Consider the following 72,089-nt stretch of genomic DNA (forward strand, 5'->3'; position numbering starts at 1 on the left):
GTAATTTTAACTATGTTTGGAACATTTTTGAAAAGTTTCAGTTTTTGTCAAAAATGGCAGTTCTTTGGTCAAAAAAAATCTCAAAGACAAGTTGGAAAACATCTTCTCATTTGAAATCCAGTTGTCCAAATACATTTCGAACGCCACAGAACTTGAAGATTGATATTGTAGAATCATTTAAACTATGTTTGAAATATTTTTGAAAGATTTAATTTTTTCTCAAAAATGACAGTTCTTTGGTCAAAAAAACATCTCAGAGACTAGTTGGGAAAAATCTTCTCATTTGAAATCCAGGAGTTCAAATAGATTTCTAACACCACAGAATTTAAAGATTGATATTGTAGAATCATTGAACTATGTTTGAAATATTTTTAAAAGGTTTAATTTTTTCTCAAAAATGGCAGTTCTTTGGCCAAAAAAACATCTCAGAGACTAGTTGGGAAAATTTTTCTCATTTGAAATCCAGTTGTCCAAATAGATTTCTAACACCACAGAACTTGAAGATTGATATTGTAGAGTAATTTAAACTATGTTTGGAACATTTTTGAAAGGTTTCAGTTTTTGTCAAAAATGGCAGTTCTTTGGTCAAAAAAAATCTCAAAGACAAGTTGGAAAACATCTTCTCATTTGAAATCCAGGAGTCCAAATAGATTTCTAACGCCACAGAACTTGAAGATTGATATTGTAGAATCATTTAAACTATGTTTGAAATATTTTTGAAAGATTTAATTTTTTCTCAATAATGACAGTTCTTTGGTCAAAAAAACATCTCAGAGACTAGTTGGGAAAAATCTTCTCATTTGAAATCCAGGAGTTCAAATAGGGTTCTAACACCACAGAATTTAAAGATTGATATTGTAGAGTAATTTTAACTATGTTTGGAACATTTTTGAAAGGTTTCAGTTTTTGTCAAAAATGGCAGTTCTTTGGTCAAAAAAACATCTCAGAGACTAGTTGGGAAAAATCTTCTCATTTGAAATCCAGGAGTTCAAATAGGGTTCTAACACCACAGAATTTAAAGATTGATATTGTAGAGTAATTTTAACTATGTTTGGAACATTTTTGAAAGGTTTCAGTTTTTGTCAAAAATGGCAGTTCTTTGGTCAAAAAAAATCTCAAAGACAAGTTGGAAAACATCTTCTCATTTGAAATCCAGTTGTCCAAATAGATTTCGAACGCCACAGAACTTGAAGATCGATATTGTAGAATCATTTAAACTATGATTGAAATATTTTTGAAAGATTAATTTTTTTCTCAAAAATGACAGTTCTTTGGCCAAAAAGACATCTCAGAGACTAGTTGGGAAAAATCTTCTCATTTGAAATCCAGGAGTTCAAATAGATTTCTAACGCCACAGAACTTGAAGATTGATATTGTAGAATAATTTAAACTATGTTTGGAACATTTTTGAAAGGTTTCAGTTTTTGTCAAAAATGGCAGTTCTTTGGTCAAAAAAAATCTCAAAGACAAGTTGGAAAACATCTTCTCAGTTAAAATCCAGTTGTCCAAATAGATTTCGAACGCCACAGAACTTGAAGATTGATATTGTAGAATCATTTAAACTATGTTTGAAATATTTTTGAAACATTTATTTTTTTCTTAAAAATGGCAGTTCTTTGGTCAAAAAAACATCTCAGAGACTAGTTGGGAAAAATCTTCTCATTTGAAATCCAGGAGTTCAAATAGGGTTCTAACACCACAGAATTTAAAGATTGATATTGTAGAGTAATTTTAACTATGTTTGGAACATTTTTGAAAGGTTTCAGTTTTTGTCAAAAATGGCAGTTCTTTGGTCAAAAAAAATCTCGAAGACAAGTTGGAAAACATCTTCTCATTTGAAATCCAGTTGTCCAAATAGATTTTGAACGCCACAGAACTTGAAGATTGATATTGTAGAATCATTAAACTATGTTTGAAATATTTTTGAAAGATTTAATTTTTTCTCAAAAATGACAGTTCTTTGGACAAAAAACATCTCAGAGACTAGTTGGGAAAAATCTTCTCATTTCAAATCCAGGAGTTCAAATAGATTTCTAACGCCACAGAACTTGAAGATTGATATTGTAGAATAATTTAAACTATGTTTGAAATATTTTTGAAAGATTTTATTTTTTCTCAAAAATGGCAGTTCTTTGGTCAAAAAAACATCTCAGAGACTAGTTGGGAAAAATCTTCTCATTTGAAATCCAGGAGTTCAAATAGGGTTCTAACACCACAGAATTTAAAGATTGATATTGTAGAGTAATTTTAACTATGTTTGGAAAATTTTTGAAAAGTTTCAGTTTTTGTCAAAAATGGCAGTTCTTTGGTCAAAAAAAATCTCAAAGACAAGTTGGAAAACATCTTCTCATTTGAAATCCAGTTGTCCAAATAGATTTCGAACGCCACAGAACTTGAAGATTGATATTGTAGAATCATTTAAACTATGTTTGAAATATTTTTGAAACATTTATTTTTTTCTTAAAAATGGCAGTTCTTTGGTCAAAAAAACATCTCAGAGACTAGTTGGGAAAAATCTTCTCATTTGAAATCCAGGAGTTCAAATAGGGTTCTAACACCACAGAATTTAAAGATTGATATTGTAGAATCATTGAACTATGTTTGAAATATTTTTAAAAGGTTTAATTTTTTCTCAAAAATGGCAGTTCTTTGGCCAAAAAAACATCTCAGAGACTAGTTGGGAAAAATTTTCTCATTTGAAATCCAGTTGTCCAAATAGATTTCTAACACCACAGAACTTGAAGATTGATATTGTAGAGTAATTTAAACTATGTTTGGAACATTTTTGAAAGGTTTCAGTTTTTGTCAAAAATGGCAGTTCTTTGGTCAAAAAAACATCTCAGAGACTAGTTGGGAAAAATCTTCTCATTTGAAATCCAGGAGTTCAAATAGGGTTCTAACACCACAGAATTTAAAGATTGACATTGTAGAGTAATTTTAACTATGTTTGGAACATTTTTGAAAGGTTTCAGTTTTTGTCAAAAATGGCAGTTCTTTGGTCAAAAAAATCTCAAAGACAAGTTGGAAAACATCTTCTCATTTGAAATCCAGTTGTCCAAATAGATTTTGAACACCACAGAACTTGAAGATTGATATTGTAGAATCATTTAAACTATGTTTGAAATATTTTTGAAACATTTATTTTTTTCTTAAAAATAGCAGTTCTTTGGTCAAAAAAACATCTCAGAGACTAGTTGGGAAAAATCTTCAAATTTGAAATCCAGGAGTTCAAATAGGGTTCTAACACCACAGAATTTAAAGATTGATATTGTAGAGTAATTTTAACTATGTTTGGAACATTTTTGAAAGGTTTCAGTTTTTGTCAAAAATGGCAGTTCTTTGGTCAAAAAAAATCTCAACGACAAGTTGGAAAACATCTTCTCATTTGAAATCCAGTTGTCAAAATAGATTTTGAACGCCACAGAACTTGAAGATTGATATTGTAGAATCATTTAAACTATGTTTGAAATATTTTTGAAAGATTTAATTTTTTCTCAAAAATGACAGTTCTTTGGTCAAAAAACATCTCAGAGACTAGTTGGGAAAAATCTTCTCATTTCAAATCCAGGAGTTCAAATAGATTTCTAACGCCACAGAACTTGAAGATTGATATTGTAGAATAATTTAAACTATGTTTGAAATATTTTTGAAAGATTTTATTTTTTCTCAAAAATGGCAGTTCTTTGGTCAATAAAACATCTCAGAGACTAGTTGGGAAAAATCTTCTCATTTGAAATCCAGGAGTTCAAATAGGGTTCTATCACCACAGAATTTAAAGATTGATATTGTAGAGTAATTTTAACTATGTTTGGAACATTTTTGAAAAGTTTCAGTTTTTGTCAAAAATGGCAGTTCTTTGGTCAAAAAAAATCTCAAAGACAAGTTGGAAAACATCTTCTCATTTGAAATCCAGTTGTCCAAATAGATTTCGAACGCCACAGAACTTGAAGATTGATATTGTAGAATCATTTAAACTATGTTTGAAATATTTTTGAAAGATTTAATTTTTTCTCAAAAATGACAGTTCTTTGGTCAAAAAAACATCTCAGAGACTAGTTGGGAAAAATCTTCTCATTTGAAATCCAGGAGTTCAAATAGATTTCTAACACCACAGAATTTAAAGATTGATATTGTAGAATCATTGAACTATGTTTGAAATATTTTTAAAAGGTTTAATTTTTTCTCAAAAATGGCAGTTCTTTGGCCAAAAAAACATCTCAGAGACTAGTTGGGAAAAATTTTCTCATTTGAAATCCAGTTGTCCAAATAGATTTCTAACACCACAGAACTTGAAGATTGATATTGTAGAGTAATTTAAACTATGTTTGGAACATTTTTGAAAGGTTTCAGTTTTTGTCAAAAATGGCAGTTCTTTGGTCAAAAAAAATCTCAAAGACAAGTTGGAAAACATCTTCTCATTTGAAATCCAGGAGTCCAAATAGATTTCTAACGCCACAGAACTTGAAGATTGATATTGTAGAATCATTTAAACTATGTTTGAAATATTTGTGAAAGATTTAATTTTTTCTCAATAATGACAGTTCTTTGGTCAAAAAAACATCTCAGAGACTAGTTGGGAAAAATCTTCTCATTTGAAATCCAGGAGTTCAAATAGGGTTCTAACACCACAGAATTTAAAGATTGATATTGTAGAGTAATTTTAACTATGTTTGGAACATTTTTGAAAGGTTTCAGTTTTTGTCAAAAATGGCAGTTCTTTGGTCAAAAAAACATCTCAGAGACTAGTTGGGAAAAATCTTCTCATTTGAAATCCAGGAGTTCAAATAGGGTTCTAACACCACAGAATTTAAAGATTGACATTGTAGAGTAATTTTAACTATGTTTGGAACATTTTTGAAAGGTTTCAGTTTTTGTCAAAAATGGCAGTTCTTTGGTCAAAAAAAATCTCAAAGACAAGTTGGAAAACATCTTCTCAGTTGAAATCCAGTTGTCCAAATAGATTTCTAACACCACAGAACTTGAAGATTGATATTGTAGAATCATTTAAACTATGTTTGAAATATTTTTGAAACATTTATTTTTTTCTTAAAAATGGCAGTTCTTTGGTCAAAAAAACATCTCAGAGACTAGTTGGGAAAAATCTTCTCATTTGAAATCCAGGAGTTCAAATAGGGTTCTAACACCACAGAATTTAAAGATTGATATTGTAGAGTAATTTTAACTATGTTTGGAACATTTTTGAAAGGTTTCAGTTTTTGTCAAAAATGGCAGTTCTTTGGTCAAAAAAAATCTCTAAGACAAGTTGGAAAACATCTTCTCATTTGAAATCCAGTTGTCCAAATAGATTTCGAACGCCACATAACTTGAAGATTGATATTGTAGAATCATTTAAACTATGTTTGAAATATTTTTGAAAGATTTAATTTTTTCTCAAAAATGACAGTTCTTTGGTCAAAAAAACATCTCAGAGACTAGTTGGGAAAAATCTTCTCATTTGAAATCCAGAAGTTCAAATAGGGTTCTAACACCACAGAATTTAAAGATAGATATTGTAGAGTAATTTTAACTATGTTTGGAACATTTTTGAAAGGTTTCAGTTTTTGTCAAAAATGGCAGTTTTTTGGTCAAAAAAAATCTCAAAGACAAGTTGGAAAACATCTTCTCATTTGAAATCCAGTTGTCCAAATAGATTTTGAACGCCACAGAACTTGAAGAATGATATTGTAGAATCATTTAAACTATGTTTGAAATATTTTTGAAAGATTTAATTTTTTCTCAAAAATGACAGTTCTTTGGTCAAAAAACATCTCAGAGACTAGTTGGGAAAAATCTTCTCATTTCAAATCCAGGAGTTCAAATAGATTTCTAACGCCACAGAACTTGAATATTGATATTGTAGAATAATTTAAACTATGTTTGAAATATTTTTGAAAGATTTTATTTTTTCTCAAAAATGGCAGTTCTTTGGTCAAAAAAAAATCTCAGAGACTAGTTGGGAAAAATCTTCTCATTTGAAATCCAGGAGTTCAAATAGGGTTCTAACACCACAGAATTTAAAGATTGATATTGTAGAGTAATTTTAACACATTTTGGAACATTTTTGAAAGGTTTCAGTTTTTGTCAAAAATGGCAGTTCTTTGGTCAAAAAAAATCTCAAAGACAAGTTGGAAAACATCTTCTCATTTGAAATCCAGTTGTCCAAATAGATTTCGAACACCACAGAACTTGAAGATTGATATTGTAGAATCATTTAAACAATGTTTGAAATATTTTTGAAAGATTAATTTTTTTCTCAAAAATGACAGTTCTTTGGTCAAAAAACATCTCAGAGACTTGTTGGGAAAAATCTTCTCATTTGAAATTCAGGAGTTAAAATAGGGTTCTAACACCACAGAATTTAAAGATTGATATTGTAGAGTAATTTTAATTATGTTTGGAACATTTTTGAAAGGTTTCAGTTTTTGTCAAAAATGGCAGTTCTTTGGTCAAAAAAAATCTCAAAGACAAGTTGGAAAACATCTTCTCATTTGAAATCCAGTTGTCCAAATAGATTTCGAACGCCACAGAACTTGAAGATTGATATTGTAGAATCATTTAAACTATGTTTGAAATATTTTTGAAAGATTTAATTTTTTCTCAAAAATGACAGTTCTTTGGTCAAAAAAACATCTCAGAGACTAGTTGGGAAAAATCTTCTCATTTGAAATCCAGGAGTTCAAATAGGGTTCTAACACCACAGAATTTAAAGATTGATATTGTAGAGTAATTTTAACAAATTTTGGAACATTTTTGAAAGGTTTCAGTTTTTGTCAAAAATGGCAGTTCTTTGGTCAAAAAAAATCTCAAAGACAAGTTGGAAAACATCTTCTCATTTGAAATCCAGTTGTCCAAATAGATTTCGAACACCACAGAACTTGAAGATTGATATTGTAGAATCATTTAAACTATGTTTGAAATATTTTTGAAAGATTAATTTTTTTCTCAAAAATGACAGTTCTTTGGTCAAAAAAACATCTCAGAGACTAGTTGGGAAAAATCTTCTCATTTGAAATCCAGGAGTTCAAATAGATTTCTAACGCCACAGAACTTGAAGATTGATATTGTAGATTAATTTAAACTATGTTTGAAATATTTTTGAAAGATTTTCTTTTTTCTCAAAAATGGCAGTTCTTTGGTCAAAAAAACATCTCAGAGACTTGTTGGGAAAAATCTTCTCATTTGAAATCCAGGAGTTCAAATAGGGTTCTAACACCACAGAATTTAAAGATTGATATTGTAGAGTAATTTTAACTATGTTTGGAACATTTTTGAAAGGTTTCAGTTTTTGTCAAAAATGGCAGTTTTTTGGTCAAAAAAAAACTCTAAGACAAGTTGGAAAAAATCTTCTCATTTGAAATCCAGTTGTCCAAATAGATTTTGAACGCCACAGAACTTGAAGATTGATATTGTAGAATCATTTAAACTATGTTTGAAATATTTTTGAAAGATTTAATTTTTTCTCAAAAATGACAGTTCTTTGGTCAAAAAACATCTCAGAGACTAGTTGGGAAAAATCTTCTCATTTCAAATCCAGGAGTTCAAATAGATTTCTAACGCCACAGAACTTGAAGATTGATATTGTAGAATAATTTAAACTATGTTTGAAATATTTTTGAAAGATTTTATTTTTTCTCAAAAATGGCAGTTCTTTGGTCAAAAAAACATCTCAGAGACTTGTTGGGAAAAATCTTCTCATTTGAAATCCAGGAGTTAAAATAGCGTTCTAACACCACAGAATTTAAAGATTGATATTGTAGAATAATTTTAATTATGTTTGGAACATTTTTGAAAGGTTTCAGTTTTTGTCAAAAATGGCAGTTCTTTGGTCAAAAAAAATCTCAAAGACAAGTTGGAAAACATCTTCTCATTTCAAATCCTTGAGTTCAAATAGATTTCTAACGCCACAGAACATGAAGATTGATATTGTAGAATCATTTAAACTATGTTTGAAATATTTTTGAAAGATTTTATTTTTTCTCAAAAATGGCAGTTCTTTGGTCAAAAAAACATCTCACAGACAAGTTGGGAAAAATCTTCTCATTTGAAATCCAGGAGTTCAAATAGGGTTCTAACACCACAGAATTTAAAGATTGATATTGTAGAGTAATTTTAACTATGTTTGGAACATTTTTGAAAAGTTTCAGTTTTTGTCAAAAATGGCAGTTCTTTGGTCAAAAAAAATCTCAAAGACAAGTTGGAAAACATCTTCTCATTTGAAATCCAGTTGTCCAAAAAGATTTCGAACGCCACAGAACTTGAAGATTGATATTGTAGAATCATTTAAACTATGTTTGAAATATTTTTGAAAGATTTAATTTTTTCTCAAAAATTACAGTTCTTTGGTCAAAAAAACATCTCAGAGACTAGTTGGGAAAAATCTTCTCATTTGAAATCCAGGAGTTCAAATAGATTTCTAACACCACAGAACTTGAAGATTGATATTGTAGAATAATTTAAACTATGTTTGAAATATTTTTGAAAGATTTTATTTTTTCTCAAAAATGGCAGTTCTTTGGTCAAAAAAACATCTCAGAGACTTGTTGGGAAAAATCTTCTCATTTGAAATCCAGGAGTTAAAATAGCGTTCTAACACCACAGAATTTAAAGATTGATATTGTAGAATAATTTTAATTATGTTTGGAACATTTTTGAAAGGTTTCAGTTTTTGTCAAAAATGGCAGTTCTTTGGTCAAAAAAAATCTCAAAGACAAGTTGGAAAACATCTTCTCATTTCAAATCCTTGAGTTCAAATAGATTTCTAACGCCACAGAACTTGAAGATTGATATTGTAGAATCATTTAAACTATGTTTGAAATATTTTTGAAAGATTTTATTTTTTCTCAAAAATGGCAGTTCTTTGGTCAAAAAAACATCTCAGAGACAAGTTGGGAAAAATCTTCTCATTTGAAATCCAGGAGTTCAAATAGGGTTCTAACACCACAGAATTTAAAGATTGATATTGTAGAGTAATTTTAACTATGTTTGGAACATTTTTGAAAGGTTTCAGTTTTTGTCAAAAATGGCAGTTCTTTGGTCAAAAAAAATCTCAAAGACAAGTTGGAAGACATCTTCTCAGTTGAAATCCAGTTGTCCAAATAGATTTCGAACGCCACAGAACTTGAAGATTGATATTGTAGAATCATTTAAACTATGTTTGAAATATTTTTGAAAGATTTAATTTTTTCTCAAAAATGACAGTTCTTTGGTCAAAAAAACATCTCAGAGACTAGTTGGGAAAAATCTTCTCATTTGAAATCCAGGAGTTCAAATAGATTTCTAACGCCATAGAACTTGAAGATTGATATTGTAAAATAATTTAAACTATGTTTGAAATATTTTTGAAAGATTTTATTTTTTTCTCAAAAATGGCAGTTCTTTGGTCAAAAAAACATCTCAGAGACTAGTTGGGAAAAATCTTCTCATTTGAAATCCAGGAGTTCAAATAGGGTTCTAACACCACAGAATTTAAAGATTGATATTGTAGAGTAATTTTAACTATGTTTGGAACATTTTTGAAAGGTTTCAGTTTTTGTCAAAAATGGCAGTTCTTTGGTCAAAAAAAATCTCAAAGACAAGTTGGAAGACATCTTCTCAGTTGAAATCCAGTTGTCCAAATAGATTTTGAACGCCACAGAACTTGAAGATTGATATTGTAGAATCATTTAAACTATGTTTGAAATATTTTTGAAAGATTTAATTTTTTCTCAAAAATGACAGTTCTTTGGTCGAAAAACATCTCAGAGACTAGTTGGGAAAAATCTTCTCATTTCAAATCCAGGAGTTCAAATAGATTTCTAACGCCACAGAACTTGAAGATTGATATTGTAGAATAATTTAAACTATATTTGAAATATTTTTGAAAGATTTTATTTTGTCTCAAAAATGGCAGTTCTTTGGTCAAAAAAACATCTCAGACACTAGTTGGGAAAAATCTTCTCATTTGAAATCCAGGAGTTCAAATAGGGTTCTAACACCACAGAATTTAAAGATTGATATTGTAGAGTAATTTTAACTATGTTTGGAACATTTTTGAAAGGTTTCAGTTTTTGTCAAAAATGGCAGTTCTTTGGTCAAAAAAAATCTCAAAGACAAGTTGGAAAACATCTTCTCATTTGAAATCCAGTTGTCCAAATAGATTTCGAACACCACAGTACTTGAAGATTGATATTGTAGAATCATTTAAACTATGTTTGAAATATTTTTGAAAGATTAATTTTTTTCTCAAAAATGACAGTTCTTTGGTCAAAAAAACATCTCAGAGACTAGTTGGGAAAAATCTTCTCATTTGAAATCCAGGAGTTCAAATAGATTTCTAACGCCACAGAACTTGAAGATTGATATTGTAGAATAATTTAAACTATGTTTGAAATATTTTTGAAAGATTTTGTTTTTTCTCAAAAATGGCAGTTCTTTGGTCAAAAAAACATCTCAGAGACTTGTTGGGAAAAATCTTCTCATTTGAAATCCAGGAGTTCAAATATAGTTCTAACACCACAGAATTTAAAGATTGATATTGTAGAGTAATTTTAACTATGTTTGGAACATTTTTGAAAGGTTTCAGTTTTTGTCAAAAATGGCAGTTTTTTGGTCAAAAAAAATCTCAAAGACAAGTTGGAAAACATCTTCTCATTTGAAATCCAGTTGTCCAAATAGATTTTGAACGCCACAGAACTTGAAGATTGATATTGTAGAATCATTTAAACTATGTTTGAAATATTTTTGAAAGATTTAATTTTTTCTCAAAAATGACAGTTCTTTGGTCAAAAAACATCTCAGAGACTAGTTGGGAAAAATCTTCTCATTTCAAATCCAGGAGTTCAAATAGATTTCTAACGCCACAGAACTTGAAGATTGATATTGTAGAATAATTTAAACTATGTTTGAAATATTTTTGAAAGATTTTCTTTTTTCTCAAAAATGGCAGTTCTTTGGTCAAAAAAACATCTCAGAGACTTGTTGGGAAAAATCTTCTCATTTGAAATCCAGGAGTTAAAATAGCGTTCTAACACCACAGAATTTAAAGATTGATATTGTAGAATAATTTTAATTATGTTTGGAACATTTTTGAAAGGTTTCAGTTTTTGTCAAAAATGGCAGTTCTTTGGTCAAAAAAAATCTCAAAGACAAGTTGGAAAACATCTTCTCATTTCAAATCCTTGAGTTCAAATAGATTTCTAACGCCACAGAACTTGAAGATTGATATTGTAGAATCATTTAAACTATGTTTGAAATATTTTTGAAAGATTTTATTTTTTCTCAAAAATGGCAGTTCTTTGGTCAAAAAAACATCTCAGAGACTAGTTGGGAAAAATCTTCTCATTTGAAATCCAGGAGTTCAAATATTGTTCTAACACCACAGAATTTAAAGATTGATATTGTAGAGTAATTTTAACTATGTTTGGAACATTTTTGAAAGGTTTCAGTTTTTGTCAAAAATGGCAGTTCTTTGGTCAAAAAAAATCTCAAAGACAAGTTGGAAGACATCTTCTCAGTTGAAATCCAGTTGTCCAAATAGATTTCGAACGCCACAGAACTTGAAGATTGATATTGTAGAATCATTTAAACTATGTTTGAAATATTTTTGAAAGATTTAATTTTTTCTCAAAAATGGCAGTTCTTTGGTCAAAAAAACATCTCAGAGACTAGTTGGGAAAAATCTTCTCATTTGAAATCCAGGAGTTCAAATAGGGTTCTAACACCACAGAATTTAAAGATTGATATTGTAGAGTAATTTTAACTATGTTTGGAACATTTTTGAAAAGTTTCAGTTTTTGTCAAAAATGGCAGTTCTTTGGTCAAAAAAAAATCTCAAAGACAAGTTGGAAAACATCTTCTCATTTGAAATCCAGTTGTCCAAAAAGATTTCGAACGCCACAGAACTTGAAGATTGATATTGTAGAATCATTTAAACTATGTTTGAAATATTTTTGAAAGATTTAATTTTTTCTCAAAAATGACAGTTCTTTGGTCAAAAAAACATCTCAGAGACTAGTTGGGAAAAATCTTCTCATTTGAAATCCAGGAGTTCAAATAGATTTCTAACGCCACAGTACTTGAAGATTGATATTGTAGAATAATTTAAACTATGTTTGAAATATTTTTGAAAGATTTTTTTTTTCTCAAAAATGGCAGTTCTTTGGTCAAAACAACATCTCAGAGACTTGTTGGGAAAAATCTTCTCATTTGAAATCCAGGAGTTAAAATAGCGTTCTAACACCACAGAATTTAAAGATTGATATTGTAGAATAATTTTAATTATGTTTGGAACATTTTTGAAAGGTTTCAGTTTTTGTCAAAAATGGCAGTTCTTTGGTCAAAAAAAATCTCAAAGACAAGTTGGAAAACATCTTCTCATTTCAAATCCTTGAGTTCAAATAGATTTCTAACGCCACAGAACTTGAAGATTGATATTGTAGAATCATTTAAACTATGTTTGAAATATTTTTGAAAGATTTTATTTTTTCTCAAAAATGGCAGTTCTTTGGTCAAAAAAACATCTCAGAGACAAGTTGGGAAAAATCTTCTCATTTGAAATCCAGGAGTTCAAATAGGGTTCTAACACCACAGAATTTAAAGATTGATATTGTAGAGTAATTTTAACTATGTTTGGAACATTTTTGAAAGGTTTCAGTTTTTGTCAAAAATGGCAGTTCTTTTGTCAAAAAAAATCTCAAAGACAAGTTGGAAGACATCTTCTCAGTTGAAATCCAGTTGTCCAAATAGATTTTGAACGCCACAGAACTTGAAGATTGATATTGTAGAATCATTTAAACTATGTTTGAAATATTTTTGAAAGATTTAATTTTTTCTCAAAAATGACAGTTCTTTGGTCAAAAAAACATCTCAGAGACTAGTTGGGAAAAATCTTCTCATTTGAAATCCAGGAGTTCAAATAGATTTCTAACGCCATAGAACTTGAAGATTGATATTGTAGAATAATTTAAACTATGTTTGAAATATTTTTGAAAGATTTTATTTTTTTCTCAAAAATGGCAGTTCTTTGGTCAAAAAAACATCTCAGAGACTAGTTGGGAAAAATCTTCTCATTTGAAATCCAGGAGTTCAAATAGATTTCTAACACCACAGAATTTAAAGATTGATATTGTAGAATCATTGAACTATGTTTGAAATATTTTTAAAAGGTTTAATTTTTTCTCAAAAATGGCAGTTCTATGGCCAAAAAAACATCTCAGAGACTAGTTGGGAAAATTTTTCTCATTTGAAATCCAGTTGTCCAAATAGATTTCTAACACCACAGAACTTGAAGATTGATATTGTAGAGTAATTTTAACTATGTTTGGAACATTTTTGAAAGGTTTCAGTTTTTGTCAAAAATGGCAGTTCTTTGGTCAAAAAAACATCTCAGAGACTAGTTGGGAAAAATCTTCTCATTTGAAATCCAGGAGTTCAAATAGGGTTCTAACACCACAGAATTTAAAGATTGACATTGTAGAGTAATTTTAACTATGTTTGGAACATTTTTGAAAGGTTTCAGTTTTTGTCAAAAATGGCAGTTCTTTGGTCAAAAAAAATCTCAAAGACAAGTTGGAAAACATCTTCTCAGTTGAAATCCAGTTGTCCAAATAGATTTCTAACGCCACAGAACTTGAAGATTGATATTGTAGAATAATTTAAACTATGTTTGAAATATTTTTGAAAGATTTTCTTTTTTCTCAAAAATGGCAGTTCTTTGGTCAAAAAAACATCTCAGAGACTTGTTGGGAAAAATCTTCTCATTTGAAATCCAGGAGTTCAAATAGGGTTCTAACACCACAGAATTTAAAGATTGATATTGTAGAGTAATTTTAACTATGTTTGGAACATTTTTGAAAGGTTTCAGTTTTTGTCAAAAATGGCAGTTTTTTGGTCAAAAAAAATCTCAAAGACAAGTTGGAAAACATCTTCTCATTTGAAATCCAGTTGTCCAAATAGATTTTGAACGCCACAGAACTTGAAGATTGATATTGTAGAATCATTTAAACTATGTTTGAAATATTTTTGAAAGATTTAATTTTTTCTCAAAAATGACAGTTCTTTGGTCAAAAAACATCTCAGAGACTAGTTGGGAAAAATCTTCTCATTTCAAATCCAGGAGTTCAAATAGATTTCTAACGCCACAGAACTTGAAGATTGATATTGTAGAATAATTTAAACTATGTTTGAAATATTTTTGAAAGATTTTATTTTTTCTCAAAAATGGCAGTTCTTTGGTCAAAAAAACATCTCAGAGACTAGTTGGGAAAAATCTTCTCATTTGAAATCCAGGAGTTCAAATAGGGTTCTAACACCACAGAATTTAAAGATTGATATTGTAGAGTAATTTTAACTATGTTTGGAACATTTTTGAAAAGTTTCAGTTTTTGTCAAAAATGGCAGTTCTTTGGTCAAAAAAAATCTCAAAGACAAGTTGGAAAACATCTTCTCATTTGAAATCCAGTTGTCCAAAAAGATTTCGAACGCCACAGAACTTGAAGATTGATATTGTAGAATCATTTAAACTATGTTTGAAATATTTTTGAAAGATTTAATTTTTTCTCAAAAATGACAGTTCTTTGGTCAAAAAAACATCTCAGAGACTAGTTGGGAAAAATCTTCTCATTTGAAATCCAGGAGTTCAAATAGATTTCTAACGCCACAGAACTTGAAGATTGATATTGTAGAATAATTTAAACTATGTTTGAAATATTTTTGAAAGATTTTTTTTTTCTCAAAAATGGCAGTTCTTTGGTCAAAAAAACATCTCAGAGACTTGTTGGGAAAAATCTTCTCATTTGAAATCCAGGAGTTAAAATAGCGTTCTAACACCACAGAATTTAAAGATTGATATTGTAGAATAATTTTAATTATGTTTGGAACATTTTTGAAAGGTTTCAGTTTTTGTCAAAAATGGCAGTTCTTTGGTCAAAAAAAATCTCAAAGACAAGTTGGAAAACATCTTCTCATTTCAAATCCTTGAGTTCAAATAGATTTCTAACGCCACAGAACTTGAAGATTGATATTGTAGAATCATTTAAACTATGTTTGAAATATTTTTGAAAGATTTTATTTTTTCTCAAAAATGGCAGTTCTTTGGTCAAAAAAACATCTCAGACACAAGTTGGGAAAAATCTTCTCATTTGAAATCCAGGAGTTCAAATAGGGTTCTAACACCACAGAATTTAAAGATTGATATTGTAGAGTAATTTTAACTATGTTTGGAACATTTTTGAAAGGTTTCAGTTTTTGTCAAAAATGGCAGTTCTTTGGTCAAAAAAAATCTCAAAGACAAGTTGGAAGACATCTTCTCAGTTGAAATCCAGTTGTCCAAATAGATTTCGAACGCCACAGAACTTGAAGATTGATATTGTAGAATCATTTAAACTATGTTTGAAATATTTTTGAAAGATTAAATTTTTTCTCAAAAATGGCAGTTCTTTGGTCAAAAAAACATCTCAGAGACTAGTTGGGAAAAATCTTCTCATTTGAAATCCAGGAGTTCAAATAGGGTTCTAACACCACAGAATTTAAAGATTGATATTGTAGAGTAATTTTAACTATGTTTGGAACATTTTTGAAAAGTTTCAGTTTTTGTCAAAAATGGCAGTTCTTTGGTCAAAAAAAAATCTCAAAGACAAGTTGGAAAACATCTTCTCATTTGAAATCCAGTTGTCCAAAAAGATTTCGAACGCCACAGAACTTGAAGATTGATATTGTAGAATCATTTAAACTATGTTTGAAATATTTTTGAAAGATTTAATTTTTTCTCAAAAATGACAGTACTTTGGTCAAAAAAACATCTCAGAGACTTGTTGGGAAAAATCTTCTCATTTGAAATCCAGGAGTTCAAATAGATTTCTAACGCCACAGAACTTGAAGATTGATATTGTAGAATGATTTAAACTATGTTTGAAATATTTTTGAAAGATTTTTTTTTCCTCAAAAATGGCAGTTCTTTGGTCAAAAAAACATCTCAGAGACTTGTTGGGAAAAATCTTCTCATTTGAAATCCAGGAGTTAAAATAGCGTTCTAACACCACAGAATTTAAAGATTGATATTGTAGAATAATTTTAATTATGTTTGGAACATTTTTGAAAGGTTTCAGTTTTTGTCAAAAATGGCAGTTCTTTGGTCAAAAAAAATCTCAAAGACAAGTTGGAAAACATCTTCTCATTTCAAATCCTTGAGTTCAAATAGATTTCTAACGCCACAGAACTTGAAGATTGATATTGTAGAATCATTTAAACTATGTTTGAAATATTTTTGAAAGATTTTATTTTTTCTCAAAAATGGCAGTTCTTTGGTCAAAAAAACATCTCAGAGACAAGTTGGGAAAAATCTTCTCATTTGAAATCCAGGAGTTCAAATAGGGTTCTAACACCACAGAATTTAAAGATTGATATTGTAGAGTAATTTTAACTATGTTTGGAACATTTTTGAAAGGTTTCAGTTTTTGTCAAAAATGGCAGTTCTTTGGTCAAAAAAAATCTCAAAGACAAGTTGGAAGACATCTTCTCAGTTGAAATCCTGTTGTCCAAATAGATTTCGAACGCCACAGAACTTGAAGATATATATTGTAGAATCATTTAAACTATGTTTGAAATATTTTTGAAAGATTTAATTTTTTCTCAAAAATGACAGTTCTTTGGTCAAAAAAACATCTCAGAGACTAGTTGGGAAAAATCTTCTCATTTGAAATCCAGGAGTTCAAATAGATTTCTAACGCCATAGAACTTGAAGATTGATATTGTAGAATAATTTAAACTATGTTTGAAATATTTTTGAAATATTTTATTTTTTTCTCAAAAATGGCAGTTCTTTGGTCAAAAAAACATCTCAGAGACTAGTTGGGAAAAATCTTCTCATTTGAAATCCAGGAGTTCAAATAGGGTTCTAACACCACAGAATTTAAAGATTGATATTGTAGAGTAATTTTAACTATGTTTGGAACATTTTTGAAAGGTTTCAGTTTTTGTCAAAAATGGCAGTTCTTTGGTCAAAAAAAATCTCAAAGACAAGTTGGAAGACATCTTCTCAGTTGAAATCCAGTTGTCCAAATAGATTTTGAACGCCACAGAACTTGAAGATTGATATTGTAGAATCATTTAAACTATGTTTGAAATATTTTTGAAAGATTTAATTTTTTCTCAAAAATGACAGTTCTTTGGTCAAAAAAACATCTCAGAGACTAGTTGGGAAAAATCTTCTCATTTGAAATCAAGGAGTTCAAATAGATTTCTAACGCCATAGAACTTGAAGATTGATATTGTAGAATAATTTAAACTATGTTTGAAATATTTTTGAAAGATTTTATTTTTTTCTCAAAAATGGCAGTTCTTTGGTCAAAAAAACCTCTCAGAGACTAGTTGAGAAAAATCTTCTCATTTGAAATCCAGGAGTTCAAATAGATTTCTAACACCACAGAATTTAAAGATTTATATTGTAGAATCATTGAACTATGTTTGAAATATTTTTAAAATGTTTAATTTTTTCTCAAAAATGGCAGTTCTTTGGCCAAAAAAACATCTCAGAGACTAGTTGGGAAAAATTTTCTCATTTGAAATCCAGTTGTCCAAATAGATTTCTAACACCACAGAACTTGAAGATTGATATTGTAGAGTAATTTAAACTATGTTTGGAACATTTTTGAAAGGTTTCAGTTTTTGTCAAAAATGGCAGTTCTTTGGTCAAAAAAAATCTCAAAGACAATTTGGAAAACATCTTCTCATTTGAAATCCAGGAGTCCAAATAGATTTCTAACGCCACAGAACTTGAAGATTGATATTGTAGAATCATTTAAACTATGTTTGAAATATTTTTGAAAGATTTAATTTTTTCTCAATAATGACAGTTCTTTGGTCAAAAAAAAACATCTCAGAGACTAGTTGGGAAAAATCTTCTCATTTGAAATCCAGGAGTTCAAATAGGGTTCTAACACCACAGAATTTAAAGATTGATATTGTAGAGTAATTTTAACTATGTTTGGAACATTTTTGAAAGGTTTCAGTTTTTGTCAAAAATGGCAGTTCTTTGGTCAAAAAAACATCTCAGAGACTAGTTGGGAAAAATCTTCTCATTTGAAATCCAGGAGTTCAAATAGGGTTCTAACACCACAGAATTTAAAGATTGACATTGTAGAGTAATTTTAACTATGTTTGGAACATTTTTGAAAGGTTTCAGTTTTTGTCAAAAATGGCAGTTCTTTGGTCAAAAAAAATCTCAAAGACAAGTTGGAAAACATCTTCTCAGTTGAAATCCAGTTGTCCAAATAGATTTCTAACGCCACAGAACTTGAAGATTGATATTGTAGAATAATTTAAACTATGTTTGAAATATTTTTGAAAGATTTTATTTTTTCTCAAAAATGGCAGTTCTTTGGTCAAAAAAACATCTCAGAGACTAGTTGGGAAAAATCTTCTCATTTGAAATCCAGGAGTTCAAATAGGGTTCTAACACCACAGAATTTAAAGATTGATATTGTAGAGTAATTTTAACTATGTTTGGAACATTTTTGAAAGGTTTCAGTTTTTGTCAAAAATGGCAGTTCTTTTGTCAAAAAAAATCTCAAAGACAAGTTGGAAAACATCTTCTCATTTGAAATCCAGTTGTCCAAATAGATTTCGAACACCACAGAACTTGAAGATTGATATTGTAGAATCATTTAAACTATGTTTGAAATATTTTTGAAAGATTAATTTTTTTCTCAAAAATGACAGTTCTTTGGTCAAAAAAAAATCTCAGAGACTAGTTGGGAAAAATCTTCTCATTTGAAATCCAGGAGTTCAAATAGATTTCTAACGCCACAGAACTTGAAGATTGATATTGTAGAATAATTTAAACTATGTTTGAAATATTTTTGAAAGATTTTCTTTTTTCTCAAAAATGGCAGTTCTTTGGTCAAAAAAACATCTCAGAGACTTGTTGGGAAAAATCTTCTCATTTGAAATCCAGGAGTTCAAATAGGGTTCTAACACCACAGAATTTAAAGATTGATATTGTAGAGTAATTTTAACTATGTTTGGAACATTTTTGAAAGGTTTCAGTTTTTGTCAAAAATGGCAGTTTTTTGGTCAAAAAAAATCTCAAAGACAAGTTGGAAAACATCTTCTCATTTGAAATCCAGTTGTCCAAATAGATTTTGAACGCCACAGAACTTGAAGATTGATATTGTAGAATCATTTAAACTATGTTTGAAATATTTTTGAAAGATTTAATTTTTTCTCAAAAATGACAGTTCTTTGGTCAAAAAACATCTCAGAGACTAGTTGGGAAAAATCTTCTCATTTCAAATCCAGGAGTTCAAATAGATTTCTAACGCCACAGAACTTGAAGATTGATATTGTAGAATAATTTAAACTATGTTTGAAATATTTTTGAAAGATTTTATTTTTTCTCAAAAATGGCAGTTCTTTGGTCAAAAAAACATCTCAGAGACTAGTTGGGAAAAATCTTCTCATTTGAAATCCAGGAGTTCAAATAGGGTTCTAACACCACAGAATTTAAAGATTGATATTGTAGAGTAATTTTAACTATGTTTGGAACATTTTTGAAAAGTTTCAGTTTTTGTCAAAAATGGCAGTTCTTTGGTCAAAAAAAATCTCAAAGACAAGTTGGAAAACATCTTCTCATTTCAAATCCTTGAGTTCAAATAGATTTCTAACGCCACAGAACTTGAAGATTGATATTGTAGAATCATTTAAACTATGTTTGAAATATTTTTGAAAGATTTAATTTTTTCTCAAAAATGACAGTTCTTTGGTCAAAAAAACATCTCAGAGACTAGTTGGGAAAAATCTTCTCATTTGAAATCCAGGAGTTCAAATAGATTTCTAACGCCACAGAACTTGAAGATTGATATTGTAGAATAATTTAAACTATGTTTGAAATATTTTTGAAAGATTTTTTTTTTCTCAAAAATGGCAGTTCTTTGGTCAAAAAAACATCTCAGAGACTTGTTGGGAAAAATCTTCTCATTTGAAATCCAGGAGTTAAAATAGCGTTCTAACACCACAGAATTTAAAGATTGATATTGTAGAATAATTTTAATTATGTTTGGAACATTTTTGAAAGGTTTCAGTTTTTGTCAAAAATGGCAGTTCTTTGGTCAAAAAAAATCTCAAAGACAAGTTGGAAAACATCTTCTCATTTCAAATCCTTGAGTTCAAATAGATTTCTAACGCCACAGAACTTGAAGATTGATATTGTAGAATCATTTAAACTATGTTTGAAATATTTTTGAAAGATTTTATTTTTTCTCAAAAATGGCAGTTCTTTGGTCAAAAAAACATCTCAGAGACAAGTTGGGAAAAATCTTCTCATTTGAAATCCAGGAGTTCAAATAGGGTTCTAACACCACAGAATTTAAAGATTGATATTGTAGAGTAATTTTAACTATGTTTGGAACATTTTTGAAAGTTTCAGTTTTTGTCAAAAATGGCAGTTCTTTGGTCAAAAAAAATCTCAAAGACAAGTTGGAAGACATCTTCTCAGTTGAAATCCAGTTGTCCAAATAGATTTTGAACGCCACAGAACTTGAAGATTGATATTGTAGAATCATTTAAACTATGTTTGAAATATTTTTGAAAGATTTAATTTTTTCTCAAAAATGACAGTTCTTTGGTCAAAAAAACATCTCAGAGACTAGTTGGGAAAAATCTTCTCATTTGAAATCCAGGAGTTCAAATAGGGTTCTAACACCACAGAATTTAAAGATTGATATTGTAGAGTAATTTTAACTATGTTTGGAACATTTTTGAAAGGTTTCAGTTTTTGTCAAAAATGGCAGTTTTTTGGTCAAAAAAAATCTCAAAGACAAGTTGGAAAACATCTTCTCATTTGAAATCCAGTTGTCCAAATAGATTTCGAACACCACAGAACTTGAAGATTGATATTGTAGAATCATTTAAACAATGTTTGAAATATTTTTGAAAGATTAATTTTTTTCTCAAAAATGACAGTTCTTTGGTCAAAAAAACATCTAAGAGACTAGTTGGGAAAAATCTTCTCATTTGAAATCCAGGAGTTCAAATAGATTTCTAACGCCACAGAACTTGAAGATTGATATTGTAGAATAATTTAAACTATGTTTGGAATATTTTTGAAAGATTTTATTTTTTCTCAAAAATGGCAGTTCTTTGGTCAAAAAAACATCTCAGAGACTTGTTGGGAAAAATCTTCTCATTTGAAATTCAGGAGTTAAAATAGGGTTCTAACACCACAGAATTTAAAGATTGATATTGTAGAGTAATTTTAATTATGTTTGGAACATTTTTGAAAGGTTTCAGTTTTTGTCAAAAATGGCAGTTCTTTGGTCAAAAAAAATCTCAAAGACAAGTTGGAAAACATCTTCTCATTTAAAATCCAGGAGTTCAAATAGGGTTCTAACACCACAGAATTTAAAGATTGACATTGTAGAGTAATTTTAACTATGTTTGGAACATTATTGAAAGGTTTCAGTTTTTGTCAAAAATGGCAGTTCTTTGGTCAAAAAAAATCTCAAAGACAAATTGGAAAACATCTTCTCAGTTGAAATCCAGTTGTCCAAATAGATTTCTAACGCCACAGAACTTGAAGATTGATATTGTAGAATCATTTAAACTATGTTTGAAATATTTTTGAAACATTTATTTTTTTCTTAAAAATGGCAGTTCTTTGGTCAAAAAAAATCTCAGAGACTAGTTGGGAAAAATCTTCTCATTTGAAATCCAGGAGTTCAAATAGGGTTCTAACACCACAGAATTTAAAGATTGATATTGTAGAGTAATTTTAACTATGTTTGGAACATTTTTGAAAAGTTTCAGTTTTTGTCAAAAATGGCAGTTCTTTGGTCAAAAAAAATCTCAAAGACAAGTTGGAAAACATCTTCTCATTTGAAATCCAGTTGTCCAAAAAGATTTCGAACGCCACAGAACTTGAAGATTGATATTGTAGAATCATTTAAACTATGTTTGAAATATTTTTGAAAGATTTAATTTTTTCTCAAAAATGACAGTTCTTTGGTCAAAAAAACATCTCAGAGACTAGTTGGGAAAAATCTTCTCATTTGAAATCCAGGAGTTCAAATAGATTTCTAACGCCATAGAACTTGAAGATTGATATTGTAGAATAATTTAAACTATGTTTGAAATATTTTTGAAAGGTTTAATTTTATCTCAAAAATGGCAGTTCTTTGGCCAAAAAAACATCTCAGAGACTAGTTGGGAAAAATTTTCTCATTTGAAATCCAGTTGTCCAAATAGATTTCTAACACCACAGAACTTGAAGATTGATATTGTAGAGTAATTTAAACTATGTTTGGAACATTTTTGAAAGGTTTCAGTTTTTGTCAAAAATGGCAGTTCTTTGGTCAAAAAAAATCTCAAAGACAAGTTGGAAAACATCTTCTCATTTCAAATCCAGGAGTCCAAATAGATTTCTAACGCCACAGAACTTGAAGATTGATATTGTAGAATCATTTAAACTATGTTTGAAATATTTTTGAAAGATTTAATTTTTTCTCAATAATGACAGTTCTTTGGTCAAAAAAACATCTCAGAGACTAGTTGGGAAAAATCTTCTCATTTGAAATCCAGGAGTTCAAATAGGGTTCTAACACCACAGAATTTAAAGATTGACATTGTAGAGTAATTTTAACTATGTTTGGAACATTTTTGAAAGGTTTCAGTTTTTGTCAAAAATGGCAGTTCTTTGGTCAAAAAAACATCTCAGAGACTAGTTGGGAAAAATCTTCTCATTTGAAATCCAGGAGTTCAAATAGATTTCTAACGCCATAGAACTTGAAGATTGATATTGTAGAATAATTTAAACTATGTTTGAAATAATTTTGAAAGATTTTATTTTTTTGTCAAAAATGGCAGTTCTTTGGTCAAAAAAAATCTCAAAGACAAGTTGGAAAACATCTTCTCATTTGAAATCCAGTTGTCCAAAAAGATTTCGAACGCCACAGAACTTGAAGATTGATATTGTAGAATCATTTAAACTATGTTTGAAATATTTTTGAAAGATTTAATTTTTTCTCAAAAATGACAGTTCTTTGGTCAAAAAAACATCTCAGAGACTAGTTGGGAAAAATCTTCTCATTTGAAATCCAGGAGTTCAAATAGATTTCTAACGCCATAGAACTTGAAGATTGATATTGTAGAATAATTTAAACTATGTTTGAAATATTTTTGAAAGGTTTAATTTTATCTCAAAAATGGCAGTTCTTTGGCCAAAAAAACATCTCAGAGACTAGTTGGGAAAAATTTTCTCATTTGAAATCCAGTTGTCCAAATAGATTTCTAACACCACAGAACTTGAAGATTGATATTGTAGAGTAATTTAAACTATGTTTGGAACATTTTTGAAAGGTTTCAGTTTTTGTCAAAAATGGCAGTTCTTTGGTCAAAAAAAATCTCAAAGACAAGTTGGAAAACATCTTCTCATTTCAAATCCAGGAGTCCAAATAGATTTCTAACGCCACAGAACTTGAAGATTGATATTGTAGAATCATTTAAACTATGTTTGAAATATTTTTGAAAGATTTAATTTTTTCTCAATAATGACAGTTCTTTGGTCAAAAAAACATCTCAGAGACTAGTTGGGAAAAATCTTCTCATTTGAAATCCAGGAGTTCAAATAGGGTTCTAACACCACAGAATTTAAAGATTGACATTGTAGAGTAATTTTAACTATGTTTGGAACATTTTTGAAAGGTTTCAGTTTTTGTCAAAAATGGCAGTTCTTTGGTCAAAAAAACATCTCAGAGACTTGTTGGGAAAAATCTTCTCATTTGAAATTCAGGAGTTAAAATAGGGTTCTAACACCACAGAATTTAAAGATTGATATTGTAGAGTAATTTTAATTATGTTTGGAACATTTTTGAAAGGTTTCAGTTTTTGTCAAAAATGGCAGTTCTTTGGTCAAAAAAAATCTCAAAGACAAGTTGGAAAACATCTTCTCATTTAAAATCCAGGAGTTCAAATAGGGTTCTAACACCACAGAATTTAAAGATTGACATTGTAGAGTAATTTTAACTATGTTTGGAACATTATTGAAAGGTTTCAGTTTTTGTCAAAAATGGCAGTTCTTTGGTCAAAAAAAATCTCAAAGACAAATTGGAAAACATCTTCTCAGTTGAAATCCAGTTGTCCAAATAGATTTCTAACGCCACAGAACTTGAAGATTGATATTGTAGAATCATTTAAACTATGTTTGAAATATTTTTGAAACATTTATTTTTTTCTTAAAAATGGCAGTTCTTTGGTCAAAAAAAATCTCAGAGACTAGTTGGGAAAAATCTTCTCATTTGAAATCCAGGAGTTCAAATAGGGTTCTAACACCACAGAATTTAAAGATTGATATTGTAGAGTAATTTTAACTATGTTTGGAACATTTTTGAAAAGTTTCAGTTTTTGTCAAAAATGGCAGTTCTTTGGTCAAAAAAAATCTCAAAGACAAGTTGGAAAACATCTTCTCATTTGAAATCCAGTTGTCCAAAAAGATTTCGAACGCCACAGAACTTGAAGATTGATATTGTAGAATCATTTAAACTATGTTTGAAATATTTTTGAAAGATTTAATTTTTTCTCAAAAATGACAGTTCTTTGGTCAAAAAAACATCTCAGAGACTAGTTGGGAAAAATCTTCTCATTTGAAATCCAGGAGTTCAAATAGATTTCTAACGCCATAGAACTTGAAGATTGATATTGTAGAATAATTTAAACTATGTTTGAAATATTTTTGAAAGGTTTAATTTTATCTCAAAAATGGCAGTTCTTTGGCCAAAAAAACATCTCAGAGACTAGTTGGGAAAATTTTTCTCATTTGAAATCCAGTTGTCCAAATAGATTTCTAACACCACAGAACTTGAAGATTGATATTGTAGAGTAATTTAAACTATGTTTGGAACATTTTTGAAAGGTTTCAGTTTTTGTCAAAAATGGCAGTTCTTTGGTCAAAAAAAATCTCAAAGACAAGTTGGAAAACATCTTCTCATTTCAAATCCAGGAGTCCAAATAGATTTCTAACGCCACAGAACTTGAAGATTGATATTGTAGAATCATTTAAACTATGTTTGAAATATTTTTGAAAGATTTAATTTTTTCTCAATAATGACAGTTCTTTGGTCAAAAAAACATCTCAGAGACTAGTTGGGAAAAATCTTCTCATTTGAAATCCAGGAGTTCAAATAGGGTTCTAACACCACAGAATTTAAAGATTGACATTGTAGAGTAATTTTAACTATGTTTGGAACATTTTTGAAAGGTTTCAGTTTTTGTCAAAAATGGCAGTTCTTTGGTCAAAAAAACATCTCAGAGACTAGTTGGGAAAAATCTTCTCATTTGAAATCCAGGAGTTCAAATAGATTTCTAACGCCATAGAACTTGAAGATTGATATTGTAGAATAATTTAAACTATGTTTGAAATATTTTTGAAAGATTTTATTTTTTTGTCAAAAATGGCAGTTCTTTGGTCAAAAAAAATCTCAAAGACAAGTTGGAAAACATCTTCTCATTTGAAATCCAGTTGTCCAAAAAGATTTCGAACGCCACAGAACTTGAAGATTGATATTGTAGAATCATTTAAACTATGTTTGAAATATTTTTGAAAGATTTAATTTTTTCTCAAAAATGACAGTTCTTTGGTCAAAAAAACATCTCAGAGACTAGTTGGGAAAAATCTTCTCATTTGAAATCCAGGAGTTCAAATAGATTTCTAACGCCATAGAACTTGAAGATTGATATTGTAGAATAATTTAAACTATGTTTGAAATATTTTTGAAAGGTTTAATTTTATCTCAAAAATGGCAGTTCTTTGGCCAAAAAAACATCTCAGAGACTAGTTGGGAAAAATTTTCTCATTTGAAATCCAGTTGTCCAAATAGATTTCTAACACCACAGAACTTGAAGATTGATATTGTAGAGTAATTTAAACTATGTTTGGAACATTTTTGAAAGGTTTCAGTTTTTGTCAAAAATGGCAGTTCTTTGGTCAAAAAAAATCTCAAAGACAAGTTGGAAAACATCTTCTCATTTCAAATCCAGGAGTCCAAATAGATTTCTAACGCCACAGAACTTGAAGATTGATATTGTAGAATCATTTAAACTATGTTTGAAATATTTTTGAAAGATTTAATTTTTTCTCAATAATGACAGTTCTTTGGTCAAAAAAACATCTCAGAGACTAGTTGGGAAAAATCTTCTCATTTGAAATCCAGGAGTTCAAATAGGGTTCTAACACCACAGAATTTAAAGATTGACATTGTAGAGTAATTTTAACTATGTTTGGAACATTTTTGAAAGGTTTCAGTTTTTGTCAAAAATGGCAGTTCTTTGGTCAAAAAAACATCTCAGAGACTAGTTGGGAAAAATCTTCTCATTTGAAATCCAGGAGTCCAAATAGGGTTCTAACACCACAGAATTTAAAGATTGACATTGTAGAGTAATTTTAACTATGTTTGGAACATTTTTGAAAGGTTTCAGTTTTTGTCAAAAATGGCAGTTCTTTGGTCAAAAAAAATCTCAAAGACAAGTTGGAAAACATCTTCTCAGTTGAAATCCAGTTGTCCAAATAGATTTCGAACGCCACAGAACTTGAAGATTGATATTGTAGAATCATTTAAACTATGTTTGAAATATTTTTGAAAGATTTAATTTTTTCTCAAAAATGACAGTTCTTTGGTCAAAAAAACATCTCAGAGACTAGTTGGGAAAAATCTTCTCATTTGAAATCAAGGAGTTCAAATAGGGTTCTAACACCACAGAATTTAAAGATTGATATTGTAGAGTAATTTTAACTATGTTTGGAACATTTTTGAATGGTTTCAGTTTTTGTCAAAAATGGCAGTTCTTTGGTCAAAAAAAAATCTCAAAGACAAGTTGGAAAACATCTTCTCAGTTGAAATCCAGTTGTCCAAATAGATTTCGAACGCCACAGAACTTGAAGATTGATATTGTAGAATCATTTAAACTATGTTTGAAATATTTTTGAAAGATTTTATTTTTTCTAAAAAATGGCAGTTCTTTGGTCAAAAAAACATCTCAGAGACTAGTTGGGAAAAATCTTCTCATTTGAAATCCAGGAGTTCAAATAGGGTTCTAACACCACAGAATTTAAAGATTGATATTGTAGAGTAATTTTAACTATGTTTGGAACATTTTTGAAAGGTTTCAGTTTTTGTCAAAAATGGCAGTTTTTTGGTCAAAAAAAATCTCAAAGACAAGTTGGAAAACATCTTCTCATTTGAAATCCAGTTGTCCAAATAGATTTTGAACGCCACAGAACTTGAAGATTGATATTGTAGAATCATTTAAACTATGTTTGAAATATTTTTGAAAGATTTAATTTTTTCTCAAAAATGACAGTTCTTTGGTCAAAAAACATCTCAGAGACTAGTTGGGAAAAATCTTCTCATTTCAAATCCAGGAGTTCAAATAGATTTCTAACGCCACAGAACTTGAAGATTGATATTGTAGAATAATTTAAACTATGTTTGAAATATTTTTGAAAGATTTTATTTTTTCTCAAAAATGGCAGTTCTTTGGTCAAAAAAACATCTCAGAGACTTGTTGGGAAAAATCTTCTCATTTGAAATCCAGGAGTTCAAATAGCGTTCTAACACCACAGAATTTAAAGATTGATATTGTAGAATAATTTTAATTATGTTTGGAACATTTTTGAAAGGTTTCAGTTTTTGTCAAAAATGGCAGTTCTTTGGTCAAAAAAATCTCAAAGACAAGTTGGAAAACATCTTCTCATTTCAAATCCTTGAGTTCAAATAGATTTCTAACGCCACAGAACTTGAAGATTGATATTGTAGAATAATTTAAACTATGTTTGAAATATTTTTGAAAGATTTTATTTTTTCTCAAAAATGGCAGTTCTTTGGTCAAAAAAACATCTCAGAGACTTGTTGGGAAAAATCTTCTCATTTGAAATCCAGGAGTTAAAATAGCGTTCTAACACCACAGAATTTAAAGATTGATATTGTAGAATAATTTTAATTATGTTTGGAACATTTTTGAAAGGTTTCAGTTTTTGTCAAAAATGGCAGTTCTTTGGTCAAAAAAAATCTCAAAGACAAGTTGGAAAACATCTTCTCATTTCAAATCCTTGAGTTCAAATAGATTTCTAACGCCACAGAACTTGAAGATTGATATTGTAGAATCATTTAAACTATGTTTGAAATATTTTTGAAAGATTTTATTTTTTCTCAAAAATGGCAGTTCTTTGGTCAAAAAAACATCTCAGAGACAAGTTGGGAAAAATCTTCTCATTTGAAATCCAGGAGTTCAAATAGGGTTCTAACACCACAGAATTTAAAGATTGATATTGTAGAGTAATTTTAACTATGTTTGGAACATTTTTGAAAGGTTTCAGTTTTTGTCAAAAATGGCAGTTCTTTGGTCAAAAAAAATCTCAAAGACAAGTTGGAAGACATCTTCTCAGTTGAAATCCAGTTGTCCAAATAGATTTTGAACGCCACAGAACTTGAAGATTGATATTGTAGAATCATTTAACCTATGTTTGAAATATTTTTGAAAGATTTAATTTTTTCTCAAAAATGACAGTTCTTTGGTCAAAAAAACATCTCAGAGACTAGTTGGGAAAAATCTTCTCATTTGAAATCCAGGAGTTCAAATAGATTTCTAACGCCATAGAACTTGAAGATTGATATTGTAGAATCATTGAACTATGTTTGAAATATTTTTAAAAGGTTTAATTTTTTCTCAAAAATGGCAGTTCTTTGGCCAAAAAAACATCTCAGAGACTAGTTGGGAAAAATTTTCTCATTTGAAATCCAATTGTCCAAATAGATTTCTAACACCACAGAACTTGAAGATTGATATTGTAGAGTAATTTAAACTATGTTTGGAACATTTTTGAAAGGTTTCAGTTTTTGTCAAAAATGGCAGTTCTTTGGTCAAAAAAACATCTCAGAGACTAGTTGGGAAAAATCTTCTCATTTGAAATCCAGGAGTTCAAATAGGGTTCTAACACCACAGAATTTAAAGATTGACATTGTAGAGTAATTTTAACTATGTTTGGAACATTTTTGAAAGGTTTCAGTTTTTGTCAAAAATGGCAGTTTTTTGGTCAAAAAAAATCTCAAAGACAAGTTGGAAAACATCTTCTCAGTTGAAATCCAGTTGTCCAAATAGATTTCGAACACCACAGAACTTGAAGATTGATATTGTAGAATCATTTAAACTATGTTTGAAATATTTTTGAAAGATTTAATTGTTTCTCAAAAATGACAGTTCTTTGGTCAAAAAAACATCTCAGAGACTAGTTGGGAAAAATCTTCTCATTTGAAATCAAGGAGTTCAAATAGGGTTCTAACACCACAGAATTTAAAGATTGATATTGTAGAGTAATTTTAACTATGTTTGGAACATTTTTGAATGGTTTCAGTTTTTGTCAAAAATGGCAGTTCTTTGGTCAAAAAAAAATCTCAAAGACAAGTTGGAAAACATCTTCTCAGTTGAAATCCAGTTGTCCAAATAGATTTCGAACGCCACAGAACTTGAAGATTGATATTGTAGAATAATTTAAACTATGTTTGAAATATTTTTGAAAGATTTTATTTTTTCTCAAAAATGGCAGTTCTTTGGTCAAAAAAACATCTCAGAGACTTGTTGGGAAAAATCTTCTCATTTGAAATCCAGGAGTTAAAATAGCGTTCTAACACCACAGAATTTAAAGATTGATGTTGTAGAATAATTTTAATTATGTTTGGAACATTTTTGAAAGGTTTCAGTTTTTGTCAAAAATGGCAGTTCTTTGGTCAAAAAAAATCTCAAAGACAAGTTGGAAAACATCTTCTCATTTCAAATCCTTGAGTTCAAATAGATTTCTAACGCCACAGAACTTGAAGATTGATATTGTAGAATCATTTAAACTATGTTTGAAATATTTTTGAAAGATTTTATTTTTTCTCAAAAATGGCAGTTCTTTGGTCAAAAAAACATCTCAGAGACAAGTTGGGAAAAATCTTCTCATTTGAAATCCAGGAGTTCAAATAGGGTTCTAACACCACAGAATTTAAAGATTGATATTGTAGAGTAATTTTAACTATGTTTGGAACATTTTTGAAAGGTTTCAGTTTTTGTCAAAAATGGCAGTTCTTTGGTCAAAAAAAATCTCAAAGACAAGTTGGAAGACATCTTCTCAGTTGAAATCCAGTTGTCCAAATAGATTTTGAACGCCACAGAACTTGAAGATTGATATTGTAGAATCATTTAACCTATGTTTGAAATATTTTTGAAAGATTTAATTTTTTCTCAAAAATGACAGTTCTTTGGTCAAAAAAACATCTCAGAGACTAGTTGGGAAAAATCTTCTCATTTGAAATCCAGGAGTTCAAATAGATTTCTAACGCCATAGAACTTGAAGATTGATATTGTAGAATCATTGAACTATGTTTGAAATATTTTTAAAAGGTTTAATTTTTTCTCAAAAATGGCAGTTCTTTGGCCAAAAAAACATCTCAGAGACTAGTTGGGAAAAATTTTCTCATTTGAAATCCAGTTGTCCAAATAGATTTCTAACACCACAGAACTTGAAGATTGATATTGTAGAGTAATTTAAACTATGTTTGGAACATTTTTGAAAGGTTTCAGTTTTTGTCAAAAATGGCAGTTCTTTGGTCAAAAAAACATCTCAGAGACTAGTTGGGAAAAATCTTCTCATTTGAAATCCAGGAGTTCAAATAGGGTTCTAACACCACAGAATTTAAAGATTGACATTGTAGAGTAATTTTAACTATGTTTGGAACATTTTTGAAAGGTTTCAGTTTTTGTCAAAAATGGCAGTTTTTTGGTCAAAAAAAATCTCAAAGACAAGTTGGAAAACATCTTCTCAGTTGAAATCCAGTTGTCCAAATAGATTTCGAACGCCACAGAACTTGAAGATTGATATTGTAGAATCATTTAAACTATGTTTGAAATATTTTTGAAAGATTTAATTTTTTCTCAAAAATGACAGTTCTTTGGTCAAAAAAACATCTCAGAGACTAGTTGGGAAAAATCTTCTCATTTGAAATCAAGGAGTTCAAATAGGGTTCTAACACCACAGAATTTAAAGATTGATATTGTAGAGTAATTTTAACTATGTTTGGAACATTTTTGAATGGTTTCAGTTTTTGTCAAAAATGGCAGTTCTTTGGTCAAAAAAAAATCTCAAAGACAAGTTGGAAAACATCTTCTCAGTTGAAATCCAGTTGTCCAAATAGATTTCGAACGCCACAGAACTTGAAGATTGATATTGTAGAATAATTTAAACTATGTTTGAAATATTTTTGAAAGATTTTATTTTTTCTAAAAAATGGCAGTTCTTTGGTCAAAAAAACATCTCAGAGACTAGTTGGGAAAAATCTTCTCATTTGAAATCAAGGAGTTCAAATAGGGTTCTAACACCACAGAATTTAAAGATTGATATTGTAGAGTAATTTTAACTATGTTTGGAACATTTTTGAAAGGTTTCAGTTTTTGTCAAAAATGGCAGTTTTTTGGTCAAAAAAAATCTCAAAGACAAGTTGGAAAACATCTTCTCATTTGAAATCCAGTTGTCCAAATAGATTTTGAACGCCACAGAACTTGAAGATTGATATTGTAGAATCATTTAAACTATGTTTGAAATATTTTTGAAAGATTTAATTTTTTCTCAAAAATGACAGTTCTTTGGTCAAAAAACATCTCAGAGACTAGTTGGGAAAAATCTTCTCATTTGAAATCCAGGAGTTCAAATAGATTTCTAACGCCACAGAACTTGAAGATTGATATTGTAGAATAATTTAAACTATGTTTGAAATATTTTTGAAAGATTTTATTTTTTCTCAAAAATGGCAGTTCTTTGGTCAAAAAAACATCTCAGAGACTTGTTGGGAAAAATCTTCTCATTTGAAATCCAGGAGTTCAAATAGCGTTCTAACACCACAGAATTTAAAGATTGATATTGTAGAATAATTTTAATTATGTTTGGAACATTTTTGAAAGGTTTCAGTTTTTGTCAAAAATGGCAGTTCTTTGGTCAAAAAAAATCTCAAAGACAAGTTGGAAAACATCTTCTCATTTCAAATCCTTGAGTTCAAATAGATTTCTAACGCCACAGAACTTGAAGATTGATATTGTAGAATCATTTAAACTATGTTTGAAATATTTTTGAAAGATTTTATTTTTTCTCAAAAATGGCAGTTCTTTGGTCAAAAAAACATCTCAGAGACAAGTTGGGAAAAATCTTCTCATTTGAAATCCAGGAGTTCAAATAGGGTTCTAACACCACAGAATTTAAAGATTGATATTGTAGAGTAATTTTAACTATGTTTGGAACATTTTTGAAAGGTTTCAGTTTTTGTCAAAAATGGCAGTTCTTTGGTCAAAAAAAATCTCAAAGACAAGTTGGAAGACATCTTCTCAGTTGAAATCCAGTTGTCCAAATAGATTTTGAACGCCACAGAACTTGAAGATTGATATTGTAGAATCATTTAACCTATGTTTGAAATATTTTTGAAAGATTTAATTTTTTCTCAAAAATGACAGTTCTTTGGTCAAAAAAACATCTCAGAGACTAGTTGGGAAAAATCTTCTCATTTGAAATCCAGGAGTTCAAATAGATTTCTAACGCCATAGAACTTGAAGATTGATATTGTAGAATCATTTAAACTATGTTTGAAATATTTTTAAAAGGTTTAATTTTTTCTCAAAAATGGCAGTTCTTTGGCCAAAAAAACATCTCAGAGACTTGTTGGGAAAAATCTTCTCATTTGAAATCCAGGAGTTCAAATAGCGTTCTAACACCACAGAATTTAAAGATTGATATTGTAGAATAATTTTAATTATGTTTGGAACATTTTTGAAAGGTTTCAGTTTTTGTCAAAAATGGCAGTTCTTTGGTCAAAAAAAATCTCAAAGACAAGTTGGAAAACATCTTCTCATTTCAAATCCTTGAGTTCAAATAGATTTCTAACGCCACAGAACTTGAAGATTGATATTGTAGAATCATTTAAACTATGTTTGAAATATTTTTGAAAGATTTTATTTTTTCTCAAAAATGGCAGTTCTTTGGTCAAAAAAACATCTCAGAGACAAGTTGGGAAAAATCTTCTCATTTGAAATCCAGGAGTTCAAATAGGGTTCTAACACCACAGAATTTAAAGATTGATATTGTAGAGTAATTTTAACTATGTTTGGAACATTTTTGAAAGGTTTCAGTTTTTGTCAAAAATGGCAGTTCTTTGGTCAAAAAAAATCTCAAAGACAAGTTGGAAGACATCTTCTCAGTTGAAATCCAGTTGTCCAAATAGATTTTGAACGCCACAGAACTTGAAGATTGATATTGTAGAATCATTTAACCTATGTTTGAAATATTTTTGAAAGATTTAATTTTTTCTCAAAAATGACAGTTCTTTGGTCAAAAAAACATCTCAGAGACTAGTTGGGAAAAATCTTCTCATTTGAAATCCAGGAGTTCAAATAGATTTCTAACGCCATAGAACTTGAAGATTGATATTGTAGAATCATTTAAACTATGTTTGAAATATTTTTAAAAGGTTTAATTTTTTCTCAAAAATGGCAGTTCTTTGGCCAAAAAAACATCTCAGAGACTAGTTGGGAAAATTTTTCTCATTTGAAATCCAGTTGTCCAAATAGATTTCTAACACCACAGAACTTGAAGATTGATATTGTAGAGTAATTTAAACTATGTTTGGAACATTTTTGAAAGGTTTCAGTTTTTGTCAAAAATGGCAGTTCTTTGGTCAAAAAAACATCTCAGAGACTAGTTGGGAAAAATCTTCTCATTTGAAATCCAGGAGTTCAAATAGGGTTCTAACACCACAGAATTTAAAGATTGACATTGTAGAGTAATTTTAACTATGTTTGGAACATTTTTGAAAGGTTTCAGTTTTTGTCAAAAATGGCAGTTCTTTGGTCAAAAAAAATCTCAAAGACAAGTTGGAAAACATCTTCTCAGTTGAAATCCAGTTGTCCAAATAGATTTCTAACGCCACAGAACTTGAAGATTGATATTGTAGAATCATTTAAACTATGTTTGAAATATTTTTGAAACATTTATTTTTTTCTTAAAAATGGCAGTTCTTTGGTCAAAAAAACATCTCAGAGACTAGTTGGGAAAAATCTTCTCATTTGAAATCCAGGAGTTCAAATAGGGTTCTAACACCACAGAATTTAAAGATTGATATTGTAGAGTAATTTTAACTATGTTTGGAACATTTTTGAAAGGTTTCAGTTTTTGTCAAAAATGGCAGTTTTTTGGTCAAAAAAAATCTCAAAGACAAGTTGGAAAACATCTTCTCATTTGAAATCCAGTTGTCCAAATAGATTTCGAACACCACAGAACTTGAAGATTGATATTGTAGAATCATTTAAACAATGTTTGAAATATTTTTGAAAGATTAATTTTTTTCTCAAAAATGACAGTTCTTTGGTCAAAAAAACATCTAAGAGACTAGTTGGGAAAAATCTTCTCATTTGAAATCCAGGAGTTCAAATAGATTTCTAACGCCACAGAACTTGAAGATTGATATTGTAGAATAATTTAAACTATGTTTGAAATATTTTTGAAAGATTTTATTTTTTCTCAAAAATGGCAGTTCTTTGGTCAAAAAAACATCTCAGAGACTTGTTGGGAAAAATCTTCTCATTTGAAATTCAGGAGTTAAAATAGGGTTCTAACACCACAGAATTTAAAGATTGATATTGTAGAGTAATTTTAATTATGTTTGGAACATTTTTGAAAGGTTTCAGTTTTTGTCAAAAATGGCAGTTCTTTGGTCAAAAAAAATCTCAAAGACAAGTTGGAAAACATCTTCTCATTTAAAATCCAGGAGTTCAAATAGGGTTCTAACACCACAGAATTTAAAGATTGACATTGTAGAGTAATTTTAACTATGTTTGGAACATTTTTGAAAGGTTTCAGTTTTTGTCAAAAATGGCAGTTCTTTGGTCAAAAAAAATCTCAAAGACAAGTTGGAAAACATCTTCTCAGTTGAAATCCAGTTGTCCAAATAGATTTCTAACGCCACAGAACTTGAAGATTGATATTGTAGAATCATTTAAACTATGTTTGAAATATTTTTGAAACATTTATTTTTTTCTTAAAAATGGCAGTTCTTTGGTCAAAAAAACATCTCAGAGACTAGTTGGGAAAAATCTTCTCATTTGAAATCCAGGAGTTCAAATAGGGTTCTAACACCACAGAATTTAAAGATTGATATTGTAGAGTAATTTTAACTATGTTTGGAACATTTTTGAAAGGTTTCAGTTTTTGTCAAAAATGGCAGTTTTTTGGTCAAAAAAAATCTCAAAGACAAGTTGGAAAACATCTTCTCATTTGAAATCCAGTTGTCCAAATAGATTTCGAACACCACAGAACTTGAAGATTGATATTGTAGAATCATTTAAACAATGTTTGAAATATTTTTGAAAGATTAATTTTTTTCTCAAAAATGACAGTTCTTTGGTCAAAAAAACATCTAAGAGACTAGTTGGGAAAAATCTTCTCATTTGAAATCCAGGAGTTCAAATAGATTTCTAACGCCACAGAACTTGAAGATTGATATTGTAGAATAATTTAAACTATGTTTGAAATATTTTTGAAAGATTTTATTTTTTCTCAAAAATGGCAGTTCTTTGGTCAAAAAAACATCTCAGAGACTTGTTGGGAAAAATCTTCTCATTTGAAATTCAGGAGTTAAAATAGGGTTCTAACACCACAGAATTTAAAGATTGATATTGTAGAGTAATTTTAATTATGTTTGGAACATTTTTGAAAGGTTTCAGTTTTTGTCAAAAATGGCAGTTCTTTGGTCAAAAAAAATCTCAAAGACAAGTTGGAAAACATCTTCTCATTTAAAATCCAGGAGTTCAAATAGGGTTCTAACACCACAGAATTTAAAGATTGACATTGTAGAGTAATTTTAACTATGTTTGGAACATTTTTGAAAGGTTTCAGTTTTTGTCAAAAATGGCAGTTCTTTGGTCAAAAAAAATCTCAAAGACAAGTTGGAAAACATCTTCTCAGTTGAAATCCAGTTGTCCAAATAGATTTCTAACGCCACAGAACTTGAAGATTGATATTGTAGAATCATTTAAACTATGTTTGAAATATTTTTGAAACATTTATTTTTTTCTTAAAAATGGCAGTTCTTTGGTCAAAAAAACATCTCAGAGACTAGTTGGGAAAAATCTTCTCATTTGAAATCCAGGAGTTCAAATAGGGTTCTAACACCACAGAATTTAAAGATTGATATTGTAGAGTAATTTTAACTATGTTTGGAACATTTTTGAAAGGTTTCAGTTTTTGTCAAAAATGGCAGTTTTTTGGTCAAAAAAAATCTCAAAGACAAGTTGGAAAACATCTTCTCATTTGAAATCCAGTTGTCCAAATAGATTTTGAACGCCACAGAACTTGAAGATTGATATTGTAGAATCATTTAAACTATGTTTGAAATATTTTTGAAAGATTTAATTTTTTCTCAAAAATGACAGTTCTTTGGTCAAAAAACATCTCAGAGACTAGTTGGGAAAAATCTTCTCATTTCAAATCCAGGAGTTCAAATAGATTTCTAACGCCACAGAACTTGAAGATTGATATTGTAGAATAATTTAAACTATGTTTGAAATATTTTTGAAAGATTTTATTTTTTCTCAAAAATGGCAGTTCTTTGGTCAAAAAAACATCTCAGAGACTAGTTGGGAAAAATCTTCTCATTTGAAATCCAGAAGTTCAAATAGGGTTCTAACACCACAGAATTTAAAGATTGATATTGTAGAGTAATTTTAACTATGTTTGGAACATTTTTGAAAGGTTTCAGTTTTTGGAAAAAATGGCAGTTCTTTGGTCAAAAAAAATCTCAAAGACAAGTTGGAAAACATCTTCTCATTTGAAATCCAGTTGTCCAAATAGATTTCTAACGCCACAGAACTTGAAGATTGATATTGTAGAATCATTTAAACTATGTTTGAAATATTTTTGAAAGATTTAATTTTTTCTCAAAAATTACAGTTCTTTGGTCAAAAAAACATCTCAGAGACTAGTTGGGAAAAATCTTCTCATTTGAAATCCAGGAGTTCAAATAGATTTCTAACGCCACAGAACTTGAAGATTGATATTGTAGAATAATTTAAACTATGTTTGAAATATTTTTGAAAGATTTTATTTTTTCTCAAAAATGGCAGTTCTTTGGTCAAAAAAACATCTCAGAGACTTGTTGGGAAAAATCTTCTCATTTGAAATCCAGGAGTTAAAATAGCGTTTTAACACCACAGAATTTAAAGATTGATATTGTAGAGTAATTTTAATTATGTTTGGAACATTTTTGAAAGGTTTCAGTTTTTGTCAAAAATGGCAGTTCTTTGGTCAAAAAAAATCTCAAAGACAAGTTGGAAAACATCTTCTCATTTAAAATCCAGGAGTTCAAATAGGGTTCTAACACCACAGAATTTAAAGATTGACATTGTAGAGTAATTTTAACTGTTTGGAACATTTTTGAAAGGTTTCAGTTTTTGTCAAAAATGGCAGTTCTTTGGTCAAAAAAAATCTCAAAGACAAGTTGGAAAACATCTTCTCAGTTGAAATCCAGTTGTCCAAATAGATTTTGAACGCCACAGAACTTGAAGATTGATATTGTAGAATCATTTAAACTATGTTTGAAATATTTTTGAAAGATTTAATTTTTTCTCAAAAATGACAGTTCTTTGGTCAAAAAAACATCTCAGAGACTAGTTGGGAAAAATCTTCTCATTTGAAATCCAGGAGTTCAAATAGATTTCTAACGCCATAGAACTTGAAGATTGATATTGTAGAATCATTGAACTATGTTTGAAATATTTTTAAAAGGTTTAATTTTTTCTCAAAAATGGCAGTTCTTTGGCCAAAAAAACATCTCAGAGACTAGTTGGGAAAAATTTTCTCATTTGAAATCCAGTTGTCCAAATAGATTTCTAACACCACAGAACTTGAAGATTGATATTGTAGAGTAATTTAAACTATGTTTGGAACATTTTTGAAAGGTTTCAGTTTTTGTCAAAAATGGCAGTTCTTTGGTCAAAAAAACATCTCAGAGACTAGTTGGGAAAAATCTTCTCATTTGAAATCCAGGAGTTCAAATAGGGTTCTAACACCACAGAATTTAAAGATTGACATTGTAGAGTAATTTTAACTATGTTTGGAACATTTTTGAAAGGTTTCAGTTTTTGTCAAAAATGGCAGTTCTTTGGTCAAAAAAAATCTCAAAGACAAGTTGGAAAACATCTTCTCAGTTGAAATCCAGTTGTCCAAATAGATTTCTAACACCACAGAACTTGAAGATTGATATTGTAGAATCATTTAAACTATGTTTGAAATATTTTTGAAACATTTATTTTTTTCTTAAAAATGGCAGTTCTTTGGTCAAAAAAAATCTCAAAGACAAGTTGGAAAACATCTTCTCATTTGAAATCCAGTTGTCCAAATAGATTTTGAACGCCACAGAACTTGAAGATTGATATTGTAGAATCATTTAAACAATGTTTGAAATATTTTTGAAAGATTAATTTTTTTCTCAAAAATGACAGTTCTTTGGTCAAAAAAACATCTAAGAGACTAGTTGGGAAAAATCTTCTCATTTGAAATCCAGGAGTTCAAATAGATTTCTAACGCCACAGAACTTGAAGATTGATATTGTAGAATAATTTAAACTATGTTTGAAATATTTTTGAAAGATTTTATTTTTTCTCAAAAATGGCAGTTCTTTGGTCAAAAAAACATCTCAGAGACTTGTTGGGAAAAATCTTCTCATTTGAAATTCAGGAGTTAAAATAGGGTTCTAACACCACAGAATTTAAAGATTGATATTGTAGAGTAATTTTAATTATGTTTGGAACATTTTTGAAAGGTTTCAGTTTTTGTCAAAAATGGCAGTTCTTTGGTCAAAAAAAATCTCAAAGACAAGTTGGAAAACATCTTCTCATTTAAAATCCAGGAGTTCAAATAGGGTTCTAACACCACAGAATTTAAAGATTGACATTGTAGAGTAATTTTAACTATGTTTGGAACATTTTTGAAAGGTTTCAGTTTTTGTCAAAAATGGCAGTTCTTTGGTCAAAAAAAATCTCAAAGACAAGTTGGAAAACATCTTCTCAGTTGAAATCCAGTTGTCCAAATAGATTTCTAACGCCACAGAAATTGAAGATTGATATTGTAGAATCATTTAAACTATGTTTGAAATATTTTTGAAACATTTATTTTTTTCTTAAAAATGGCAGTTCTTTGGTCAAAAAAACATCTCAGAGACTAGTTGGGAAAAATCTTCTCATTTGAAATCCAGGAGTTCAAATAGGGTTCTAACACCACAGAATTTAAAGATTGATATTGTAGAGTAATTTTAACTATGTTTGGAACATTTTTGAAAGGTTTCAGTTTTTGTCAAAAATGGCAGTTTTTTGGTCAAAAAAAATCTCAAAGACAAGTTGGAAAACATCTTCTCATTTGAAATCCAGTTGTCCAAATAGATTTTGAACGCCACAGAACTTGAAGATTGATATTGTAGAATCATTTAAACTATGTTTGAAATATTTTTGAAAGATTTAATTTTTTCTCAAAAATGACAGTTCTTTGGTCAAAAAACATCTCAGAGACTAGTTGGGAAAAATCTTCTCATTTCAAATCCAGGAGTTCAAATAGATTTCTAACGCCACAGAACTTGAAGATTGATATTGTAGAATAATTTAAACTATGTTTGAAATATTTTTGAAAGATTTTATTTTTTCTCAAAAATGGCAGTTCTTTGGTCAAAAAAACATCTCAGAGACTAGTTGGGAAAAATCTTCTCATTTGAAATCCAGAAGTTCAAATAGGGTTCTAACACCACAGAATTTAAAGATTGATATTGTAGAGTAATTTTAACTATGTTTGGAACATTTTTGAAAGGTTTCAGTTTTTGGAAAAAATGGCAGTTCTTTGGTCAAAAAAAATCTCAAAGACAAGTTGGAAAACATCTTCTCATTTGAAATCCAGTTGTCCAAATAGATTTCTAACGCCACAGAACTTGAAGATTGATATTGTAGAATCATTTAAACTATGTTTGAAATATTTTTGAAAGATTTAATTTTTTCTCAAAAATTACAGTTCTTTGGTCAAAAAACATCTCAGAGACTAGTTGGGAAAAATCTTCTCATTTCAAATCCAGGAGTTCAAATAGATTTCTAACGCCACAGAACTTGAAGATTGATATTGTAGAATAATTTAAACTATGTTTGAAATATTTTTGAAAGATTTTATTTTTTCTCAAAAATGGCAGTTCTTTGGTCAAAAAAACATCTCAGAGACTAGTTGGGAAAAATCTTCTCATTTGAAATCCAGAAGTTCAAATAGGGTTCTAACACCACAGAATTTAAAGATTGATATTGTAGAGTAATTTTAACTATGTTTGGAACATTTTTGAAAGGTTTCAGTTTTTGGAAAAAATGGCAGTTCTTTGGTCAAAAAAAATCTCAAAGACAAGTTGGAAAACATCTTCTCATTTGAAATCCAGTTGTCCAAATAGATTTCTAACGCCACAGAACTTGAAGATTGATATTGTAGAATCATTTAAACTATGTTTGAAATATTTTTGAAAGATTTAATTTTTTCTCAAAAATTACAGTTCTTTGGTCAAAAAAACATCTCAGAGACTAGTTGGGAAAAATCTTCTCATTTGAAATCCAGGAGTTCAAATAGATTTCTAACGCCACAGAACTTGAAGATTGATATTGTAGAATAATTTAAACTATGTTTGAAATATTTTTGAAAGATTTTATTTTTTCTCAAAAATGGCAGTTCTTTGGTCAAAAAAACATCTCAGAGACTTGTTGGGAAAAATCTTCTCATTTGAAATCCAGGAGTTAAAATAGCGTTTTAACACCACAGAATTTAAAGATTGATATTGTAGAGTAATTTTAATTATGTTTGGAACATTTTTGAAAGGTTTCAGTTTTTGTCAAAAATGGCAGTTCTTTGGTCAAAAAAAATCTCAAAGACAAGTTGGAAAACATCTTCTCATTTAAAATCCAGGAGTTCAAATAGGGTTCTAACACCACAGAATTTAAAGATTGACATTGTAGAGTAATTTTAACTGTTTGGAACATTTTTGAAAGGTTTCAGTTTTTGTCAAAAATGGCAGTTCTTTGGTCAAAAAAAATCTCAAAGACAAGTTGGAAAACATCTTCTCAGTTGAAATCCAGTTGTCCAAATAGATTTTGAACGCCACAGAACTTGAAGATTGATATTGTAGAATCATTTAAACTATGTTTGAAATATTTTTGAAAGATTTAATTTTTTCTCAAAAATGACAGTTCTTTGGTCAAAAAAACATCTCAGAGACTAGTTGGGAAAAATCTTCTCATTTGAAATCCAGGAGTTCAAATAGATTTCTAACGCCATAGAACTTGAAGATTGATATTGTAGAATCATTGAACTATGTTTGAAATATTTTTAAAAGGTTTCAGTTTTTGTCAAAAATGGCAGTTCTTTGGTCAAAAAAACATCTCAGAGACTAGTTGGGAAAAATCTTCTCATTTGAAATCCAGGAGTTCAAATAGGGTTCTAACACCACAGAATTTAAAGATTGACATTGTAGAGTAATTTTAACTATGTTTGGAACATTTTTGAAAGGTTTCAGTTTTTGTCAAAAATGGCAGTTCTTTGGTCAAAAAAAATCTCAAAGACAAGTTGGAAAACATCTTCTCAGTTGAAATCCAGTTGTCCAAATAGATTTCTAACACCACAGAACTTGAAGATTGATATTGTAGAATCATTTAAACTATGTTTGAAATATTTTTGAAACATTTATTTTTTTCTTAAAAATGGCAGTTCTTTGGTCAAAAAAAATCTCAAAGACAAGTTGGAAAACATCTTCTCATTTGAAATCCAGTTGTCCAAATAGATTTTGAACGCCACAGAACTTGAAGATTGATATTGTAGAATCATTTAAACAATGTTTGAAATATTTTTGAAAGATTAATTTTTTTCTCAAAAATGACAGTTCTTTGGTCAAAAAAACATCTAAGAGACTAGTTGGGAAAAATCTTCTCATTTGAAATCCAGGAGTTCAAATAGATTTCTAACGCCACAGAACTTGAAGATTGATATTGTAGAATAATTTAAACTATGTTTGAAATATTTTTGAAAGATTTTATTTTTTCTCAAAAATGGCAGTTCTTTGGTCAAAAAAACATCTCAGAGACTTGTTGGGAAAAATCTTCTCATTTGAAATTCAGGAGTTAAAATAGGGTTCTAACACCACAGAATTTAAAGATTGATATTGTAGAGTAATTTTAATTATGTTTGGAACATTTTTGAAAGGTTTCAGTTTTTGTCAAAAATGGCAGTTCTTTGGTCAAAAAAAATCTCAAAGACAAGTTGGAAAACATCTTCTCATTTAAAATCCAGGAGTTCAAATAGGGTTCTAACACCACAGAATTTAAAGATTGACATTGTAGAGTAATTTTAACTATGTTTGGAACATTTTTGAAAGGTTTCAGTTTTTGTCAAAAATGGCAGTTCTTTGGTCAAAAAAAATCTCAAAGACAAGTTGGAAAACATCTTCTCAGTTGAAATCCAGTTGTCCAAATAGATTTCTAACGCCACAGAACTTGAAGATTGATATTGTAGAATCATTTAAACTATGTTTGAAATATTTTTGAAACATTTATTTTTTTCTTAAAAATGGCAGTTCTTTGGTCAAAAAAACATCTCAGAGACTAGTTGGGAAAAATCTTCTCATTTGAAATCCAGGAGTTCAAATAGGGTTCTAACACCACAGAATTTAAAGATTGATATTGTAGAGTAATTTTAACTATGTTTGGAACATTTTTGAAAGGTTTCAGTTTTTGTCAAAAATGGCAGTTTTTTGGTCAAAAAAAATCTCAAAGACAAGTTGGAAAACATCTTCTCATTTGAAATCCAGTTGTCCAAATAGATTTTGAACGCCACAGAACTTGAAGATTGATATTGTAGAATCATTTAAACTATGTTTGAAATATTTTTGAAAGATTTAATTTTTTCTCAAAAATGACAGTTCTTTGGTCAAAAAACATCTCAGAGACTAGTTGGGAAAAATCTTCTCATTTCAAATCCAGGAGTTCAAATAGATTTCTAACGCCACAGAACTTGAAGATTGATATTGTAGAATAATTTAAACTATGTTTGAAATATTTTTGAAAGATTTTATTTTTTCTCAAAAATGGCAGTTCTTTGGTCAAAAAAACATCTCAGAGACTAGTTGGGAAAAATCTTCTCATTTGAAATCCAGAAGTTCAAATAGGGTTCTAACACCACAGAATTTAAAGATTGATATTGTAGAGTAATTTTAACTATGTTTGGAACATTTTTGAAAGGTTTCAGTTTTTGGAAAAAATGGCAGTTCTTTGGTCAAAAAAAATCTCAAAGACAAGTTGGAAAACATCTTCTCATTTGAAATCCAGTTGTCCAAATAGATTTCTAACGCCACAGAACTTGAAGATTGATATTGTAGAATCATTTAAACTATGTTTGAAATATTTTTGAAAGATTTAATTTTTTCTCAAAAATTACAGTTCTTTGGTCAAAAAAACATCTCAGAGACTAGTTGGGAAAAATCTTCTCATTTGAAATCCAGGAGTTCAAATAGATTTCTAACGCCACAGAACTTGAAGATTGATATTGTAGAATAATTTAAACTATGTTTGAAATATTTTTGAAAGATTTTATTTTTTCTCAAAAATGGCAGTTCTTTGGTCAAAAAAACATCTCAGAGACTTGTTGGGAAAAATCTTCTCATTTGAAATCCAGGAGTTAAAATAGCGTTTTAACACCACAGAATTTAAAGATTGATATTGTAGAGTAATTTTAATTATGTTTGGAACATTTTTGAAAGGTTTCAGTTTTTGTCAAAAATGGCAGTTCTTTGGTCAAAAAAAATCTCAAAGACAAGTTGGAAAACATCTTCTCATTTAAAATCCAGGAGTTCAAATAGGGTTCTAACACCACAGAATTTAAAGATTGACATTGTAGAGTAATTTTAACTGTTTGGAACATTTTTGAAAGGTTTCAGTTTTTGTCAAAAATGGCAGTTCTTTGGTCAAAAAAAATCTCAAAGACAAGTTGGAAAACATCTTCTCAGTTGAAATCCAGTTGTCCAAATAGATTTTGAACGCCACAGAACTTGAAGATTGATATTGTAGAATCATTTAAACTATGTTTGAAATATTTTTGAAAGATTTAATTTTTTCTCAAAAATGACAGTTCTTTGGTCAAAAAAACATCTCAGAGACTAGTTGGGAAAAATCTTCTCATTTGAAATCCAGGAGTTCAAATAGATTTCTAACGCCATAGAACTTGAAGATTGATATTGTAGAATCATTGAACTATGTTTGAAATATTTTTAAAAGGTTTAATTTTTTCTCAAAAATGGCAGTTCTTTGGCCAAAAAAACATCTCAGAGACTAGTTGGGAAAAATTTTCTCATTTGAAATCCAGTTGTCCAAATAGATTTCTAACACCACAGAACTTGAAGATTGATATTGTAGAGTAATTTAAACTATGTTTGGAACATTTTTGAAAGGTTTCAGTTTTTGTCAAAAATGGCAGTTCTTTGGTCAAAAAAACATCTCAGAGACTAGTTGGGAAAAATCTTCTCATTTGAAATCCAGGAGTTCAAATAGGGTTCTAACACCACAGAATTTAAAGATTGACATTGTAGAGTAATTTTAACTATGTTTGGAACATTTTTGAAAGGTTTCAGTTTTTGTCAAAAATGGCAGTTCTTTGGTCAAAAAAAATCTCAAAGACAAGTTGGAAAACATCTTCTCAGTTGAAATCCAGTTGTCCAAATAGATTTCGAACACCACAGAACTTGAAGATTGATATTGTAGAATCATTTAAACTATGTTTGAAATATTTTTGAAACATTTATTTTTTTCTTAAAAATGGCAGTTCTTTGGTCAAAAAAAATCTCAAAGACAAGTTGGAAAACATCTTCTCATTTGAAATCCAGTTGTCCAAATAGATTTTGAACGCCACAGAACTTGAAGATTGATATTGTAGAATCATTTAAACAATGTTTGAAATATTTTTGAAAGATTAATTTTTTTCTCAAAAATGACAGTTCTTTGGTCAAAAAAACATCTAAGAGACTAGTTGGGAAAAATCTTCTCATTTGAAATCCAGGAGTTCAAATAGATTTCTAACGCCACAGAACTTGAAGATTGATATTGTAGAATAATTTAAACTATGTTTGAAATATTTTTGAAAGATTTTATTTTTTCTCAAAAATGGCAGTTCTTTGGTCAAAAAAACATCTCAGAGACTTGTTGGGAAAAATCTTCTCATTTGAAATTCAGGAGTTAAAATAGGGTTCTAACACCACAGAATTTAAAGATTGATATTGTAGAGTAATTTTAATTATGTTTGGAACATTTTTGAAAGGTTTCAGTTTTTGTCAAAAATGGCAGTTCTTTGGTCAAAAAAAATCTCAAAGACAAGTTGGAAAACATCTTCTCATTTAAAATCCAGGAGTTCAAATAGGGTTCTAACACCACAGAATTTAAAGATTGACATTGTAGAGTAATTTTAACTATGTTTGGAACATTTTTGAAAGGTTTCAGTTTTTGTCAAAAATGGCAGTTCTTTGGTCAAAAAAAATCTCAAAGACAAGTTGGAAAACATCTTCTCAGTTGAAATCCAGTTGTCCAAATAGATTTCTAACCCCACAGAACTTGAAGATTGATATTGTAGAATCATTTAAACTATGTTTGAAATATTTTTGAAACATTTATTTTTTTCTTAAAAATGGCAGTTCTTTGGTCAAAAAAACATCTCAGAGACTAGTTGGGAAAAATCTTCTCATTTGAAATCCAGGAGTTCAAATAGGGTTCTAACACCACAGAATTTAAAGATTGATATTGTAGAGTAATTTTAACTATGTTTGGAACATTTTTGAAAGGTTTCAGTTTTTGTCAAAAATGGCAGTTTTTTGGTCAAAAAAAATCTCAAAGACAAGTTGGAAAACATCTTCTCATTTGAAATCCAGTTGTCCAAATAGATTTTGAACGCCACAGAACTTGAAGATTGATATTGTAGAATCATTTAAACTATGTTTGAAATATTTTTGAAAGATTTAATTTTTTCTCAAAAATTACAGTTCTTTGGTCAAAAAAAGATCTCAGAGACTAGTTGGGAAAAATCTTCTCATTTGAAATCCAGGAGTTCAAATAGATTTCTAACGCCACAGAACTTGAAGATTGATATTGTAGAATAATTTAAACTATGTTTGAAATATTTTTGAAAGATTTTATTTTTTCTCAAAAATGGCAGTTCTTTGGTCAAAAAAACATCTCAGAGACTAGTTGGGAAAAATCTTCTCATTTGAAATCCAGGAGTTCAAATAGCGTTCTAACACCACAGAATTTAAAGATTGATATTGTAGAATAATTTTAATTATGTTTGGAACATTTTTGAAAGGTTTCAGTTTTTGTCAAAAATGGCAGTTCTTTGGTCAAAAAAATCTCAAAGACAAGTTGGAAAACATCTTCTCATTTCAAATCCTTGAGTTCAAATAGATTTCTAACGCCACAGAACTTGAAGATTGATATTGTAGAATCATTTAAACTATGTTTGAAATATTTTTGAAAGATTTTATTTTTTCTCAAAAATGGCAGTTCTTTGGTCAAAAAAACATCTCAGAGACAAGTTGGGAAAAATCTTCTCATTTGAAATCCAGGAGTTCAAATAGGGTTCTAACACCACAGAATTTAAAGATTGATATTGTAGAGTAATTTTAACTATGTTTGGAACATTTTTGAAAGGTTTCAGTTTTTGTCAAAAATGGCAGTTCTTTGGTCAAAAAAAATCTCAAAGACAAGTTGGAAGACATCTTCTCAGTTGAAATCCAGTTGTCCAAATAGATTTTGAACGCCACAGAACTTGAAGATTGATATTGTAGAATCATTTAACCTATGTTTGAAATATTTTTGAAAGATTTAATTTTTTCTCAAAAATGACAGTTCTTTGGTCAAAAAAACATCTCAGAGACTAGTTGGGAAAAATCTTCTCATTTGAAATCCAGGAGTTCAAATAGATTTCTAACGCCATAGAACTTGAAGATTGATATTGTAGAATCATTGAACTATGTTTGAAATATTTTTAAAAGGTTTAATTTTTTCTCAAAAATGGCAGTTCTTTGGCCAAAAAAACATCTCAGAGACTAGTTGGGAAAAATTTTCTCATTTGAAATCCAATTGTCCAAATAGATTTCTAACACCACAGAACTTGAAGATTGATATTGTAGAGTAATTTAAACTATGTTTGGAACATTTTTGAAAGGTTTCAGTTTTTGTCAAAAATGGCAGTTCTTTGGTCAAAAAAACATCTCAGAGACTAGTTGGGAAAAATCTTCTCATTTGAAATCCAGGAGTTCAAATAGGGTTCTAACACCACAGAATTTAAAGATTGACATTGTAGAGTAATTTTAACTATGTTTGGAACATTTTTGAAAGGTTTCAGTTTTTGTCAAAAATGGCAGTTTTTTGGTCAAAAAAAATCTCAAAGACAAGTTGGAAAACATCTTCTCAGTTGAAATCCAGTTGTCCAAATAGATTTCGAACGCCACAGAACTTGAAGATTGATATTGTAGAATCATTTAAACTATGTTTGAAATATTTTTGAAAGATTTAATTGTTTCTCAAAAATGACAGTTCTTTGGTCAAAAAAACATCTCAGAGACTAGTTGGGAAAAATCTTCTCATTTGAAATCAAGGAGTTCAAATAGGGTTCTAACACCACAGAATTTAAAGATTGATATTGTAGAGTAATTTTAACTATGTTTGGAACATTTTTGAATGGTTTCAGTTTTTGTCAAAAATGGCAGTTCTTTGGTCAAAAAAAAATCTCAAAGACAAGTTGGAAAACATCTTCTCAGTTGAAATCCAGTTGTCCAAATAGATTTCGAACGCCACAGAACTTGAAGATTGATATTGTAGAATAATTTAAACTATGTTTGAAATATTTTTGAAAGATTTTATTTTTTCTCAAAAATGGCAGTTCTTTGGTCAAAAAAACATCTCAGAGACTTGTTGGGAAAAATCTTCTCATTTGAAATCCAGGAGTTAAAATAGCGTTCTAACACCACAGAATTTAAAGATTGATGTTGTAGAATAATTTTAATTATGTTTGGAACATTTTTGAAAGGTTTCAGTTTTTGTCAAAAATGGCAGTTCTTTGGTCAAAAAAAATCTCAAAGACAAGTTGGAAAACATCTTCTCATTTCAAATCCTTGAGTTCAAATAGATTTCTAACGCCACAGAACTTGAAGATTGATATTGTAGAATCATTTAAACTATGTTTGAAATATTTTTGAAAGATTTTATTTTTTCTCAAAAATGGCAGTTCTTTGGTCAAAAAAACATCTCAGAGACTAGTTGGGAAAAATCTTCTCATTTGAAATCCAGGAGTTCAAATAGCGTTCTAACACCACAGAATTTAAAGATTGATATTGTAGAATAATTTTAATTATGTTTGGAACATTTTTGAAAGGTTTCAGTTTTTGTCAAAAATGGCAGTTCTTTGGTCAAAAAAATCTCAAAGACAAGTTGGAAAACATCTTCTCATTTCAAATCCTTGAGTTCAAATAGATTTCTAACGCCACAGAACTTGAAGATTGATATTGTAGAATAATTTAAACTATGTTTGAAATATTTTTGAAAGATTTTATTTTTTCTCAAAAATGGCAGTTCTTTGGTCAAAAAAACATCTCAGAGACTTGTTGGGAAAAATCTTCTCATTTGAAATCCAGGAGTTAAAATAGCGTTCTAACACCACAGAATTTAAAGATTGATATTGTAGAATAATTTTAATTATGTTTGGAACATTTTTGAAAGGTTTCAGTTTTTGTCAAAAATGGCAGTTCTTTGGTCAAAAAAAATCTCAAAGACAAGTTGGAAAACATCTTCTCATTTCAAATCCTTGAGTTCAAATAGATTTCTAACGCCACAGAACTTGAAGATTGATATTGTAGAATCATTTAAACTATGTTTGAAATATTTTTGAAAGATTTTATTTTTTCTCAAAAATGGCAGTTCTTTGGTCAAAAAAACATCTCAGAGACAAGTTGGGAAAAATCTTCTCATTTGAAATCCAGGAGTTCAAATAGGGTTCTAACACCACAGAATTTAAAGATTGATATTGTAGAGTAATTTTAACTATGTTTGGAACATTTTTGAAAGGTTTCAGTTTTTGTCAAAAATGGCAGTTCTTTGGTCAAAAAAAATCTCAAAGACAAGTTGGAAGACATCTTCTCAGTTGAAATCCAGTTGTCCAAATAGATTTTGAACGCCACAGAACTTGAAGATTGATATTGTAGAATCATTTAACCTATGTTTGAAATATTTTTGAAAGATTTAATTTTTTCTCAAAAATGACAGTTCTTTGGTCAAAAAAACATCTCAGAGACTAGTTGGGAAAAATCTTCTCATTTGAAATCCAGGAGTTCAAATAGATTTCTAACGCCATAGAACTTGAAGATTGATATTGTAGAATCATTGAACTATGTTTGAAATATTTTTAAAAGGTTTAATTTTTTCTCAAAAATGGCAGTTCTTTGGCCAAAAAAACATCTCAGAGACTAGTTGGGAAAAATTTTCTCATTTGAAATCCAATTGTCCAAATAGATTTCTAACACCACAGAACTTGAAGATTGATATTGTAGAGTAATTTAAACTATGTTTGGAACATTTTTGAAAGGTTTCAGTTTTTGTCAAAAATGGCAGTTCTTTGGTCAAAAAAACATCTCAGAGACTAGTTGGGAAAAATCTTCTCATTTGAAATCCAGGAGTTCAAATAGGGTTCTAACACCACAGAATTTAAAGATTGACATTGTAGAGTAATTTTAACTATGTTTGGAACATTTTTGAAAGGTTTCAGTTTTTGTCAAAAATGGCAGTTTTTTGGTCAAAAAAAATCTCAAAGACAAGTTGGAAAACATCTTCTCAGTTGAAATCCAGTTGTCCAAATAGATTTCGAACGCCACAGAACTTGAAGATTGATATTGTAGAATCATTTAAACTATGTTTGAAATATTTTTGAAAGATTTAATTGTTTCTCAAAAATGACAGTTCTTTGGTCAAAAAAACATCTCAGAGACTAGTTGGGAAAAATCTTCTCATTTGAAATCAAGGAGTTCAAATAGGGTTCTAACACCACAGAATTTAAAGATTGATATTGTAGAGTAATTTTAACTATGTTTGGAACATTTTTGAATGGTTTCAGTTTTTGTCAAAAATGGCAGTTCTTTGGTCAAAAAAAAATCTCAAAGACAAGTTGGAAAACATCTTCTCAGTTGAAATCCAGTTGTCCAAATAGATTTCGAACGCCACAGAACTTGAAGATTGATATTGTAGAATAATTTAAACTATGTTTGAAATATTTTTGAAAGATTTTATTTTTTCTCAAAAATGGCAGTTCTTTGGTCAAAAAAACATCTCAGAGACTTGTTGGGAAAAATCTTCTCATTTGAAATCCAGGAGTTAAAATAGCGTTCTAACACCACAGAATTTAAAGATTGATGTTGTAGAATAATTTTAATTATGTTTGGAACATTTTTGAAAGGTTTCAGTTTTTGTCAAAAATGGCAGTTCTTTGGTCAAAAAAAATCTCAAAGACAAGTTGGAAAACATCTTCTCAGTTGAAATCCAGTTGTCCAAATAGATTTCGAACGCCACAGAACTTGAAGATTGATATTGTAGAATAATTTAAACTATGTTTGAAATATTTTTGAAAGATTTTATTTTTTCTCAAAAATGGCAGTTCTTTGGTCAAAAAAACATCTCAGAGACTTGTTGGGAAAAATCTTCTCATTTGAAATCCAGGAGTTAAAATAGCGTTCTAACACCACAGAATTTAAAGATTGATGTTGTAGAATAATTTTAATTATGTTTGGAACATTTTTGAAAGGTTTCAGTTTTTGTCAAAAATGGCAGTTCTTTGGTCAAAAAAAATCTCAAAGACAAGTTGGAAAACATCTTCTCATTTCAAATCCTTGAGTTCAAATAGATTTCTAACGCCACAGAACTTGAAGATTGATATTGTAGAATCATTTAAACTATGTTTGAAATATTTTTGAAAGATTTTATTTTTTCTCAAAAATGGCAGTTCTTTGGTCAAAAAAACATCTCAGAGACAAGTTGGGAAAAATCTTCTCATTTGAAATCCAGGAGTTCAAATAGGGTTCTAACACCACAGAATTTAAAGATTGATATTGTAGAGTAATTTTAACTATGTTTGGAACATTTTTGAAAGGTTTCAGTTTTTGTCAAAAATGGCAGTTCTTTGGTCAAAAAAAATCTCAAAGACAAGTTGGAAGACATCTTCTCAGTTGAAATCCAGTTGTCCAAATAGATTTTGAACGCCACAGAACTTGAAGATTGATATTGTAGAATCATTTAACCTATGTTTGAAATATTTTTGAAAGATTTAATTTTTTCTCAAAAATGACAGTTCTTTGGTCAAAAAAACATCTCAGAGACTAGTTGGGAAAAATCTTCTCATTTGAAATCCAGGAGTTCAAATAGATTTCTAACGCCATAGAACTTGAAGATTGATATTGTAGAATCATTGAACTATGTTTGAAATATTTTTAAAAGGTTTAATTTTTTCTCAAAAATGGCAGTTCTTTGGCCAAAAAAACATCTCAGAGACTAGTTGGGAAAAATTTTCTCATTTGAAATCCAGTTGTCCAAATAGATTTCTAACACCACAGAACTTGAAGATTGATATTGTAGAGTAATTTAAACTATGTTTGGAACATTTTTGAAAGGTTTCAGTTTTTGTCAAAAATGGCAGTTCTTTGGTCAAAAAAACATCTCAGAGACTAGTTGGGAAAAATCTTCTCATTTGAAATCCAGGAGTTCAAATAGGGTTCTAACACCACAGAATTTAAAGATTGACATTGTAGAGTAATTTTAACTATGTTTGGAACATTTTTGAAAGGTTTCAGTTTTTGTCAAAAATGGCAGTTTTTTGGTCAAAAAAAATCTCAAAGACAAGTTGGAAAACATCTTCTCAGTTGAAATCCAGTTGTCCAAATAGATTTCGAACGCCACAGAACTTGAAGATTGATATTGTAGAATCATTTAAACTATGTTTGAAATATTTTTGAAAGATTTAATTTTTTCTCAAAAATGACAGTTCTTTGGTCAAAAAAACATCTCAGAGACTAGTTGGGAAAAATCTTCTCATTTGAAATCCAGGAGTTAAAATAGCGTTTTAACACCACAGAATTTAAAGATTGATATTGTAGAGTAATTTTAATTATGTTTGGAACATTTTTGAAAGGTTTCAGTTTTTGTCAAAAATGGCAGTTCTTTGGTCAAAAAAAATCTCAAAGACAAGTTGGAAAACATCTTCTCATTTAAAATCCAGGAGTTCAAATAGGGTTCTAACACCACAGAATTTAAAGATTGACATTGTAGAGTAATTTTAACTGTTTGGAACATTTTTGAAAGGTTTCAGTTTTTGTCAAAAATGGCAGTTCTTTGGTCAAAAAAAATCTCAAAGACAAGTTGGAAAACATCTTCTCAGTTGAAATCCAGTTGTCCAAATAGATTTTGAACGCCACAGAACTTGAAGATTGATATTGTAGAATCATTTAAACTATGTTTGAAATATTTTTGAAAGATTTAATTTTTTCTCAAAAATGACAGTTCTTTGGTCAAAAAAACATCTCAGAGACTAGTTGGGAAAAATCTTCTCATTTGAAATCCAGGAGTTCAAATAGATTTCTAACGCCATAGAACTTGAAGATTGATATTGTAGAATCATTGAACTATGTTTGAAATATTTTTAAAAGGTTTAATTTTTTCTCAAAAATGGCAGTTCTTTGGCCAAAAAAACATCTCAGAGACTAGTTGGGAAAAATTTTCTCATTTGAAATCCAGTTGTCCAAATAGATTTCTAACACCACAGAACTTGAAGATTGATATTGTAGAGTAATTTAAACTATGTTTGGAACATTTTTGAAAGGTTTCAGTTTTTGTCAAAAATGGCAGTTCTTTGGTCAAAAAAACATCTCAGAGACTAGTTGGGAAAAATCTTCTCATTTGAAATCCAGGAGTTCAAATAGGGTTCTAACACCACAGAATTTAAAGATTGACATTGTAGAGTAATTTTAACTATGTTTGGAACATTTTTGAAAGGTTTCAGTTTTTGTCAAAAATGGCAGTTCTTTGGTCAAAAAAAATCTCAAAGACAAGTTGGAAAACATCTTCTCAGTTGAAATCCAGTTGTCCAAATAGATTTCTAACACCACAGAACTTGAAGATTGATATTGTAGAATCATTTAAACTATGTTTGAAATATTTTTGAAACATTTATTTTTTTCTTAAAAATGGCAGTTCTTTGGTCAAAAAAAATCTCAAAGACAAGTTGGAAAACATCTTCTCATTTGAAATCCAGTTGTCCAAATAGATTTTGAACGCCACAGAACTTGAAGATTGATATTGTAGAATCATTTAAACAATGTTTGAAATATTTTTGAAAGATTAATTTTTTTCTCAAAAATGACAGTTCTTTGGTCAAAAAAACATCTAAGAGACTAGTTGGGAAAAATCTTCTCATTTGAAATCCAGGAGTTCAAATAGATTTCTAACGCCACAGAACTTGAAGATTGATATTGTAGAGTAATTTTAATTATGTTTGGAACATTTTTGAAAGGTTTCAGTTTTTGTCAAAAATGGCAGTTCTTTGGTCAAAAAAACATCTCAGAGACTTGTTGGGAAAAATCTTCTCATTTGAAATTCAGGAGTTAAAATAGGGTTCTAACACCACAGAATTTAAAGATTGATATTGTAGAGTAATTTTAATTATGTTTGGAACATTTTTGAAAGGTTTCAGTTTTTGTCAAAAATGGCAGTTCTTTGGTCAAAAAAAATCTCAAAGACAAGTTGGAAAACATCTTCTCATTTAAAATCCAGGAGTTCAAATAGGGTTCTAACACCACAGAATTTAAAGATTGACATTGTAGAGTAATTTTAACTATGTTTGGAACATTTTTGAAAGGTTTCAGTTTTTTTCAAAAATGGCAGTTCTTTGGTCAAAAAAAATCTCAAAGACAAGTTGGAAAACATCTTCTCAGTTGAAATCCAGTTGTCCAAATAGATTTCTAACCCCACAGAACTTGAAGATTGATATTGTAGAATCATTTAAACTATGTTTGAAATATTTTTGAAACATTTATTTTTTTCTTAAAAATGGCAGTTCTTTGGTCAAAAAAACATCTCAGAGACTAGTTGGGAAAAATCTTCTCATTTGAAATCCAGGAGTTCAAATAGGGTTCTAACACCACAGAATTTAAAGATTGATATTGTAGAGTAATTTTAACTATGTTTGGAACATTTTTGAAAGGTTTCAGTTTTTGTCAAAAATGGCAGTTTTTTGGTCAAAAAAAATCTCAAAGACAAGTTGGAAAACATCTTCTCATTTGAAATCCAGTTGTCCAAATAGATTTTGAACGCCACAGAACTTGAAGATTGATATTGTAGAATCATTTAAACTATGTTTGAAATATTTTTGAAAGATTTAATTTTTTCTCAAAAATTACAGTTCTTTGGTCAAAAAAAGATCTCAGAGACTAGTTGGGAAAAATCTTCTCATTTGAAATCCAGGAGTTCAAATAGATTTCTAACGCCACAGAACTTGAAGATTGATATTGTAGAATAATTTAAACTATGTTTGAAATATTTTTGAAAGATTTTATTTTTTCTCAAAAATGGCAGTTCTTTGGTCAAAAAAACATCTCAGAGACTAGTTGGGAAAAATCTTCTCATTTGAAATCCAGGAGTTCAAATAGCGTTCTAACACCACAGAATTTAAAGATTGATATTGTAGAATAATTTTAATTATGTTTGGAACATTTTTGAAAGGTTTCAGTTTTTGTCAAAAATGGCAGTTCTTTGGTCAAAAAAATCTCAAAGACAAGTTGGAAAACATCTTCTCATTTCAAATCCTTGAGTTCAAATAGATTTCTAACGCCACAGAACTTGAAGATTGATATTGTAGAATAATTTAAACTATGTTTGAAATATTTTTGAAAGATTTTATTTTTTCTCAAAAATGGCAGTTCTTTGGTCAAAAAAACATCTCAGAGACTTGTTGGGAAAAATCTTCTCATTTGAAATCCAGGAGTTAAAATAGCGTTCTAACACCACAGAATTTAAAGATTGATATTGTAGAATAATTTTAATTATGTTTGGAACATTTTTGAAAGGTTTCAGTTTTTGTCAAAAATGGCAGTTCTTTGGTCAAAAAAAATCTCAAAGACAAGTTGGAAAACATCTTCTCATTTCAAATCCTTGAGTTCAAATAGATTTCTAACGCCACAGAACTTGAAGATTGATATTGTAGAATCATTTAAACTATGTTTGAAATATTTTTGAAAGATTTTATTTTTTCTCAAAAATGGCAGTTCTTTGGTCAAAAAAACATCTCAGAGACAAGTTGGGAAAAATCTTCTCATTTGAAATCCAGGAGTTCAAATAGGGTTCTAACACCACAGAATTTAAAGATTGATATTGTAGAGTAATTTTAACTATGTTTGGAACATTTTTGAAAGGTTTCAGTTTTTGTCAAAAATGGCAGTTCTTTGGTCAAAAAAAATCTCAAAGACAAGTTGGAAGACATCTTCTCAGTTGAAATCCAGTTGTCCAAATAGATTTTGAACGCCACAGAACTTGAAGATTGATATTGTAGAATCATTTAACCTATGTTTGAAATATTTTTGAAAGATTTAATTTTTTCTCAAAAATGACAGTTCTTTGGTCAAAAAAACATCTCAGAGACTAGTTGGGAAAAATCTTCTCATTTGAAATCCAGGAGTTCAAATAGATTTCTAACGCCATAGAACTTGAAGATTGATATTGTAGAATCATTGAACTATGTTTGAAATATTTTTAAAAGGTTTAATTTTTTCTCAAAAATGGCAGTTCTTTGGCCAAAAAAACATCTCAGAGACTAGTTGGGAAAAATTTTCTCATTTGAAATCCAATTGTCCAAATAGATTTCTAACACCACAGAACTTGAAGATTGATATTGTAGAGTAATTTAAACTATGTTTGGAACATTTTTGAAAGGTTTCAGTTTTTGTCAAAAATGGCAGTTCTTTGGTCAAAAAAACATCTCAGAGACTAGTTGGGAAAAATCTTCTCATTTGAAATCCAGGAGTTCAAATAGGGTTCTAACACCACAGAATTTAAAGATTGACATTGTAGAGTAATTTTAACTATGTTTGGAACATTTTTGAAAGGTTTCAGTTTTTGTCAAAAATGGCAGTTTTTTGGTCAAAAAAAATCTCAAAGACAAGTTGGAAAACATCTTCTCAGTTGAAATCCAGTTGTCCAAATAGATTTCGAACGCCACAGAACTTGAAGATTGATATTGTAGAATCATTTAAACTATGTTTGAAATATTTTTGAAAGATTTAATTGTTTCTCAAAAATGACAGTTCTTTGGTCAAAAAAACATCTCAGAGACTAGTTGGGAAAAATCTTCTCATTTGAAATCAAGGAGTTCAAATAGGGTTCTAACACCACAGAATTTAAAGATTGATATTGTAGAGTAATTTTAACTATGTTTGGAACATTTTTGAATGGTTTCAGTTTTTGTCAAAAATGGCAGTTCTTTGGTCAAAAAAAAATCTCAAAGACAAGTTGGAAAACATCTTCTCAGTTGAAATCCAGTTGTCCAAATAGATTTCGAACGCCACAGAACTTGAAGATTGATATTGTAGAATAATTTAAACTATGTTTGAAATATTTTTGAAAGATTTTATTTTTTCTCAAAAATGGCAGTTCTTTGGTCAAAAAAACATCTCAGAGACTTGTTGGGAAAAATCTTCTCATTTGAAATCCAGGAGTTAAAATAGCGTTCTAACACCACAGAATTTAAAGATTGATGTTGTAGAATAATTTTAATTATGTTTGGAACATTTTTGAAAGGTTTCAGTTTTTGTCAAAAATGGCAGTTCTTTGGTCAAAAAAAATCTCAAAGACAAGTTGGAAAACATCTTCTCATTTCAAATCCTTGAGTTCAAATAGATTTCTAACGCCACAGAACTTGAAGATTGATATTGTAGAATCATTTAAACTATGTTTGAAATATTTTTGAAAGATTTTATTTTTTCTCAAAAATGGCAGTTCTTTGGTCAAAAAAACATCTCAGAGACAAGTTGGGAAAAATCTTCTCATTTGAAATCCAGGAGTTCAAATAGGGTTCTAACACCACAGAATTTAAAGATTGATATTGTAGAGTAATTTTAACTATGTTTGGAACATTTTTGAAAGGTTTCAGTTTTTGTCAAAAATGGCAGTTCTTTGGTAAAAAAAAATCTCAAAGACAAGTTGGAAGACATCTTCTCAGTTGAAATCCAGTTGTCCAAATAGATTTTGAACGCCACAGAACTTGAAGATTGATATTGTAGAATCATTTAACCTATGTTTGAAATATTTTTGAAAGATTTAATTTTTTCTCAAAAATGACAGTTCTTTGGTCAAAAAAACATCTCAGAGACTAGTTGGGAAAAATCTTCTCATTTGAAATCCAGGAGTTCAAATAGATTTCTAACGCCATAGAACTTGAAGATTGATATTGTAGAATCATTGAACTATGTTTGAAATATTTTTAAAAGGTTTAATTTTTTCTCAAAAATGGCAGTTCTTTGGCCAAAAAAACATCTCAGAGACTAGTTGGGAAAAATTTTCTCATTTGAAATCCAGTTGTCCAAATAGATTTCTAACACCACAGAACTTGAAGATTGATATTGTAGAGTAATTTAAACTATGTTTGGAACATTTTTGAAAGGTTTCAGTTTTTGTCAAAAATGGCAGTTCTTTGGTCAAAAAAACATCTCAGAGACTAGTTGGGAAAAATCTTCTCATTTGAAATCCAGGAGTTCAAATAGGGTTCTAACACCACAGAATTTAAAGATTGACATTGTAGAGTAATTTTAACTATGTTTGGAACATTTTTGAAAGGTTTCAGTTTTTGTCAAAAATGGCAGTTTTTTGGTCAAAAAAAATCTCAAAGACAAGTTGGAAAACATCTTCTCAGTTGAAATCCAGTTGTCCAAATAGATTTCGAACGCCACAGAACTTGAAGATTGATATTGTAGAATCATTTAAACTATGTTTGAAATATTTTTGAAAGATTTAATTTTTTCTCAAAAATGACAGTTCTTTGGTCAAAAAAACATCTCAGAGACTAGTTGGGAAAAATCTTCTCATTTGAAATCAAGGAGTTCAAATAGGGTTCTAACACCACAGAATTTAAAGATTGATATTGTAGAGTAATTTTAACTATGTTTGGAACATTTTTGAATGGTTTCAGTTTTTGTCAAAAATGGCAGTTCTTTGGTCAAAAAAAAATCTCAAAGACAAGTTGGAAAACATCTTCTCAGTTGAAATCCAGTTGTCCAAATAGATTTCGAACGCCACAGAACTTGAAGATTGATATTGTAGAATAATTTAAACTATGTTTGAAATATTTTTGAAAGATTTTATTTTTTCTAAAAAATGGCAGTTCTTTGGTCAAAAAAACATCTCAGAGACTAGTTGGGAAAAATCTTCTCATTTGAAATCAAGGAGTTCAAATAGGGTTCTAACACCACAGAATTTAAAGATTGATATTGTAGAGTAATTTTAACTATGTTTGGAACATTTTTGAAAGGTTTCAGTTTTTGTCAAAAATGGCAGTTTTTTGGTCAAAAAAAATCTCAAAGACAAGTTGGAAAACATCTTCTCATTTGAAATCCAGTTGTCCAAATAGATTTTGAACGCCACAGAACTTGAAGATTGATATTGTAGAATCATTTAAACTATGTTTGAAATATTTTTGAAAGATTTAATTTTTTCTCAAAAATGACAGTTCTTTGGTCAAAAAACATCTCAGAGACTAGTTGGGAAAAATCTTCTCATTTGAAATCCAGGAGTTCAAATAGATTTCTAACGCCACAGAACTTGAAGATTGATATTGTAGAATAATTTAAACTATGTTTGAAATATTTTTGAAAGATTTTATTTTTTCTCAAAAATGGCAGTTCTTTGGTCAAAAAAACATCTCAGAGACTTGTTGGGAAAAATCTTCTCATTTGAAATCCAGGAGTTCAAATAGCGTTCTAACACCACAGAATTTAAAGATTGATATTGTAGAATAATTTTAATTATGTTTGGAACATTTTTGAAAGGTTTCAGTTTTTGTCAAAAATGGCAGTTCTTTGGTCAAAAAAAATCTCAAAGACAAGTTGGAAAACATCTTCTCATTTCAAATCCTTGAGTTCAAATAGATTTCTAACGCCACAGAACTTGAAGATTGATATTGTAGAATCATTTAAACTATGTTTGAAATATTTTTGAAAGATTTTATTTTTTCTCAAAAATGGCAGTTCTTTGGTCAAAAAAACATCTCAGAGACAAGTTGGGAAAAATCTTCTCATTTGAAATCCAGGAGTTCAAATAGGGTTCTAACACCACAGAATTTAAAGATTGATATTGTAGAGTAATTTTAACTATGTTTGGAACATTTTTGAAAGGTTTCAGTTTTTGTCAAAAATGGCAGTTCTTTGGTCAAAAAAAATCTCAAAGACAAGTTGGAAGACATCTTCTCAGTTGAAATCCAGTTGTCCAAATAGATTTTGAACGCCACAGAACTTGAAGATTGATATTGTAGAATCATTTAACCTATGTTTGAAATATTTTTGAAAGATTTAATTTTTTCTCAAAAATGACAGTTCTTTGGTCAAAAAAACATCTCAGAGACTAGTTGGGAAAAATCTTCTCATTTGAAATCCAGGAGTTCAAATAGATTTCTAACGCCATAGAACTTGAAGATTGATATTGTAGAATCATTTAAACTATGTTTGAAATATTTTTAAAAGGTTTAATTTTTTCTCAAAAATGGCAGTTCTTTGGCCAAAAAAACATCTCAGAGACTAGTTGGGAAAATTTTTCTCATTTGAAATCCAGTTGTCCAAATAGATTTCTAACACCACAGAACTTGAAGATTGATATTGTAGAGTAATTTAAACTATGTTTGGAACATTTTTGAAAGGTTTCAGTTTTTGTCAAAAATGGCAGTTCTTTGGTCAAAAAAACATCTCAGAGACTAGTTGGGAAAAATCTTCTCATTTGAAATCCAGGTGTTCAAATAGGGTTCTAACACCACAGAATTTAAAGATTGACATTGTAGAGTAATTTTAACTATGTTTGGAACATTTTTGAAAGGTTTCAGTTTTTGTCAAAAATGGCAGTTCTTTGGTCAAAAAAAATCTCAAAGACAAGTTGGAAAACATCTTCTCAGTTGAAATCCAGTTGTCCAAATAGATTTCTAACGCCACAGAACTTGAAGATTGATATTGTAGAATCATTTAAACTATGTTTGAAATATTTTTGAAACATTTATTTTTTTCTTAAAAATGGCAGTTCTTTGGTCAAAAAAACATCTCAGAGACTAGTTGGGAAAAATCTTCTCATTTGAAATCCAGGAGTTCAAATAGGGTTCTAACACCACAGAATTTAAAGATTGATATTGTAGAGTAATTTTAACTATGTTTGGAACATTTTTGAAAGGTTTCAGTTTTTGTCAAAAAAACTGATTTCGAACACCACAGAACTTGAAGATTGATATTGTAGAATCATTTAAACAATGTTTGAAATATTTTTGAAAGATTAATTTTTTTCTCAAAAATGACAGTTCTTTGGTCAAAAAAACATCTAAGAGACTAGTTGGGAAAAATCTTCTCATTTGAAATCCAGGAGTTCAAATAGATTTCTAACGCCACAGAACTTGAAGATTGATATTGTAGAATAATTTAAACTATGTTTGAAATATTTTTGAAAGATTTTATTTTTTCTCAAAAATGGCAGTTCTTTGGTCAAAAAAACATCTCAGAGACTTGTTGGGAAAAATCTTCTCATTTGAAATTCAGGAGTTAAAATAGGGTTCTAACACCACAGAATTTAAAGATTGATATTGTAGAGTAATTTTAATTATGTTTGGAACATTTTTGAAAGGTTTCAGTTTTTGTCAAAAATGGCAGTTCTTTGGTCAAAAAAAATCTCAAAGACAAGTTGGAAAACATCTTCTCATTTAAAATCCAGGAGTTCAAATAGGGTTCTAACACCACAGAATTTAAAGATTGACATTGTAGAGTAATTTTAACTATGTTTGGAACATTTTTGAAAGGTTTCAGTTTTTGTCAAAAATGGCAGTTCTTTGGTCAAAAAAAATCTCAAAGACAAGTTGGAAAACATCTTCTCAGTTGAAATCCAGTTGTCCAAATAGATTTCTAACGCCACAGAACTTGAAGATTGATATTGTAGAATCATTTAAACTATGTTTGAAATATTTTTGAAACATTTATTTTTTTCTTAAAAATGGCAGTTCTTTGGTCAAAAAAACATCTCAGAGACTAGTTGGGAAAAATCTTCTCATTTGAAATCCAGGAGTTCAAATAGGGTTCTAACACCACAGAATTTAAAGATTGATATTGTAGAGTAATTTTAACTATGTTTGGAACATTTTTTAAAGGTTTCAGTTTTTGTCAAAAATGGCAGTTTTTTGGTCAAAAAAAATCTCAAAGACAAGTTGGAAAACATCTTCTCATTTGAAATCCAGTTGTCCAAATAGATTTCGAACACCACAGAACTTGAAGATTGATATTGTAGAATCATTTAAACAATGTTTGAAATATTTTTGAAAGATTAATTTTTTTCTCAAAAATGACAGTTCTTTGGTCAAAAAAACATCTAAGAGACTAGTTGGGAAAAATCTTCTCATTTGAAATCCAGGAGTTCAAATAGATTTCTAACGCCACAGAACTTGAAGATTGATATTGTAGAATAATTTAAACTATGTTTGAAATATTTTTGAAAGATTTTATTTTTTCTCAGAAATGGCAGTTCTTTGGTCAAAAAAACATCTCAGAGACTTGTTGGGAAAAATCTTCTCATTTGAAATTCAGGAGTTAAAATAGGGTTCTAACACCACAGAATTTAAAGATTGATATTGTAGAGTAATTTTAATTATGTTTGGAACATTTTTGAAAGGTTTCAGTTTTTGTCAAAAATGGCAGTTCTTTAGTCAAAAAAAATCTCAAAGACAAGTTGGAAAACATCTTCTCATTTAAAATCCAGGAGTTCAAATAGGGTTCTAACACCACAGAATTTAAAGATTGACATTGTAGAGTAATTTTAACTATGTTTGGAACATTTTTGAAAGGTTTCAGTTTTTGTCAAAAATGGCAGTTCTTTGGTCAAAAAAAATCTCAAAGACAAGTTGGAAAACATCTTCTCAGTTGAAATCCAGTTGTCCAAATAGATTTCTAACGCCACAGAACTTGAAGATTGATATTGTAGAATCATTTAAACTATGTTTGAAATATTTTTGAAACATTTATTTTTTTCTTAAAAATGGCAGTTCTTTGGTCAAAAAAACATCTCAGAGACTAGTTGGGAAAAATCTTCTCATTTGAAATCCAGGAGTTCAAATAGGGTTCTAACACCACAGAATTTAAAGATTGATATTGTAGAGTAATTTTAACTATGTTTGGAACATTTTTGAAAGGTTTCAGTTTTTGTCAAAAATGGCAGTTTTTTGGTCAAAAAAAATCTCAAAGACAAGTTGGAAAACATCTTCTCATTTGAAATCCAGTTGTCCAAATAGATTTTGAACGCCACAGAACTTGAAGATTGATATTGTAGAATCATTTAAACTATGTTTGAAATATTTTTGAAAGATTTAATTTTTTCTCAAAAATGACAGTTCTTTGGTCAAAAAACATCTCAGAGACTAGTTGGGAAAAATCTTCTCATTTCAAATCCAGGAGTTCAAATAGATTTCTAACGCCACAGAACTTGAAGATTGATATTGTAGAATAATTTAAACTATGTTTGAAATATTTTTGAAAGATTTTATTTTTTCTCAAAAATGGCAGTTCTTTGGTCAAAAAAACATCTCAGAGACTAGTTGGGAAAAATCTTCTCATTTGAAATCCAGAAGTTCAAATAGGGTTCTAACACCACAGAATTTAAAGATTGATATTGTAGAGTAATTTTAACTATGTTTGGAACATTTTTGAAAGGTTTCAGTTTTTGGAAAAAATGGCAGTTCTTTGGTCAAAAAAAATCTCAAAGACAAGTTGGAAAACATCTTCTCATTTGAAATCCAGTTGTCCAAATAGATTTCTAACGCCACAGAACTTGAAGATTGATATTGTAGAATCATTTAAACTATGTTTGAAATATTTTTGAAAGATTTAATTTTTTCTCAAAAATTACAGTTCTTTGGTCAAAAAAACATCTCAGAGACTAGTTGGGAAAAATCTTCTCATTTGAAATCCAGGAGTTCAAATAGATTTCTAACGCCACAGAACTTGAAGATTGATATTGTAGAATAATTTAAACTATGTTTGAAATATTTTTGAAAGATTTTATTTTTTCTCAAAAATGGCAGTTCTTTGGTCAAAAAAACATCTCAGAGACTTGTTGGGAAAAATCTTCTCATTTGAAATCCAGGAGTTAAAATAGCGTTTTAACACCACAGAATTTAAAGATTGATATTGTAGAGTAATTTTAATTATGTTTGGAACATTTTTGAAAGGTTTCAGTTTTTGTCAAAAATGGCAGTTCTTTGGTCAAAAAAAATCTCAAAGACAAGTTGGAAAACATCTTCTCATTTAAAATCCAGGAGTTCAAATAGGGTTCTAACACCACAGAATTTAAAGATTGACATTGTAGAGTAATTTTAACTGTTTGGAACATTTTTGAAAGGTTTCAGTTTTTGTCAAAAATGGCAGTTCTTTGGTCAAAAAAAATCTCAAAGACAAGTTGGAAAACATCTTCTCAGTTGAAATCCAGTTGTCCAAATAGATTTTGAACGCCACAGAACTTGAAGATTGATATTGTAGAATCATTTAAACTATGTTTGAAATATTTTTGAAAGATTTAATTTTTTCTCAAAAATGACAGTTCTTTGGTCAAAAAAACATCTCAGAGACTAGTTGGGAAAAATCTTCTCATTTGAAATCCAGGAGTTCAAATAGATTTCTAACGCCATAGAACTTGAAGATTGATATTGTAGAATCATTGAACTATGTTTGAAATATTTTTAAAAGGTTTAATTTTTTCTCAAAAATGGCAGTTCTTTGGCCAAAAAAACATCTCAGAGACTAGTTGGGAAAAATTTTCTCATTTGAAATCCAGTTGTCCAAATAGATTTCTAACACCACAGAACTTGAAGATTGATATTGTAGAGTAATTTAAACTATGTTTGGAACATTTTTGAAAGGTTTCAGTTTTTGTCAAAAATGGCAGTTCTTTGGTCAAAAAAACATCTCAGAGACTAGTTGGGAAAAATCTTCTCATTTGAAATCCAGGAGTTCAAATAGGGTTCTAACACCACAGAATTTAAAGATTGACATTGTAGAGTAATTTTAACTATGTTTGGAACATTTTTGAAAGGTTTCAGTTTTTGTCAAAAATGGCAGTTCTTTGGTCAAAAAAAATCTCAAAGACAAGTTGGAAAACATCTTCTCAGTTGAAATCCAGTTGTCCAAATAGATTTCTAACACCACAGAACTTGAAGATTGATATTGTAGAATCATTTAAACTATGTTTGAAATATTTTTGAAACATTTATTTTTTTCTTAAAAATGGCAGTTCTTTGGTCAAAAAAAATCTCAAAGACAAGTTGGAAAACATCTTCTCATTTGAAATCCAGTTGTCCAAATAGATTTTGAACGCCACAGAACTTGAAGATTGATATTGTAGAATCATTTAAACAATGTTTGAAATATTTTTGAAAGATTAATTTTTTTCTCAAAAATGACAGTTCTTTGGTCAAAAAAACATCTAAGAGACTAGTTGGGAAAAATCTTCTCATTTGAAATCCAGGAGTTCAAATAGATTTCTAACGCCACAGAACTTGAAGATTGATATTGTAGAATAATTTAAACTATGTTTGAAATATTTTTGAAAGATTTTATTTTTTCTCAAAAATGGCAGTTCTTTGGTCAAAAAAACATCTCAGAGACTTGTTGGGAAAAATCTTCTCATTTGAAATTCAGGAGTTAAAATAGGGTTCTAACACCACAGAATTTAAAGATTGATATTGTAGAGTAATTTTAATTATGTTTGGAACATTTTTGAAAGGTTTCAGTTTTTGTCAAAAATGGCAGTTCTTTGGTCAAAAAAAATCTCAAAGACAAGTTGGAAAACATCTTCTCATTTAAAATCCAGGAGTTCAAATAGGGTTCTAACACCACAGAATTTAAAGATTGACATTGTAGAGTAATTTTAACTATGTTTGGAACATTTTTGAAAGGTTTCAGTTTTTGTCAAAAATGGCAGTTCTTTGGTCAAAAAAAATCTCAAAGACAAGTTGGAAAACATCTTCTCAGTTGAAATCCAGTTGTCCAAATAGATTTCTAACGCCACAGAACTTGAAGATTGATATTGTAGAATCATTTAAACTATGTTTGAAATATTTTTGAAACATTTATTTTTTTCTTAAAAATGGCAGTTCTTTGGTCAAAAAAACATCTCAGAGACTAGTTGGGAAAAATCTTCTCATTTGAAATCCAGGAGTTCAAATAGGGTTCTAACACCACAGAATTTAAAGATTGATATTGTAGAGTAATTTTAACTATGTTTGGAACATTTTTGAAAGGTTTCAGTTTTTGTCAAAAATGGCAGTTTTTTGGTCAAAAAAAATCTCAAAGACAAGTTGGAAAACATCTTCTCATTTGAAATCCAGTTGTCCAAATAGATTTTGAACGCCACAGAACTTGAAGATTGATATTGTAGAATCATTTAAACTATGTTTGAAATATTTTTGAAAGATTTAATTTTTTCTCAAAAATGACAGTTCTTTGGTCAAAAAACATCTCAGAGACTAGTTGGGAAAAATCTTCTCATTTCAAATCCAGGAGTTCAAATAGATTTCTAACGCCACAGAACTTGAAGATTGATATTGTAGAATAATTTAAACTATGTTTGAAATATTTTTGAAAGATTTTATTTTTTCTCAAAAATGGCAGTTCTTTGGTCAAAAAAACATCTCAGAGACTAGTTGGGAAAAATCTTCTCATTTGAAATCCAGAAGTTCAAATAGGGTTCTAACACCACAGAATTTAAAGATTGATATTGTAGAGTAATTTTAACTATGTTTGGAACATTTTTGAAAGGTTTCAGTTTTTGGAAAAAATGGCAGTTCTTTGGTCAAAAAAAATCTCAAAGACAAGTTGGAAAACATCTTCTCATTTGAAATCCAGTTGTCCAAATAGATTTCTAACGCCACAGAACTTGAAGATTGATATTGTAGAATCATTTAAACTATGTTTGAAATATTTTTGAAAGATTTAATTTTTTCTCAAAAATTACAGTTCTTTGGTCAAAAAAACATCTCAGAGACTAGTTGGGAAAAATCTTCTCATTTGAAATCCAGGAGTTCAAATAGATTTCTAACGCCACAGAACTTGAAGATTGATATTGTAGAATAATTTAAACTATGTTTGAAATATTTTTGAAAGATTTTATTTTTTCTCAAAAATGGCAGTTCTTTGGTCAAAAAAACATCTCAGAGACTTGTTGGGAAAAATCTTCTCATTTGAAATTCAGGAGTTAAAATAGGGTTCTAACACCACAGAATTTAAAGATTGATATTGTAGAGTAATTTTAATTATGTTTGGAACATTTTTGAAAGGTTTCAGTTTTTGTCAAAAATGGCAGTTCTTTGGTCAAAAAAAATCTCAAAGACAAGTTGGAAAACATCTTCTCATTTAAAATCCAGGAGTTCAAATAGGGTTCTAACACCACAGAATTTAAAGATTGACATTGTAGAGTAATTTTAACTATGTTTGGAACATTTTTGAAAGGTTTCAGTTTTTGTCAAAAATGGCAGTTCTTTGGTCAAAAAAAATCTCAAAGACAAGTTGGAAAACATCTTCTCAGTTGAAATCCAGTTGTCCAAATAGATTTCTAACGCCACAGAACTTGAAGATTGATATTGTAGAATCATTTAAACTATGTTTGAAATATTTTTGAAACATTTATTTTTTTCTTAAAAATGGCAGTTCTTTGGTCAAAAAAACATCTCAGAGACTAGTTGGGAAAAATCTTCTCATTTGAAATCCAGGAGTTCAAATAGGGTTCTAACACCACAGAATTTAAAGATTGATATTGTAGAGTAATTTTAACTATGTTTGGAACATTTTTGAAAGGTTTCAGTTTTTGTCAAAAATGGCAGTTTTTTGGTCAAAAAAAATCTCAAAGACAAGTTGGAAAACATCTTCTCATTTGAAATCCAGTTGTCCAAATAGATTTTGAACGCCACAGAACTTGAAGATTGATATTGTAGAATCATTTAAACTATGTTTGAAATATTTTTGAAAGATTTAATTTTTTCTCAAAAATGACAGTTCTTTGGTCAAAAAACATCTCAGAGACTAGTTGGGAAAAATCTTCTCATTTCAAATCCAGGAGTTCAAATAGATTTCTAACGCCACAGAACTTGAAGATTGATATTGTAGAATAATTTAAACTATGTTTGAAATATTTTTGAAAGATTTTATTTTTTCTCAAAAATGGCAGTTCTTTGGTCAAAAAAACATCTCAGAGACTAGTTGGGAAAAATCTTCTCATTTGAAATCCAGAAGTTCAAATAGGGTTCTAACACCACAGAATTTAAAGATTGATATTGTAGAGTAATTTTAACTATGTTTGGAACATTTTTGAAAGGTTTCAGTTTTTGGAAAAAATGGCAGTTCTTTGGTCAAAAAAAATCTCAAAGACAAGTTGGAAAACATCTTCTCATTTGAAATCCAGTTGTCCAAATAGATTTCTAACGCCACAGAACTTGAAGATTGATATTGTAGAATCATTTAAACTATGTTTGAAATATTTTTGAAAGATTTAATTTTTTCTCAAAAATTACAGTTCTTTGGTCAAAAAAACATCTCAGAGACTAGTTGGGAAAAATCTTCTCATTTGAAATCCAGGAGTTCAAATAGATTTCTAACGCCACAGAACTTGAAGATTGATATTGTAGAATAATTTAAACTATGTTTGAAATATTTTTGAAAGATTTTATTTTTTCTCAAAAATGGCAGTTCTTTGGTCAAAAAAACATCTCAGAGACTTGTTGGGAAAAATCTTCTCATTTGAAATCCAGGAGTTAAAATAGCGTTTTAACACCACAGAATTTAAAGATTGATATTGTAGAGTAATTTTAATTATGTTTGGAACATTTTTGAAAGGTTTCAGTTTTTGTCAAAAATGGCAGTTCTTTGGTCAAAAAAAATCTCAAAGACAAGTTGGAAAACATCTTCTCATTTAAAATCCAGGAGTTCAAATAGGGTTCTAACACCACAGAATTTAAAGATTGACATTGTAGAGTAATTTTAACTGTTTGGAACATTTTTGAAAGGTTTCAGTTTTTGTCAAAAATGGCAGTTCTTTGGTCAAAAAAAATCTCAAAGACAAGTTGGAAAACATCTTCTCAGTTGAAATCCAGTTGTCCAAATAGATTTTGAACGCCACAGAACTTGAAGATTGATATTGTAGAATCATTTAAACTATGTTTGAAATATTTTTGAAAGATTTAATTTTTTCTCAAAAATGACAGTTCTTTGGTCAAAAAAACATCTCAGAGACTAGTTGGGAAAAATCTTCTCATTTGAAATCCAGGAGTTCAAATAGATTTCTAACGCCATAGAACTTGAAGATTGATATTGTAGAATCATTGAACTATGTTTGAAATATTTTTAAAAGGTTTAATTTTTTCTCAAAAATGGCAGTTCTTTGGCCAAAAAAACATCTCAGAGACTAGTTGGGAAAATTTTTCTCATTTGAAATCCAGTTGTCCAAATAGATTTCTAACACCACAGAACTTGAAGATTGATATTGTAGAGTAATTTAAACTATGTTTGGAACATTTTTGAAAGGTTTCAGTTTTTGTCAAAAATGGCAGTTCTTTGGTCAAAAAAACATCTCAGAGACTAGTTGGGAAAAATCTTCTCATTTGAAATCCAGGAGTTCAAATAGGGTTCTAACACCACAGAATTTAAAGATTGACATTGTAGAGTAATTTTAACTATGTTTGGAACATTTTTGAAAGGTTTCAGTTTTTGTCAAAAATGGCAGTTCTTTGGTCAAAAAAAATCTCAAAGACAAGTTGGAAAACATCTTCTCAGTTGAAATCCAGTTGTCCAAATAGATTTCTAACACCACAGAACTTGAAGATTGATATTGTAGAATCATTTAAACTATGTTTGAAATATTTTTGAAACATTTATTTTTTTCTTAAAAATGGCAGTTCTTTGGTCAAAAAAAATCTCAAAGACAAGTTGGAAAACATCTTCTCATTTGAAATCCAGTTGTCCAAATAGATTTTGAACGCCACAGAACTTGAAGATTGATATTGTAGAATCATTTAAACAATGTTTGAAATATTTTTGAAAGATTAATTTTTTTCTCAAAAATGACAGTTCTTTGGTCAAAAAAACATCTAAGAGACTAGTTGGGAAAAATCTTCTCATTTGAAATCCAGGAGTTCAAATAGATTTCTAACGCCACAGAACTTGAAGATTGATATTGTAGAATAATTTAAACTATGTTTGAAATATTTTTGAAAGATTTTATTTTTTCTCAAAAATGGCAGTTCTTTGGTCAAAAAAACATCTCAGAGACTTGTTGGGAAAAATCTTCTCATTTGAAATTCAGGAGTTAAAATAGGGTTTTAACACCACAGAATTTAAAGATTGATATTGTAGAGTAATTTTAATTATGTTTGGAACATTTTTGAAAGGTTTCAGTTTTTGTCAAAAATGGCAGTTCTTTGGTCAAAAAAAATCTCAAAGACAAGTTGGAAAACATCTTCTCATTTAAAATCCAGGAGTTCAAATAGGGTTCTAACACCACAGAATTTAAAGATTGACATTGTAGAGTAATTTTAACTATGTTTGGAACATTTTTGAAAGGTTTCAGTTTTTGTCAAAAATGGCAGTTCTTTGGTCAAAAAAAATCTCAAAGACAAGTTGGAAAACATCTTCTCAGTTGAAATCCAGTTGTCCAAATAGATTTCTAACCCCACAGAACTTGAAGATTGATATTGTAGAATCATTTAAACTATGTTTGAAATATTTTTGAAACATTTATTTTTTTCTTAAAAATGGCAGTTCTTTGGTCAAAAAAACATCTCAGAGACTAGTTGGGAAAAATCTTCTCATTTGAAATCCAGGAGTTCAAATAGGGTTCTAACACCACAGAATTTAAAGATTGATATTGTAGAGTAATTTTAACTATGTTTGGAACATTTTTGAAAGGTTTCAGTTTTTGTCAAAAATGGCAGTTTTTTGGTCAAAAAAAATCTCAAAGACAAGTTGGAAAACATCTTCTCATTTGAAATCCAGTTGTCCAAATAGATTTCTAACGCCACAGAACTTGAAGATTGATATTGTAGAATAATTTAAACTATGTTTGAAATATTTTTGAAAGATTTTATTTTTTCTCAAAAATGGCAGTTCTTTGGTCAAAAAAACATCTCAGAGACTAGTTGGGAAAAATCTTCTCATTTGAAATCCATGAGTTCAAATAGGGTTCTAACACCACAGAATTTAAAGATTGATATTGAAGAGTAATTTTAACTATGTTTGGAACATTTTTGAAAGGTTTCAGTTTTGGTCAAAAATGGCAGTTCTTTGGTCAAAAAAAATCTCAAAGACAAGTTGGAAAACATCTTCTCATTTGAAATCCAGTTGTTCAAATAGATTTCGAAGCCACAGAACTTGAAGATTGATATTGTAGAATCATTTAAACTATGTTTGAAATATTTTTGAAACATTTTTTTTTCTCAAAAATGGCAGTTCTTTGGTCAAAAAAACATCTCAGAGACTAGTTGGGAAAAATCTTCTCATTTGAAATCCAGGAGTTCAAATAGGGTTCTAACAGCACAGAATTTAAAGATTGATATTGTAGAGTAATTTTAACTATGTTTGGAACATTTTTGAAAGGTTTCAGTTTTTGTCAAAAATGGCAGTTCTTTGGTCAAAAAAACATCTCAGAGACTATTTGGGAAAAATCTTCTCATTTGAAATCCAGGAGTTCAAATAGGGTTCTAACAGCACAGACGTTAAAGATTGATATTGTAGAGTAATTTTAACTATGTTTGGAACATTTTTGAAAGATTTTATTTTTTCTCAAAAATGACAGTTCTTTGGTCAAAAAAAATCTCAGAGACTAGTTGGGAAAAATCTTCTCATTTGAAATCCAGGCGTTCAAATAGGGTTCTAACAGCACAGAATTTAAAGATTGATATTGTAGAGTAATTTTAACTATGTTTGGAACATTTTTGAAAGGTTTCAGTTTTTGTCAAAAATGGCAGTTCTTTGGTCAAAAAAACATCTCAGAGACTAGTTGGGAAAAATCTTCTCATTTGAAATCCAGAAGTTCAAATAGGGTTCTAACAGCACAGAAATTAAAGATTGATATTGTAGAGTAATTTTAACTATGTTTGGAACATTTTTGAAAGGTTTCAGTTTTAGTCAAAAATGGCAGTTCTTTGGTCAAAAAAACATCTCAGAGACTAGTTGGGAAAAATCTTCTCATTTGAAATCCAGGAGTTCAAATAGGGTTCTAACAGCACAGAATTTAAAGATTGATATTGTAGAGTAATTTTAACTATGTTTGGAACATTTTTGAAAGATTTTATTTTTTCTCAAAAATGACAGTTCTTTGGTCAAAAAAACTTCTCAGAGACTAGTTGGGAAAAATCTTCTCATTTGAAATCCAGGAGTTCAAATAGGGTTCTAACACTACAGAATTTAAAGATTGATATTGTAGAGTAATTTTAACTGTTTGGAACATTTTTGAAAGGTTTCAGTTTTTGTCAAAAATGACAGTTCTTTGGTCCAAAAAAAACTCAAAGACAAGTTGGAAAACATCTTCTCATTTGAAATCCAGTTGTCCAAATAGATTTCGAACGCCACAGAACTTGAAGATTGATATTGTAGAATCATTTAAACTATGTTTGAAATATTTTTGAAAGATTTTATTTTTTCTCAAAAATGGCAGTTCTTTGGTCA

This window comes from Ascaphus truei, chromosome 11 (assembly GCF_040206685.1).
Source record: "Ascaphus truei isolate aAscTru1 chromosome 11, aAscTru1.hap1, whole genome shotgun sequence".
NCBI classification, from domain to species: Eukaryota; Metazoa; Chordata; class Amphibia; order Anura; family Ascaphidae; genus Ascaphus; species Ascaphus truei.